This window comes from Rhizophagus irregularis, chromosome 16, assembly GCF_026210795.1.
Source record: "Rhizophagus irregularis chromosome 16, complete sequence".
Lineage (NCBI taxonomy): Eukaryota > Fungi > Glomeromycota > Glomeromycetes > Glomerales > Glomeraceae > Rhizophagus > Rhizophagus irregularis.
Window position 1 is genome coordinate 2622379 of NC_089444.1, and position 60921 is coordinate 2683299.

The 60921-nt window shown below is 28.2% G+C and overlaps 11 protein-coding genes across 11 annotated transcripts; 4 read left to right on the forward strand and 7 right to left on the reverse strand.

Annotated features, from left to right (window-relative positions):
• Positions 1–3128: 3128 nt before the first annotated feature.
• On the forward strand, positions 3129–6880 carry OCT59_008326 (uncharacterized protein; the record flags this gene model as incomplete). Its single annotated transcript, XM_025332368.2, has 8 exons — positions 3129–4105; positions 4205–4288; positions 4364–4476; positions 4561–4697; positions 4779–4958; positions 5029–5436; positions 5522–5869; positions 5949–6880. The coding sequence occupies 8 exons, from the start codon at positions 3129–3131 to the stop codon at positions 6762–6764; spliced, it is 3063 nt and encodes a 1020-aa protein (XP_025172856.1). The 3' UTR covers positions 6765–6880.
• Positions 6881–11601: 4721 nt separating this feature from the next.
• On the forward strand, positions 11602–15826 carry OCT59_008327 (uncharacterized protein; the record flags this gene model as incomplete). Its single annotated transcript, XM_025319808.2, has 21 exons — positions 11602–11733; positions 11799–11877; positions 11959–12047; positions 12126–12285; positions 12363–12446; positions 12536–12600; positions 12677–12981; positions 13051–13131; positions 13202–13293; positions 13376–13488; positions 13569–13713; positions 13782–13872; positions 13946–14111; positions 14195–14278; positions 14391–14620; positions 14704–14776; positions 14865–15042; positions 15121–15233; positions 15307–15425; positions 15501–15605; positions 15685–15826. 21 exons carry the CDS (start codon positions 11602–11604, stop codon positions 15824–15826), a joined length of 2646 nt encoding a protein of 881 aa, XP_025172855.1.
• A 150-nt stretch (positions 15827–15976) lies between these two features.
• On the reverse strand, positions 15977–17394 carry OCT59_008328 (uncharacterized protein; the record flags this gene model as incomplete). Its single annotated transcript, XM_066142373.1, has 3 exons — positions 15977–16166; positions 16318–16518; positions 17345–17394. The coding sequence occupies 3 exons, from the start codon at positions 17392–17394 to the stop codon at positions 15977–15979; spliced, it is 441 nt and encodes a 146-aa protein (XP_065999261.1).
• Positions 17395–17744: 350 nt separating this feature from the next.
• On the forward strand, positions 17745–19911 carry OCT59_008329 (uncharacterized protein; the record flags this gene model as incomplete). Its single annotated transcript, XM_025319805.2, has 7 exons — positions 17745–17780; positions 17949–18000; positions 18086–18363; positions 18427–19007; positions 19067–19485; positions 19549–19691; positions 19756–19911. 7 exons carry the CDS (start codon positions 17745–17747, stop codon positions 19909–19911), a joined length of 1665 nt encoding a protein of 554 aa, XP_025172852.2.
• Positions 19912–23550: 3639 nt separating this feature from the next.
• OCT59_008330 (uncharacterized protein) lies at positions 23551–24188 on the reverse strand (the record flags this gene model as incomplete). Its single annotated transcript, XM_066142374.1, has 2 exons — positions 23551–24013; positions 24160–24188. The coding sequence occupies 2 exons, from the start codon at positions 24186–24188 to the stop codon at positions 23551–23553; spliced, it is 492 nt and encodes a 163-aa protein (XP_065999262.1).
• Positions 24189–26687: 2499 nt separating this feature from the next.
• On the reverse strand, positions 26688–28199 carry OCT59_008331 (uncharacterized protein; the record flags this gene model as incomplete). Its single annotated transcript, XM_066142375.1, has 1 exon — positions 26688–28199. The coding sequence occupies one exon, from the start codon at positions 28197–28199 to the stop codon at positions 26877–26879; it is 1323 nt and encodes a 440-aa protein (XP_065999263.1). The 3' UTR covers positions 26688–26876.
• Positions 28200–34392: 6193 nt separating this feature from the next.
• Positions 34393–38492, reverse strand: OCT59_008332 (uncharacterized protein; the record flags this gene model as incomplete). The annotated part of the gene is made up of 10 exons (XM_066142376.1): positions 34393–34665; positions 35023–35244; positions 35347–35504; positions 35702–35741; positions 35820–36221; positions 36286–36672; positions 36744–37142; positions 37215–37601; positions 37671–38042; positions 38118–38492. The coding sequence occupies 10 exons, from the start codon at positions 38490–38492 to the stop codon at positions 34393–34395; spliced, it is 3015 nt and encodes a 1004-aa protein (XP_065999264.1).
• Positions 38493–45250: 6758 nt separating this feature from the next.
• OCT59_008333 (uncharacterized protein) lies at positions 45251–46747 on the reverse strand (the record flags this gene model as incomplete). Its single annotated transcript, XM_025327114.1, has 1 exon — positions 45251–46747. One exon carries the CDS (start codon positions 46745–46747, stop codon positions 45251–45253), a length of 1497 nt encoding a protein of 498 aa, XP_025172847.1.
• A 4203-nt stretch (positions 46748–50950) lies between these two features.
• Positions 50951–51636, reverse strand: OCT59_008334 (uncharacterized protein; the record flags this gene model as incomplete). The annotated part of the gene is made up of 2 exons (XM_066142377.1): positions 50951–51532; positions 51616–51636. The coding sequence occupies 2 exons, from the start codon at positions 51634–51636 to the stop codon at positions 50951–50953; spliced, it is 603 nt and encodes a 200-aa protein (XP_065999265.1).
• A 2329-nt stretch (positions 51637–53965) lies between these two features.
• On the reverse strand, positions 53966–54223 carry OCT59_008335 (uncharacterized protein; the record flags this gene model as incomplete). The annotated part of the gene is made up of 1 exon (XM_066142378.1): positions 53966–54223. The coding sequence occupies one exon, from the start codon at positions 54221–54223 to the stop codon at positions 53966–53968; it is 258 nt and encodes an 85-aa protein (XP_065999266.1).
• A 1682-nt stretch (positions 54224–55905) lies between these two features.
• Positions 55906–56262, forward strand: OCT59_008336 (uncharacterized protein; the record flags this gene model as incomplete). The annotated part of the gene is made up of 1 exon (XM_066142379.1): positions 55906–56262. One exon carries the CDS (start codon positions 55906–55908, stop codon positions 56260–56262), a length of 357 nt encoding a protein of 118 aa, XP_065999267.1.
• Between the last annotated feature and the right edge of the window lie 4659 nt (positions 56263–60921).

Consider the following 60921-nt stretch of genomic DNA (forward strand, 5'->3'; position numbering starts at 1 on the left):
AAAAAAAGTCTAATTTCTAATTTAATTTCCTAAGAAAAATAGTAGAATATTAGAATAAGTTATTAAAAAAATTAAGATAAATTACAAAAAAAAAAAAAAAAAATTTACAAACTTGTCAGCTAAAATCTAAGTTTTCGTAATATCATCACGTAATCGCTAGGAACCGAAATAATCAAAGGTGTAACCGTAAAAAACTTATCAACTTTACTGGAATAGAAACTTAGCAGCTAGAAATGAGTTTTGTAAGAAAGAAAGGAATGATTCTCGTGTATCGTTGATTTCCGCTGATCACGAAATTTATGTGCCATCCCCTTTGTAGGACAAAATAAATTGTTTCAATAATTTAAGGCGGAATTTAAACCTCTACACCACGGAAACTTGCTATTTACACTAGTATCGTAACACGTGATTTTTCTCGTATCATCAGAACATAATCAAAATTTCGATCTTGGTCTTTGATTTTCAAAAGGATGTACTTGATGTACTTTATGTACTTTATGGCTTTATTGGCTTATTAGTCAACTTGTTGATTGACAATTGACATTTTTTATTCAGATAATCATTACAATCATTGTGTCGATGAATATCATAATTCATTAATTCATGATCCTTTAAATTGCTACATGATTAATTTTTTAAATGGACAGCATTCTCATTTACAAGTATTATTAATTAATTTTTATTAATGTATTGTATGTAACATAAACATGCAATATGTTTCTTATTCCCGGACATGGTTGCAAATCAGTCAATCGCACTACACAACAGATAATATAATTTGTGATAGCGAAAGCAGGCATCATGCATTATTGTATAAATATTAACACGGGACGGCGTAATAGCAGATGCTTCCATTTAGATATACCCAAAATGTGAGTAAAGCGTATTACGTTTATAAATTACCGGCAACCTCCTGTAATTCTTGAAGAAGCTTCCATAATAATTAGAGTTTTTCTTAATTATAAGAATAATTGGTAACGAAATTTTATTTAAAACTGTTAATAATACTAATTATCTCAACTATTTGGGAAGTTATCTACACTTGTTATCATTTGTTCTGTTAAATAATATAAAAATAATTTTTTGCATATTTTAACTTCAAGTGAAATTTTTTTTTTTTTTTAATACTTTTAATACGGTTGGTTACTTTTCCTAAAAGATAAAAACCTTAATAAAGAAGAAGACTTATTCCGTGGATTTTTATGCCAAATTGTTTCGTTATTTATTTTATTTATTTATTTATTTATATTTTGTTCATATGATTTTAACATATGAAATTGTTGTGCGACACAAAAATTAATTAATAAGATTATAAATTAAAACGTTCTCCGAATTTCCGCTAAATTATAAATAGATGTTAACAATTCTTGATGGAAAATTGGAAAAATCTTAAATAACAACGTATAAAATGATATTTTTGTTAAAAAAACCTTTGACCGGGGGTACCAATATGGCTGGGGTCAATTTACTGATCGCATGAAATTCCACATTATAACACAGCTATTTGACATAGATGTGTCCCACATCTCGGTAATATTACTCAAGTAAAGCGATCAATTATTTTAAACAAATGAATGGAAAAAATTAAAATTAGTCGATTTGTAGATATCCAAGTCGCTAACCAAATATATAAATATATATTATATTTTAGAAAGTGTGTAATAACTATATATAAGTAAATTATACTGTATATTATATACACTGTATACTAATTATACTATTACTATACTATATACTGTGTATAAAATACTGATCAACAAGATCGGCAATTCAAAAATAAATTAACAATGATAATTTTAATTAACTCGTGTAATTAAATAAATGACAATTATTTCATCCTACATATAATGAAGTATATTTCCTTAAAATAATTAAAAATAATATAATAAAGGTTACTAAATCATGCGTAAATATAGATATATATATATATATTATATATGATATTTTTTATATTTTTAATATTTCAATTAAACTTAATAATTTTAAACCACATTTACACTGACATATATACTAACAATTAAACTACATTTATACTAACAATTAAACTACATTTTTATACTAGTGAAATCTACATATTTAAGGAGCGTGAGAATTATATAACTTTTGAGTCTTTTAAAATATATTTCAAACTCATCAATGTTTCGATAAATTTGTCCATTGTTTTTTTGATACAAAAAAAGGTGTTGATAACCATGTTCTTTTATTTGAAGAAATCGATTTTATAAAACTGTCAATGTATGATTCTACCTCGAAAGTCTTGTCCCCTGTTTCAAAAAATAAAGTATATTTATTGTATTACCAACTGGAAAATATAAAAAAAAATGAGTGGTGTTTGAAGAAATTAGGTATTATCAACAATCAAGCAAGTTAATGTACGATTTGCAGGGTAATACATTAAATTATTACCAAATGCATATATTAATTTGTTATTATGTAACTCAATCAAAAACATTTTACCAATTAATACATTATGTGTAATATTTTGTCGAAATATTAGAAATATATTAGTTGATTTCAAACTTGAAAGAGTAAAAAAACTTTTTTTTTTTTTCCACTTCAATCAAAAATTATTTTTTTCTTTATTCCAAAAAAAATTGCGCAGGCCGTTTTTTTAGCGCCAAAAAAAAAAAAATTTATAACGAAAAATTTTTTTTTTTTAAAAGATAAATTTTTTATTTTTCAAAAAAAAAAAAAGTTTTGATAATAAATATTTTATTTGAGGCATTCGCATTCAAAGTTTTTTTTTTAAAAAAAAAGATCCTTTATTTTTTTCTTTTGATCCTTTAAAGAACGCATTTATTATTATCATAATATATTTACATATTTTTTTTTTTATTGGTGCGTCGGTGGCGTTTCCAGAGATAATTGAAAAACTTTTTTGTGTGCCCCTTTTACTTTCTTTTCTGTTAAGACTGTGTCTTACGTTTTTTATGTTATCGAACAATTGAATTTTCTCATTGAATACAAACGAACTTTCCTAAAAAAAAAAAATTATACGTTCTTCGTATATTTTAATCTTTTATATATTTAGATATTTAGAAACGACTTGGTCGGTCCAATGTTCTGTATAGATTTATAATATATATATATACATATATACATATACATATAATACATATTTTTTAAAAATGTTTTCAGGTAGAAAACAATTAAAACAGTTAAATACTACTAATAAAAGAAATAACTCTATAATAAGAAGTCCAATAATTTCTCCAATACCTCCAAGTGATAATGTGGCAAAACTTAACACTAGTTTTGAGGATATAGTTCATTCTCCTCCTCCTCCTCCTTATGATGCTAAGTTACAATCAACAACAATAAGGAAATTTCCTTCTTCTTCTTCAACTCCTGAATCTGATCCTGCGACAAAAATTACGAGAACAACAACTACAACTACCGTTACTACTGTTACAAAAACTACAATATCTGCAAAGAATTCACCAGGTCAAGGTCCTCTTTATTTAGATTTTGGTGATTTTAGTCTATCTCCAATTGAACCTAATAATAATAATAACAACAATAATAATATTATTAATAATATTAATGGTGATGACGCAACTCCATCACAAAAGATAACTGGTCCTTTAGTAACTTTTGATAATAATATAAGTGTTAATGATCCTTCATCTATTACAATTGTATCTTCAAAAACTTCTACTGATCCTGTAAAAGTTCAACAAGTCGAAGAAATTCCTCCTGCTTCAATAATTTCTCCTAATCCTCCTAATCCAACAAATTCGACGACGAAGATGACAAAATCAACTACTACTACTACTACTACTAATGATTCACAACGTATTTATCCTTCATTAAGACCAAAATTAAAAGGTTATCAAAAAGTTCCACATCCTCAAAATTCTGATCCTAATTCTAGAAAACAAAATCATTATCTTAAACGTATTGAATCGGCTCCAGTTATGCCAAATTTATCTGATGTATTTGATGATCCATTAATATCTACAAAGTCTTTGTCTAATTTAAATAATTCGGATACAAAAAATACTGTTACATTGGATAAATCAAGTAGTGAAACTCCTAAACAATATCTTGAAAGAATGCAAAATACTTTATCAAAATCAAAACTTGCGACAATGTTAGCAAAAAAGTACGTTTTAATTGATTTTTATTATTATTTTTTTAAGAAATTTTAAAATTTTAATTCAAACTAAATATTATTCAAATTAAATATCATTTTTAATAATAGATCGGATTCTTTTCATAAAGCTGTTCTTAAAGAATATATGAATGCTTTTGATTTTGAAAAAGATCCAATCGATATAGCATTACGGTAAGTTATAATATATATATGTGTGTGCACGTGATGTAATATATAATATTAAATTTTTAACTTCATTTTTTTTAGGAAATTTTTAATGGAATGTCATCTTCCAAAAGAAACGCAACAAATTGATCGTGTTATGGAAGCTTTTGCTAAAAGATATCATGATTCTAATCCTGATTTATTTTCTACTTCAGGTAACATAAAATTTCTATGTTGAATTTGTTAATATTTAAAAGTATTAAAGTATTAACAATTTAAACATTTTTTTTTATGTGCAGATACTCCATACGTTCTCGCATTTTCATTACTAATGCTTCATACTGATGCGTTCAATAAGAATGTTAAACGAAAAATGTCAAAGGAGGATTTTGTAAAAAATACACGCATTGATGGCGTACCTCCTGAAATTTTAGAGGTGATTTTTTTTTAAAGGGACGAAAATGATTTTCCTTAATAATTTTTTGCTAAATATGAAATAATTCTTTTTTTTTGACAGATTCTTTTTGATAATATAACTTTTACGCAATTCATATACGCTGATGATGACGTTGACGTAAATGGTCAAACTATACTTGAGTCACAAACAGATCATAAGCAGTCAAGGATATTTAATTCTTCTAAAGAAAAGCGAAAATCATTACGAACGAAAAATGACCCTTACACGGTTATTAATACCGTAAGCAGTCTTTTTTTATATGTATATTTATCAAAAAAAAAAATCATTTTAAAATTTTTTTTTTTTTTAGAAAATTCCAACCGAATTTAAACCAGCTATCAGACATTTGGTTCCAGTAGAAAATCCTTATTCTTACATGGGAACTCTTCCGTCATTGGATATAGTAAATTTGCACCGGGCATTTGCTAGTGCACATACCATCAAGGTTACAGGTGTTCAAACTAGGCGTAACGGTGAAACTTTTAATCCCACAAATACTTCAATGCAACCTTTAGATGAAGAGGATGGAACATTTATACTTAAAATCACTAAAGGTGGTAAATTGGCTAGGAAAGTGGACATGGTTGAAGGTAAAAAGAAGGGTGGACTTGTAAGAGGTTGGAAACAATATGGTGTAATATTAAGTGGAAGTCAGTTAATGTTTTTTAAAGATGAGGCTTGGTTTAATTCTCAAATGGCGGAAATATACGGTCCTGAGGTATATTAATCATTTAACTCTTTAATTCTTTTTACCAAAATTAACAATCAAAGTTAAATAATTTTCCTTGTATATTTATTATTAGAAATCGAAAAAGCCTCCAACATTAAGACCCGATGTTATTCTGATGACTGCGGAATCAGTTGCTATATATGATAAGACATACAATAAACATCCATATGTTTTTCGACTTGTGTGCCCTAAAGGTCATCAATATCTTTTTCAAGCGGAAAATGAAGATGAAATGAACGATTGGATTACAAAAATTAACTATGCTGCAACTTTTAAGAGTATCGGTTTGAAAATGAGACATATTAATGTTCAATCAAGAAAAGAAAAAAAAAGTCCACGAAATTTCTTTTTTAATAATAAAATTGGTCTTAAAGATGATTGTAATCCAAATGATGCAAATGGAAGAGCAAACGTATTAAGGGTACGTATTTTTTCTTTAAAAATAAATTAATATTTCAAGTAAAAATAATATATAATATTTTTTTTTTATAATTATGTAGGCTAAACTTGATGAGCTTCAACATAAGATAACGGCGTTAACATCACAACTTCAAGCAGATGTTCGTTTCAGGAATAATTTATTCCTTATGATACCTTATAAGAATACAACACGAGACCGTATCATACAACTTGCCGTATTAGTAGCCCAAAGGCTTAAACAAACTTGCCTTGATCTTAGTCGGCTGGTTTGTTATCATGAAATCTTGGAAAAAGATTTATGTGGCACTGTTATGGATGATGGTAATTATTGGCAAAACAGAAAAACCATGTATAGGCTCGGTGAGAGCTCTATGGAACCTGAACCATTTGGTAAAGATATATTAGAAGCAACTTTGAAAGTTATGGAGAAAACTGATCCTATGGCTGATAATAACAATAATAATAATAACAATAATAATAAAAAAGAGAAACATTCTACCATGACCTTAGTACCTATGTCATCAAATTCATCATTATCCACAATGACCACAAGTTCAACGGTCACGGATTCCAGTCATACAACACCTCCGAGATCACCAGATAATGAAAGAACCTTCAGCATTTTATCGGGAGGTGAATTGGAATTCAAATCTTTTGAAGAAGATAGTTTGTTTAAAGAATTTAAAGATGATTCATCTAGTATTATCAGTCTCGAATTCGAGGATGCTCAAGAAAATTTTGATGAATTTGATATTGAAGCATATGAAGAAGAATATGAGAAATTACGAGCTAGTGGTATATTAAATTATGAACATACCGAAATTTATTATGATAATGATGATGATGACGATGACGATGATGTATTTGTAGATGCTGAAGACTGGTATTCAGAGTAAAAAAAAGTAGAAAAAAAGTAGTTTTATATATTGTATTTAAGATGTATTTAAGTTGTATTTTTTTTCAAAAAAAAAAAAGAAAAAGTATTTTAGGTGTAATTTTAGTTGTTTTTCTTAAAAAAAAAAAAAGTATTTAACGAAAAAGAAAAAAAAAATCATTCAAAAATGTAATTTATTTATTTATTTTTTTTTTCATTTATTTATTTATTCATATTTTTTATCATACTTTTTAATTTTTTCAACTTTATTTGGACATTTTTCTTTAATGATGTATTTTTAGTTAGATTCTTTTTTTTTTTTTTCTTATCTGTTATTGTTATCATTTATATTTTTTATTATTATTCTCTCCACTCAATTCTCAAACCCATTCATTTCTTTATATATCATTTTCATTATCCTTTCATTAATATCTTCTTTTTTTTTATTATTATTATTATTATCTCAAGTATAATTTTTACATACAGAATCTTTGTACCATTTAATTAATTTTTTTTTTCCAACATTCCCCCCTTCTTTGTTTCTTTCAAAGTCTCTTTTTTTCATCATATTTTTATTATTGTACAATTTCACATTTTCATGTCATTTATTTAAAAAAATCAAAAAAGAAAAAAAAGAAAAATTTTTTGAAAAGAACATTAATGACTTTTGACTCTTGAATATTTGTTTTTTTTCATTGTCTTTTAAATTACAGTAGAATTTTTAATTATGAATTATTTACATCATGGGCTACTGTAACTCGATATAACAAATGATTTACCTTAAAACTAGACGAAAAAGATTAATGTTTACAATTTATACTAATTAACGATATGGGGAACAACTACCTGATGATACAGAAGACGCGTTAGTAAATGAAGTAGTAGAATTAAATCTAAAGAAAAAAATATCATTCGGACTAAATTAGTGGACATATAACAAATGATTATGAGTAAATAATTAGTCAAAAAAAGGATAGAAATTGAAAATTCAGAAAAACTAATGGAAATAGACAACGAACCTAAACACCAATATAAAGTTGGATCGTATCATATATGTATATATATATTTTTTTTAAACGTATAAATAGATCACTTTTATTTTGTATTCTTGAATTATATCCGTAATCAGTCCAATAATTTTTCATATCTTTTTCGCGACGAGTACATTCTAGGCTTTCTCCTTATCATCCTATTGTAATAACGTTTTAAATTAATAAATATGTAAACCTAAAAGGAATTTATTCGCAATATATAAATGATATATACTCACGAAATTTTTCTGTATTTTTCTTTTTTTATTTTCGATTTTCCTTTTCTGGTTCTTTGCTTGGTTCTTCGTATACGTTTTTTAAAATTTCCGGACTTTTCCATAGTTCGTTCACGTGTTTTGAATCAGCCTATTGAAATAATTGAATATTAGTATCATGTTGATATAATAAAAAAAAGTATTAGTTCAATATGATCAGTGAGTGAAGAGGAAATTTATTGACTTAAGGAAGATACATAACCGAATTCTCATTCAGATTTAGTTGACCTTTACAATAAATTTCACTTTCCAACTCATAATCACATGACTAAAATGGTTTCCTGCTTGGCTGCTTAAATCCGATTGAAAAACCTCACTAAGGCGCAGTCAGTGAGGGAGGAATAAACAGGACATCAGGTAATGAGAAGTACTTCAATTTTCAGACAAAAAAGGGCTTCCTTATTTTTACTGTTTATCCAATTCAAAAACCAACCTCACTAAGGCGCAGTCAGCAAGGGAGGAATAAACAGGACATCAGGTAATGAGAAGTACTTCAATTTTCAGACAAAAAAGGGCTTCCTTATTTTTACTGTTTATCCAATTCAAAAACCTCACTAAGGCGCAGTCAGCAAGGGAGGAATAAACAGGACATAAGGACATTTGAGAAAGTAACCCATACCATTCAAGTAGAGCTTAGATCCGGATTATCCGTTGATATTCACTGAATATGTCCGTTCAAAGATTATAAATCCGGATATCCGGATATCAATTCTAAATATTAATCCGGATGGTAAAATCCGGATATTCATAGGATATTCATTGAGTTATTTTTAAATTTTATTCGTATCCTGATTATGGCCACCAGATTCTAAAAAGCTGAATTATTGTTGTTATTTCGTCATCTATATTTTGACATTTATCAAAATCTAGGTAATTCTCAATATTACTATCTACTGTACTTCTATTATATTACAGTAGACATCCTGTTTCTTTAAGCTAGTATTTTTTTTTTTTGAAATAACTCTAGACTACTTATTCAGATGGGAACGTTAATTAAACTAATCTCTCCAAAAAAATACATATGGGATTAATATTAAGTAATATTCCATTGTTAAAATTTTATTACATCATGTTTACATTATATTTACATCATATTTACATTATATCCTAAGATATCCGGATTATATTCAGTGAATATCCTATTTTCTTAAGCAAAATCCGGATATCCTATCTAAAAGTGAACGGATATATCCGTAATCCTAGGATATTCACTGAATAACCCATTAGGATCATTCACCGGATCTAAGCTCTACATTCAAGAAAAATGGTTTCCTGCTCGGCTGCTTAAATCCGATTGAAAAACCTCACTAAGGCGCAGTCAGAGAGGGAGGTAAAAAGCAGGACGTCAGGTAATGAGAAGTACTAGCTCATACGATCCAAATTTAAAAACCTCACTAAGGCGTAGTCAGAGAGGAAGGAAAAAGAACGCAACATCCAGGAACAAGAAAGTAACCATACCATTATTAGCCAGAGTTTATGGAAGCAAAGTACACTCACTTTTTTATTTTTTAATAAGTTTCTTGCTTTTTTAGACTTCTTCGAGTCAACATTGTTTATTAACATGTTAGTTAATAAAAATGTCCAGTGCCCTTTGGTGGGTTGATGAAATTTTACATTATTGATGGCCCAGCTGTCGTAGTCGATTAATGACCATTTATCTACGTCTTGTACATTAAAGTAAATTTTATACTTTTCGTCCATATTAAAGTCAGAAAATTTCAGTCTTTAAACGAATGAATGTATTTATCAAAAATATGTGGATAAAAAAAGAATTATTATTAAAACAACACTATTAGAACCCAAATAAAAGTTTAATAAATCTACGTAAAGTTGTTGATATAAAGTTTCTGATATGGACGAGAGATTTATAGGAAATTTGTTGTGGGAAAAGATATTTTTTTTACCGATATTTATGATATTTATATGAATTTTATTGTGGGAATTCTTATATTTACTCAAAAGAAACCAGTTATTTTTTTTGTAATGTGGAATGACCAAATAGTTTAAAAAATTTTCCACGCCACTTTTGAAAAATTATGTAATTGCTTGCTCCAATGTATTAGGAATAATTAATCATCGGATCAAAAAAAATTTTTTATATGGAAACAACTGATTAAATCACTTTTATTACTATATATAAGGAGAAAATTTTACGCGATATTAAAGAATAAGGACATTTATTAAATCTGCCTAATGAAAATGCGTACTGATTAAACTACTTTTGCTTATCAAATTTGTTTATCATTGGTGGAACTACAGTATTAGTGTTATGATAATCGTAAAAACTGATAATCATAGTTTTGACGAAAAAAACTACATCGCGTCAATAAAATTAATCCCGGATGTCATTATCATATATACGTCACGCATGTTAAATAACGAAATTAAACTCAACCCTGCTTTTTTCTTTTTTCTATCAATAAAGTATCAATCTAATATACATTAATCAGAATTTGTTAATAAAAAAAATGGTGCGATACAGAGCACAACAGTCAACAGTATTCTTAAGGGTCATCCGATTAAAAAAAGTAATTTAAATATAATATAATTAAAAATAAGAGCATTATTGGCTTAATGACAAGATATAAGTTTCAACATCTTGAATTATGTGACCTGTAACAGTTCTTGTATATTTTTGCAAAAAAAAAAAAATAAGTAAAACATTAGGAGAAAACAAAAATATTTATTATAATATTATTTTTTAAGTTGGTTTACTTTAGTATATACAATTTTTTTTTTTATAATATTATTCATTATTTCCAATTCTTCATTTTTATGTGAAATTTCATATTTTTGATTAAAAAAAGATAAGAAAAAGTTTTCGTCTTCCACTTTAATTAAAAATTTTTGGAAAAATTGTTCAATAAAGCTTTTCATTATAACAAATTTCACTTTTAAAAATTACTAAAAATTATTGGCAAAATTTTCAAATTTTCTTTATATATTTTTTTTTTTTTAAAAAAAAATGCCAGTATTTTGATCAATAATTAACCCTTGTTTTTTCAATTCACGATTATAATTTTTTAAAAAAATTGAATTTATGGTAAAATTGCAGCCAAATTTGACCTGCAATTGCTTAATGTTTAAAAGGATAATTGGAAGACTTTTGAATTTTAAGTTACTATGATAGTATATCCGTTATTAAAATATCGAAAAACTGATGTTCAATATAAATGAGGGATATTAATTGCTACCACCTTTTTAAATATTTTAAATATTTATTTTAATTTCTCTTCTGATTAACCAATCATTATGATTATGAAGGAAATTATATTTCAAATCATAAGCAGAACATCTGATATACTGTATGCGCTGTAAATGTTTCACATATTGATAAAAAACAATATATACTAATTTGTATATTACATTGTTTTTTAATATCATATCATAGTAAAACCAATTCTTCGACTAGTGACGCTAAATTGATCATAGATTTCTATTACTAATTTGAACAGTGTAACGTTGACCATAATCATCGACTTAAAATTTCAATGATCAACGATCAGCCAGATTTTTTTTTTTAATCGCATTCTTATTTTTGTATAACTGCATCATGTCATCTTCAAAAATATATTTAGAATTTACTAGTATAGGATGTAATAAATTACCACAAATAGCATCATGGGGATATGATGGTTTATTAGCTTTTGGAGCAAACAATTATGTTGCTTTATATTATCCAGAGGTAAAAATTAAGAGTAATTTTTAATTTATGATAATAAATCATAATTTTGAATAAAAATTTTTTAGGACCCAGAATCTAAGGGTATTATTGCAACATTATCGGGACATAAAGATAAAGTTAATTGTGTAGAATTTATAAATAGAGGTAATAATTATCTACGTCTTTATATGATGGGTAGTATATATTGATAAAATTGACATTAATCTTTTTCATTTTCTTTAAAAGGAGATGAAATAAATCAAACGAATATTGCAATAATTTCTGGATCAGCTGATAAAACTGCTAGAATATGGAAAAAGAATAAATCTAACAAAGTAATTCATTTTTACATTGTATATTACAATTATCAAATTTAATTGTTTTGTAAAAAAAAAAAATAATTTTTTGTTTAGTGGGTTAATTCCGCAATATTAGAATCACATAATGGATCAATTAATACGTTAGGAGTTGTCAGATCAAGAAATATTATCGTGGAAAAAGATTTATTCGCTACAGGATCTTCTGATGGTGTCATCAAGATTTGGGAAAGATGTGAACTAGATGATACCAAAGGTATCGTGTTTTTTGTTGGGTTTAATACGAATGAAATTTTTTATTTATTTATTTATTTATTTTTACTTTTTTTTTAGATTCAGTTGAATGTATTCAAACAATTAATCTTGGATCAAAATATCCGATAGATTTAGCAATTTCTCATTTACCAGAATCTAAAGGTAATGTTTTATTTAGACTAAACTTTAAGGGAAATTTGTGATTTTTGACAGCTAAAATATTTATAGTGGTGGAACCTCTTCTTTTGTAGTTCCAATATTAGCTTGTGGAAGTACGGATAAAAGGTTATTATTATTTGTACAAAATAATGGCCAAGTAAGAATATTAAGCAAGTTTTTTCTTAGGACTATAACATTTTTTACTTATTAATTAGATGAATTGAAAATTGTAGTTCATTGAGTCACTATCGTTACAAGGACATGAAAATTGGATTAGATCTTTATCATTTGCAACTTATACAACGCCAATATCACCACAAAACTTATCATCAAATGACATTAAAAATGAATATAAATTACAAGAAGGTGATTTATTATTAGCAAGTGGATCACAAGATAAATATATTAGAATTTGGAAAATTAGCCTTGTTAAGAATGATCAAGAAGAAATTGATAAAGAGAAAGGAAATGAGAATGGAAATGAAAAGAAATCCTTGATTAAAGATTTACTGGCTAACGTTTTGGATGATGGAACATTGTAAGTACGTTGAACTCTTAACATTTGTTTAATAGTAGTAATAGTAAAAAATTTTTTTTTTTGATTTAGCTCTGGAAATAAAGTGCAATTAAGTACGAAAGCTCATATTATTGATGTCGAAGTAGCTAAAGATGGAGAATCATGTGTCAAGTAGGTAATAAATTTGATTGCAAAAATCTTTTTTTATGTTATAATATTTAAAATTGCTTTTTTTTTGTAGTAAGCGATATAGTATTATGTTTGAAGCGTTGCTTATGGGGCATGATGATTGGATTTATAGTGTATGTTGGCAACCACCATGTTTAATTAAAGGTTTGGAATATTTTTTTTTTTTTTAAAAAAATTCTTTATCGAAGATGTTGAAAAATTTTATTATTAATTCGATCTTTTTTAGATTCTGAAGGAAATTTAAAGTATCATCAGCCAATGACCATACTTACTTCATCATCAGATAAATCCATGATGATATGGAAACCTGAACCTGATACGGGCGTTTGGGTTAATTTGGTATATAAAATATACAAATTTTGTGAATTAAATTTTACATATTTGAAAAAACATTAACCTTTTTTTTTTATTTGATGAAGACAAGAGTTGGTGAAATTGGCGGATATACACTTGGATTTCTTGGAGGATTATTTAATAAGAAGGGAAATTATATTATTAGTCATGGACATACCGGAGCTTTTCACTTGTGGAAAAATATTAGTCAAGATGACAACGATAGTGAAGGTAAGATTAAAGTTGTAATTTGCAGATTTTTTTTTTTATTTTAATATATAATAAAACTTCTTTCTTAGATTGGCAGCCGCAAGTCTCAATAAGCGGGCATTTTAATTCCGTCAAGGATATTTCTTGGGACAGAGGCTTTAATTATCTTACATCAGTGAGGTAAAGTCTCTTAATATATACTTGTAAAATACCGATTTGTTTTTTCTAATTTAAAAACCTTGATCTTTTAAAGTCTTGATCAAACAGCTAGAATATTTGCTCCATGGTGTCGAAATATTGACAATGATAAATTAGCAGTGACTTGGCATGAAATCTCAAGACCACAAATCCATGGTTACGATATAAATTGTTTTAGTTTTGTTAATAAATGGAGATATGTTAGTGGATCTGATGAAAAAGTATGTCTAAATATATGTATTTGAATTAATTTTAATTTTATATATTATGAAATCAACTAAATATATCGTAAATATTTTATTAGGTGTTAAGAGTTTTTGATGCACCAAAAACATTTGTTCAATCTTTGTCAAAATTATTGAATAATCCAGGAATTCTGGAAGAATTGGTAAGTTGAATTTATAATTTTTTTACAAGATCATTACTCGGGTAAATTTACTTGGTCACGTGATATTAGTACTCATAAGATCTTTTTCAATTTGGAATAATTAATTAATTAGGAATCAAGACCATTAGGAGCAAATTTACCAGCATTAGGATTATCAAATAAAGCAGTATTTCAAGCAGATATAAAAAATTTTGAAGAAGCTGCTCAAGAAGAAGAATTTTTAAGTAGACAATCTTATTCTCATTCGAGCGCTACACCTAATAGTTTACTACAGACTTTAGATAAACCACCTTTTGAAGAACATTTATTACAACATACTCTTTGGCCTGAAATTGACAAATTGTAAGTAAAAATTTTTATTCCTGAAGATCAGTGCTCGTAGTTGCTTAATTGAGGATTTTAATTACTGAATATTTATATTAAAGGTACGGACATGGATTTGAATTAATTAGTGTTGGAGCTAGTAATGATGGAAAATACATTGCAAGCGCATGTAAGGTTTAGTATCACGTTTTAAAGTTCTTGAAATTTGTTCCCTGCTTTTTTTTTGTATTTTAAATATTTTTTTTTTTATAAATTAATTTAGGCAACAATAGCAGAACATGCAGTAATTCGATTATATGATACATCAACTTGGAAAGAATTGCCAAATCCATTACAATCACACACATTAACAGTAACACAAATCAAATTTTCACATAATGATAAATATTTATTATCAGTATCTAGAGATAGAATTTGGTCGATATTTGAAAAATGTGAAGGTATATATTTTATTATTTAATAAATTATTTTCAATATAATTTTGAGATATATACTATATATAAGTATTTTTTATATAGGTACGATACCTTATAAATTTATTACAAAAAACAAAGCACATTCTCGTATTATTTGGGATTGTTCTTGGAGTCATGATGATAAATTATTTGCAACTGGATCTAGGGATAAGACAGTATGTTAATTTTAAAAACCTTTTACAAAATTTTCTAAAATTACAACTATATTTAACATATTTATGTTTGTAGGTAAAAATTTGGACGCAAATTAAATCTCAGGAACAAACCCAATGGGATTGTAAATCTACTATAAAGTTTCAAGAAGCTGTTACAGCAATTGACTTTGCTCCTATATTTATTAATCAAAGGTAAAAATTCCTTTTTATAAAATAGTTTTAATAGTAGTTAAATCTTAAAGAAAAAAAAATTTTTTTCTTTTTTAGATATTTATTAGCTATTGGATTAGAAAATGGGAAAATATTTATTTATCAATCTGAAGATGAGAATCAAATAGAAAAATGGAATGAATTTATTGAAGTTGATAAAAAGTAAGTAAAATAAAATAAAATAATAATAATATATTTTAAAATTTTGGTCGTTATTAAAATATTTTTTTTTTTCTTTTAGCGAATGTCACGTTTCAAGTGTTAATAAATTAATGTGGAGAAATAAGAATATTCAAAAATTTATGAATAATGAAAATGTTAAATTACAATTGGCTAGTTGTGGAAATGATTACTGTGTTAGATTATTAAATCTTGTGATATAATAAATAATACTTGACTTTTTTATTTTCCAGATTCATTTCAGTATTATTTCAAAAAAATACAAAAAAAAAACATACAATTTAAAAAAAATATATATTATATACATATCTTTATTTCTTTGCTATCTTTGGCGTATTTACATTAGCATAAAATTAATCAGTTAAATAAATTTTGACCCGTTGAATTGCTATACCCTCATTCCTGTTTGCTTCAGCATATCTCCTCTCCATCTCATCTCTTATGATCGGTGAAGTTAGGATGAACCTTTCGCTCATTATGTTGGATAAAGCTGAAGTTCCACTCGAATGAGATAATGGAAAATCTTGAATCGTAGAAATGGTTCTATGATATCAATATTCTTCTCACAATCGGGAAATAGACATGTATTCGGCATGATAAGTAGAAGCTTTTTTAAATACATATCCGGTGAAAGGTATGGCTACAGTTGAGCATAGTGATCGCTTTAGGAGGAAGCGTTAAATTTCATTATTACATTTTGAACATTGGTCTATCTCTGGAAATTCCTTTATCTCCAATGATACCGTCCTCAAGATTTTTCAAGATATTATAAGCAAGGTTCCTACGATTAACAAGAGACGATTTGTAAGATTCTGGAGTTTTGCTTTTTTCTCTCGGCATCTTGACTGATTCTGATCTCGACATACTGGATCCTTTCTCTTGGAACAGAATAAAGCTGAAGGAGGAATAATAGTAAGCTTTTCTCATCTTGGAAAAGGGGATTAAAAAAAAAAGATACTGACCTGTTTTTATAGTGCAGGTAAATATCCAAGAAAAAGCGATTCCTGGATCTTTACTAGCAATTTCGCACTAAATTTCATGTTAGTCCCTCTTGCTAATCAGGCGATTAGTCATGCACATCATCAAAATCCCCATCATGCGAAATATGATTGCAGAAAAAAAATAACCATATCAAATATTGTCTTATAAATATGATAATAGCGTGATCAGAGACATGACGCACAAAAAATAAATGCAAATCGAGTCTTAGAAAGAAGATAATGTGAATATATATATGTAATCCACAGCCCTTATTCCTTCAGCAGGAATTTTTTCGACATCGTAATGTGCATTTCAAGTGATCGATCTCACATGACTATCCTTCTATCATATCGACTCGATTTTTATGCAATCTATTTTCGACAGCTTGCTTAATCAAACATCCAATCCAATGCTGTTGCTTATAGTCAAAGAGGCTTTAGAACGCTAAATAAACTTAGAATATTATTTTAGCTATGGAAAAAACTTACTAATCGTTTCTGATCTTAGTGCTGTGATGGAGATTACGAACTTTGAAGGTTCTAGGATTAATAGATGATAAAGAAACCGAGATAGTTGATGGAGATGACAGATTCGAGGCAGATGAAGAAGATGATGACGATGATGACGATGATGATTGAGATGAATTCGAGACGAACGGATGAGTTATTTAACCTGTAATGAAGAAGATGCATGGAATAAATTTCAAGCCCGGCATCGTAATATTGTGCTTAGAAACTCACCAGGCACCTTCCAAATATTTCCGAGTAGCAAAATGGATTATTTGACGCATTATCTAGATCTGATAATTTGGAGAAAACAATGCATTAACCGACCCTGTGAAAGGCTGGAATCTTCAAGAATATTTAGTGGATCGTATAGATTATTTTTTTTTTCACGCCTAGCATTCTCAAAGCAGTATCTATCCTACTCGATTCTTCGGCACTCTTTCATATCCAACAGAATATTATTTCGTTTAAGGTAAATATGCTATGAAATAGTAAAGTAATATATTAGGTTAAAACAGTTCTGGAATATCTCGCACCTGTCCGCCGCAGGACCTAACCTGTTCGCACGAACAGGCTTAGGACAAGGTGCAAATGCAGTTGCCCGCCGCAGGACTTAACCCATCGCCGCAGGAAAATGGGCTTAGGACAAGCTGCTAAAACTCGCACGAGTGTTCGTTTTCTAAAATATACTTATCTTGTCATCCTGATCGCCCATAAGTAAATTTAATAACTCCTTTTATACTTGGATGTAATAAATATTCTAGTTTATTAAAAAAACACGTCGATTGATAGTTGATAATGATCCGCGATTGTGATAAAAATAGTTTACTATTTTTAGCATGTGGTTGTTGGGCTATCATTGTCGATCTTCGTCGCGTTTAATCGCGTAGGTAGTTTATGTTCTCACTTCTCACGGTTGTTTTAAATAAATAAAAATCATAATTATAGTAAAGCAATCGAGCGATTCAATGAAAGGTTACATAGATCCTTATTTTTATACCACTCCTTCCGAACAATGGAACCTTAGCACTTTTATTACAACATATAATGGATCGAGTTTAGTTAAAGAGAAGATTCTATATTTTTATAAGGAAGGCTTACTAAATATATGTCAATCATCTGACTTTAGCTATGAGCAGAAAGAAACGGCGGAAAACTTAATTGATTCTTATAGAGCGGATAAGAAGGAATGTGCATACTTGTTTGATGTTCCCAAAAGTAAATCGGTTAAAACGGCTATTCTTCAGAACAGGGTAAGTATCTTGCATTATTTAAACGAAATTTTTTCATTGTTATTATAGCTAAATTATGTATAGTTTGAACTGCTAATCGAATCTGCAAAATCTGCGAACGCGACTCTTAATGCAACATTCATCGAAGCTGATGCATCTGTAAGTGAATACCAATCCTCAGATCAACAAGTGAGATCAACAAACTATGAGTCGAACCCTTTCAATACAGGATTCTCACAGAAACGTAAATACGCTTTTGATACCGAAGAGGAGGAAGATTCCGGGGAAGAGTATAACGCAGACAAAACAATCGTTGGCGGAAGAAATACCACTTGGGTGGTAGATGGAATTAACATTCGCCAAAAGCTTACAATATATCAGGAAGAAAAAAATCTTACAAAATCCAAACCAGAATATTACGATGTGATCTTTTTTAATAATAAAAATCAAGACGGATTTTTAGGTACATTGCCGGAAAGCACTATTATAAAGATGAATAAGGAAATTATGGAAGAAATAAAAGGTGCAGAAGAAGAAGACATTAGATCATTATTAAGTAAAATTATTGATCGCGACATCCACATAACGAAAGAAAATCTTAAAGAACAACAAAACCATAATGACTCTTTTGAAAAAGAGTTTGCACTATATTTTATTAATCACATGTGGGTCTATATTTTTCTTGAGAATCGGTAATCAGGTAACTAACTCATTGTTTATACAGGATCGAACTCATAGATAAAAATAATGTACTTCTGGAAGATTTATCCGAGGGAACATTCATTACAATGGTTTTGGCACCAATATTGAACAAAATTTTCATTAAAAATAAGAAAGATTGGTATGTCAAGTATGGGGAGACTTGTCTTAGGGCAAGTGCGGATGATCAAAATTCTCAAAAAAGGGATGAAGAGCGCCGATCCCCTGGAAGGAAAATCGATGCTATTGTTATAATTAAAGAAGAGAAAGAAGAATTTTCGGTCACAGAAATTAGTGGACCCCCAGCTCAGAAAGATTGGTCACATTTCACGGGGGATCGAATGAAAATAGTCAAGATGCTGAAGACGCTCATGAATAGATATGCAATGCTTTGTCCAAACTCGGACATCAGAATCGTGAAATTGTATGGAATGCAATTTTACTGTAAGTCAATAAATGGTTTATGTTATCATGTTATTGTCACATATTATTAACCCTAGTTTTCAGTATATCAGCTTATTGTCTATGAGTTTCAACTTAAATACTCCGAAATTTACACTGTACGCGAGGTATTAAAATTTCCTCTACCACGAACATGGAAAGACATGAAGAAAGCTCATGAAACTGTAATTGGTTTCTTGAATTATGAGGTTTGTATATATGGATTGCAGAGAAAATTAGAGTTTAAATATAAACTAATAATTTATAAATCAGCAATTATTATTCAGGAGTTCACAAAAAATAAAAGATTTTCTATGGATTGAAGGCGAAAATGATGAAACTTCTCAGTCTATGACAACTAGAATGGTTTATTCCCCTAAAGGTCCTAAACTTGCCAAGAAAGCGCGAGATATTTTTAATAAGTTATAATGTAATAAATAAATATATTAATAAATTTTTATATATTATTATAATACATATAATTGTCCTTATTTCAATAAGTAAATAATTAAGTAATTAAGGAATATCATTAAGGTATCCTTAACTGTTGATGCAAACTTTGGATCAAGTGGATAAAAATTATTCGCAATCTTTGTAACAAAAAATTGATGTAATAATAATAAAATGGGAATTATTCAATGTTATGTTGCGTAAAGACTGTTGCAGAGAAACGAACTACACTTCCGCTTTATTAATTCAGATGTAAAAAATAAATACAAGTGCGGGGCTTTATCCGTGATACATAACGAATTTTCAATACTAATATACACGAGCCCAATATCTCTATTTTTTCGAACGATACCCCTCTATCTTAGACCTCTTCCTATCGGGTTCTTCGTCCGAACATGCCCTATCCTTTATTAACCCAACGATCGCGCCCAAACCTTATTCACACTATTACGTAACGTTTGATATTCTTCGGAGCCGATTTATAGGGATAGTGGAAGCCATCATCGTCCCGTTTTTCGTTTTCTCCTGATTGTTTCGTACGAACTCTTGAATTGCTTGATATTTTGGACAAAATCTTCGAGGATACTACGCCAGACCTTGTCTTCTGTGATGCAAATAAGTCTCGATGATATATGTTGTTAGTATACTCTCTTAAATAAATTTGCGTGAATAAAATTCACGGAAAAATGCCAAGATAAAAAATTTCATGCCTTCGATTGCGTAATCGAAACCCGGAACTTTCATCACCAATTTTTTCGTGTTCAGGTATCATAGTCAATTCCTTGCTCATGAGGTCTCCGCAATATAAAGGGATGTATGGAATATAGTTGAAACGTATTCATTACGTATAGATTCCAATTTATATACAACCAAAGATCCATAATTCTTCATCCTGAACAAAATATTCTCCACGCAATGCTTAAAATGCTTGTTGATGTCTTGAATTTCATGGGTTTGGTAGTCTTGAGCCGTATTATATTTTTTAACTTCGTCCGCCAAGTTGAGTGTCTCATTTCCAAGTGTAGTAGCAGAAGTGGAGGTAGAGGCGGGAGTACTAGTTTCAGACAGTGCTTTTATATTGATATTAGGCTCAGATAAATAAAACGTGTCACGTTCTGGAGCGAGAAAAAATTTTTGTCTCTGCGCATTTTAGACTTGAGCAAAGATTTGTATAAACTGGGTATGGTTTTTTTCTCATTCTTTCATAAGATCATCGAGCTATGCAGTACTTCAACGGCTCTCTAGAATACCACGACGCATTCGACGCAATAGCTCTTCACCGATCAACATATCGCGAGTTAGAAATGAAGTATAATATTTTCTAGGATCTTCCTTTCTCTCCATTGCACCACGGTAAAATCGCGTATCACTCTCCAAGTCACTGCGGAAGCATTCGCCGGCCCATCTTTTTTTCTCGGCCTCAGTAATTATCAAAAATTTCTCGGATCGATACCATGATCAACGGCATATTGACATCATATTTGGGGAATCGGTCGACGAGATGATGCAGTCTAACTATTTCTAGAGGAATCATTTGAAAAATTAGAGACACGGGTTAAAGGAATAGGTGCTGTTGAAGCACTTCAGCTGAAACCAAAGGATTCGTTTGTGCCTCTGATGCAGCAGTCTGATCATCATCATCGGGAATTCCATATTTGGATTTTCGGTGAAGTGATCTATAATCGTTTGAATATGAAAATAAGTAAATTTAAATAGTATCTGCACTGTATGTTTTGATATAATGAATCTTGTCCACCCCTATTTATCAAATAAATTACCAATTCTTAAATCTTTCTGTGTCTGCTTACATAAAATTTTACGCGAAGATAGTATACTTGTCCCTTTGCTTTTTTCTTCACAGCATTATTTTTGGCCATAAAATCTTTATACAGACTTTTGAATTCTCTATTGGCTTTGATTACATCTACTTTAGCTTCACATGTATCTTTATAAAGATTAATAATATTCCCATTTGGGCAATCATTGTTCGGAGAAATTTCAATCGCATGTTTTTATTCCTCTTCCTTGGATTAGATTATTTCCTGAATCAATCCCTGTTCATTTTTTCGTTCATGGGAACTAGTGGGGCAGATTCTGGGAAACTGAAGATACCTCGGGAGCTGTTTCACGTAAAAGCTTTTTCTCCCTAATCCCTATTCCTCTGCCTAATCTCACCAACCCATTTATGTACCTCATCCAAGGAAGCATCAGTCTTCTTATCCTCCAATGACTTCTCTCCACTCATATCCGCCTTCTCACACTCAGCAACCGTATCCATCCTACCATTCTCTAACTCCTCAATTCTACTCCTGAGCTCTGCATTCTCAGCTTCATGCTTGGTTCTCTCTTCTGCAACTTGCTTTAAAATCTTTTGGCATTCTCTTGCTTAAGTAAGCCAATCTCGAATTCCATCTTTGAAAACACTTTTCATACATTATTATAAGCATTCAAATAAATAAACAAGTGGTTTTGGTCAAACAAAGATCCTAAGAAAAATTTTTATTAATACGCGCAAAAATAAATACAAAAGTTCAGGATGTAGCCCGTGATACATGACGTCTATCTAACGTACAAGGCGAGCGAAACCTATTCGTTAATATATTTTTTCATCCTGATTCTTTTACTATCTGATGAGTCATCAACTTCTATTTTATCCTTTAAAAAAACCTACGATTACCCTATGACCTCTTTCAACCCTTGACGCAGTTTTGTGTCGTCATCTAAATATCCTCAGTAAGGGTGATGTGATAGTCCGGCTTTCATGCAATAAATTGGTACCAGTCCGTGGCTAAAATAGATGAGAGTTAGTAATTTCTCCTAGTATTTAGCTCGTGCAAAAAATCTCACCTGTTGTAACGATCTCATAGAGGTAGTCGAAATCACTCTCGAAAGCTAATACCCAAGACTTCTTGATTCTGCTTTCCTTCGGTGTTGCAAATAAGTTCTTCGTTTAATGAATCTATTATCTTTTTGATCGTCTAATCAATTCGCCTGTTGCTTCATCATCAACGAGATTCTTTTTCTAACAATTTTCTTGACAATAAATATGACAATAAATATGACAGAAAGTAACACTGCCTCGATATTAGAACAACACAAGACCTCATTACTTGATTTCGCTGGACCTATGATTTCCATTTACGTTTAATCTCCGCCATACAGTATTGGAAGTCTTTGTCATCGTCGCCAATTTTTTCAGTCTCTAAATTCAGAAGTTGTATCTCTTCCTAGCTAGCAAGATAAAAGTATAACCTATTTTTGACTTACCTGAACAGTGGAATCTTTTATATGTCATTACTATCGATCCCATTATTGCACAACACCTCATCACTAAAGTCTTTCTGAATTTTGTATAAGCGTCTCAATTTACAATATCGTAACTGTTAAACATTTTATTTGTATTACATTAGAATTATGTTATATGATACATCACATTATTGTTTTGTTGTTTTGTTACATAGTATATTACATTGTTTTTTTCTCATTTTAAATAATCGTGGCATCAATACGTCAATAATAATAACTACATTAATTTGGTACAAAGGTAATAGCACTTAAGAGATATTAATTCTGATAAAATATTTTCTTGATAATTTTGTCGCTTTTTTTTAGAAAGGTTTATATATACTTCTTGACACCTAATTCCTGTATATATCCCTCAAGTTCCAACGAAGGACCTAATCTTAGCCCACATTCCCTAAGATCACTCTTGGTTAATTTCAAAAAAGTGCGTCCGGTGATATTTTTCTCCATGATTTTCGTAAAAAAGCTATCGTCAAGCTTCAGTTCACTTAAATTCTTATCATTTCTCAGAAACTCTACAAGTCTCTCTGTTCCAAACTCCTTAAAATTTTCAATTGAAATAGAAGGTTCTGAAGTAGTAGGTTCATTCAGAATGGTGGGAGGTTCAATTGTTGAAGTAATAGTTTCATCAATTTTATATAAAATTGGGTCTTTGGAACCTGCTTGCCTCGATGCCAGAAAGTTAATCGGTCGACCTTCGACATAAAATTCTCCATCTCGAACTTTGCTAAAGAAAGTTCCCGCATCGTTCTCATTTTCGAGATGGATATGACCGAAGCTAAAAAAAAAATTGATCATTAGTGTGATATTAGGCTACAGAATGATTATGACCAAAAATGGTCTATTAAGAAACTCCAACCAATGAAAAAAATGCTTACTCATTATCTTCCGATTTTAAAACGTGAAATTTTCCAATGTTACAACCTGTTGTCTTGCTTATGTTCCAGATGCATTCGGTTAAGTGTTTTTTGTTAATTCAAAACAGGTTCCCTCCGATAAAGACTGAGTGTTCGGGAGGGTAGAAAAACGTTATTGCTTTCTATAGCGAAGGAAGGTGCATAACAGATTCCTCTTCCAGAATCCGTAGACCTTCATCACCTACACTTCCTTAACCGTTTTATACTTACACATATTAAATCGCAATATGTGAGAACTTAATACTCAAATCAAAAACATTTTTACGATAAAAAAATTCGTTTTTTAAATGAGAAAATGTGTGGAATAACATATAAGAAAAGGAGATATTTATATTCGGGCGCGTCCCATCACGTGATTGTGGAAAGAAACTAAAAAAAAATTCAGTTGTCTAAGCCGTCACCTGGTCACGTGATATGCACAACGCGTTGTCTCCGCGACTTAGTTTTTTTCAAGGTGTCTGATCCCTATTCCTTATTCTTCACTCCTGTAAGCACACAGAGTTGCTATATTCCCACGTAGTGACGTCATCGATACTTCCTGTAATTTTTCCTTAATATTACAACGATGTAAATTACGATATTACAACATAGCAGAGACCCGGATTTATTCCGATATAAAATCGCAAATGTTTATCACGATAACGGAAAAAATTCCGATTTTATTCCAATAAAAAATTACCAATTATAATAAGAAACATTTGATAATTCTAGCCGGATTACATATTAATGCAGGCCAACTTAGGTTGCGCTGTGACACGACAATAATTTTAGCCAAAAACGGTGGAAATGATTAACAATTTACCAAATTCTATCACGATATAGTCAATAAATATGCAATAATGATCGTGTCGGAATAAAATTGTTAAAAATCATAAAAATTCCGTTTTATTCCATAATGCAGCAAAAATTCCGATTTATTCATTTATTATAAAAATGGAATTTTCTTGGGTCTCTGCAACATAGGTGTTAGTGGCATTTGTTCATTATTTTGAACTAAAGATAATTTCCTGTATCTGGATTTTGAGATATTCCATACAATACAAATGATGCATCTTTATCATCTATTAAAATACCTTTTAGTCTAAATATCAACAATAAAAGTGGATTTTAAATATATATATTAATTAAAAAAAATATTTAAATATTTAAAGAAATTTCACACTTCATTGATTAAAGAATCAATAGATTTTTGTAAATTATGTTAAAGCAACTTCTTTATTTGAATCTCTTGCATAATTTACATAATTTACATCCTGCCAATGCTTCACATCATCACATGTAATGGACCATCCTTCCATATTGCTGAATATGCTGTTATAAGGCCATTTTTACCTATCTCTTTAATTTCATTAAACTGATTGTATGAAGCAATATATTATGAATGAATTCACACTTTTCAATGTTACATAATTCAAATTATTTATACAGGGCAATATAAATATGACAATTTTTTTAATTAGATAGATTTATGATATTTTTTTTATTTAGGCTAAAAAATATCCAATATTGTATGGAATATCTCAAAATCCATATACAGGAGATTATATTTTAGTTCTTATATGGACAAGTGGAAATGAAAAATTGGTTCTTGCGTCCCGTTCCTGGTCTTTAGTTAATTAAAATTTTAACTGGATTTTTTTTTTATTCTAATGGATTAATACTAACATAAAAAAAGTATAATTTTTCTTATTAATTGCATTTTATTTGCGGTTATTTCCGCTCTCTTAGTTACCACGACTAACCATTTCTATAATAATAATTTTTTTTTATTTTTCAGTTTTACCGTAAAAACCGAAACTACCTTTTTAGTCTTTTTTATTAATTTTTTTTATCCCCTCTTTTAATATTATTGTTTCTTTCAGTTAACCAAAATTTTTTCTTATACTTTTTTTTTAGGGGGTTTTTTTTTAATCGGAATTTATCAAAATTTTTTAACCCCAAAAATATTGTTTATTCTTTTTTGTTTTGGGTCAAAACTATGATCAGATTAGAACTATGTCCTGCAACTTTTTGATGTTTAGCGAGATTTTAATTCATGTGAAAAAAATTTTTTTTTTTTAATATTAACAAATTTTTTTTTAGTGAGATTGTTTTTAATTATATAGATGCATAACAATATTAATAATTTTGTAATTAAATCTATAATAAATTTTTTGATAAATAAAAACTAAATATAAAAAAGAAATACTTTCATATATTTATTTATTAAAATCACATAATATTATTACTAATACAGAAATTCACATAACTTTACTGTTTGGTGAAAAACCTAAACAATGTAAAAGAAGATTAAAAAACAAAGTCAAGCCCGTTCTAGAAAAAAGCAAAAAACCAAATTTAAATTAGGTATAAATCTTATAGATGGTTATCATATTAATATAGAACGTTATAAATTGGGAAGAATGAATCAAACTTGCATCTATTATGATGAGAAATTTTGGATAAATGAAAGAGATAATAATAGCAGCAAATTCTCTTCATCTTTTGCAACATTGGTTAAGTTAATTTACCACCTTTACTTAAACCAAGTTATTCTAATATAATCATATTATAAATACAATTTACTTGCATTTATACTTTATTATTACTCTCATAATCTAATTATTAATTACAGTGAACTTCTAATTGTAACTAAAAATCTAATATTATATAGTAATACTACTGCTCCCGGTGAGAAGCAACAGGCAACTGCTAGTAAACAAATAAATACTAACTAAAACTTTCCTAACAATTGTAATGATGATAGTCATCTAGTTTATCAAATTTATCAAATTTATCATTTTTTTCTGGCCTTATATATCCTGCGGCATTATACAATTCAACACCTTTAGTTTCATTTGCTTCAGTTCCTATTCCAAGTCGATAACAATGCCCAAGTCGAATTATTGAGTTAGTATCACCTTTTTCAGCTGCTTCTTTATATAATTCAAATGCTTTAACTTCATTCTTCTCAGTACCTATTCCATTTTCATAACAATTTCCAAGACGATTTATTGAATCAAGATCTCCTTTAATAGTAGCTGATTTTTCATATATTTCAAATGCTTTAATCTTATTTTCCTCTGTTCCTATTCCATTGTAATAACATTCCGCAAGATTGTACATTGAATCAATATGACCACGCTCAGCGGCCTGTTTATATAATTCAAATGCTTTGATTTCATTTTTTTCAATTCCCATTCCGCGAAGATAGCAACATCCAAGATCATAGGTTGAAATAATATGACCCTTTCGAGCTGCTTTTTTATAAAGCTCAACTGCTCTACTTTCATTTTCTTCAGTACCTATTCCATTATAGTAACATTCTCCAAGGTTATATATTGAATCAACATGGCCACGCTTAGCGGCCAGTTTATATGATTCAAACGCTTTAACTACATTTTTTTCAGTTCCTATTCCATATTGGTAACAATATCCAAGATTATACATTGAGCTAACATGATTTTTGTCAGATGCTTTTTTATATAATTTAAATGCTTTAATTTCATTTTTCTCAGTTCCTATTCCATAATGATAACAACATCCGAGATTATATATTGAATCAATATGATTATTTTTTGCTTCTCTCTTAAATGATTTAAACGATTGAATCTCAATTTTTTCGGTCTTTATTTCATTTTGATAACAAATTTCTGATTTTCTTCCATCATCGCTATCATCTATTTCATCTATTTGCATGTTTGTCACATTTTTATTTGGCAATTTGACGGTTGGGCAAAGATGTTGAAAAAACTGGATTATTACTGGATTGTTTACAAAAGGAAGGAGAACTTCAGATGATGATAACTTTTTTGTTACTAAAGATTCAAGAGAACTTTGTTCTTTTTCACTCATATGAAAACTATTGTTATCAGTTATTGATATAGTATTTTGCTGTTTCGCATTATTTGGTGCTTTTGAGCACTTCGTGTTGACATGAGCTTGCATTCGTTCAGGAACGCCTCGTTGAAAATCTTTTGAACAGTAATTGCATCGTACATGAGGATGAGAATTGTAATCTTTACTTACTATAGTAAAATGGTTCCAAACTTCTCCTTTCTTTCTCATTTTGTATAGTTACTACTATGTGTAAGGTAACAAATTATCTGTTATATTAAAAACTGAACGTAAAGTAAAAGGTATTTTTTTTTTTTGAGAATCTAAATCTGATGTCAAATGTATTTAACTGGATATATGTAAATTTTTTTTTAACAAAATTCCAAAAATGGGTTAATAATGTTAAAAGTTAATTAACCACTTTGTTATCGGAGTTACCTTTATTGGATATAAAAGTAAAAGTGATGACGATCATTTTGAGGGACCCCACATATTAGCTATATTAAATGCATTAATTTATATTACGTGTAATAGAAATTTAAAAGAATAAAATTATCACACAATACTTATTATTATCACACAATGTCGTTTGATATTTATTCAAATGACGCAATTTATTCAATAAAAGAATAATACACAAATGTGTTTGTCAATATACATATATGTAGAAGTTGAGTAAATCTTTGATTATTAGATGTACATCATTGTGAACGTTGCAATTGTTATTGCATGTGAATTACCGTATTTTCTTTAACCTAAAATAAGCACCTTTTGATAATAACTCGATCAATATTCATTCAAAAAATTATGAAATTTATACCATTGAATTCATCTTATTGAGACGAATCCAATGAACTAAATTTTATTTTTCCACGACCATCAGACCGTAAAATATCATTGATATAATTCTGAGAAATTGAAAATTCAACGAATAAATATTATTTTATTAGATGTACATGTACATCACTGTGCATGTGAATTATGTTCTGAAACGCCAAAACTGAATTATAAATAGATTTACGCCAAATCGCCAATGTGCTTCGATCCGAGTCCGGTTTTATCCGGATAAAATCCGGATAAACCCGATTATCCTCAGTTATATCCGCGGTTTTATCCGATTTTATCCGTTTAAAAGTATTTCGGGAACTAATGATCAGAACTCTATGGTTTCGAAATATTTCAGAATATTATTTCATGTCAAAGGATATTTTGAGAAGACATTGTTTTCAAATATATAACGTATGTAAGCATTTACGTAATGTTGAGTCTTTTGATGTCGATCCTAAATTACTTAATATTTTTATGTTCGATCATATCACAAAAATTATTCGAAACAAATTCTTTTGACATTTAAATGATAAATTTAATAATAAAGTCACTTCATTAGTAAAAGGTTATTATCCGCCTATCCGTCATGATAAACCGGACATAGTATCCACTATCCGCGAATATGAGTTGAGTAAATACATTGTCTTTATTTATTTTTGATATAAATTAAATATTTTCAGGTAGGTAAAGTAGGAATTATTTCCATAGTTGCTATTATGCAGCTAATATATATAAAGTTTACTTATTTATTATTTCCATAATATTACGTGGTTGATTCTATGAAATTTATATAATTAACTTACATTTTCTAAATCTTTGGCACTATTAAATTAAAATTTAGTTTAGGAATTAAAAAAAATATAATAAAGTTTAACTTAAAGAATCCTTTATAAAGTTGGTTTATTATTTATTAAAATTTTATAAAAATGAACATGGGTTTAAATGTGTGTAATAGTTATTTCACGGGGAGTCATGATTTTCACGGCTGCGAAATAACTCTTTTAGACTAACGTACAGTGATGGGAAAGAATGGAAAAGATATAAATAAACTATGAAAACACGTGAGCATGAAAAATATCATCAGAAAAATTACAGACATGAATATATAATCAAAAAAATCACTGGCGACCAATTAGCAAACATGATATAAAATGTCTTATGATTTGATCGATATCGATTTCAACCATTAAAAATGGGCAATAATAATAGAAACGGCATTTTGACAATCATGATTAGTCGAAATGACTAAATTAATTTCTTATCAATACAACCGATAATGTAAGAGAACTCAAGTGACTCCCTGCTATTTTCCTTTTTTAATAATAGAAAGGGTCTTGTATAATTAGCGATGCCGACTTAATAAATGTTAAATTTGTTTTAACATTCATTGTTTTAGTTTTAATAAAATCTGTAATGTTAAAACTTATGTTTAATGTTATGTATATATCACGCAATTGATAACAATACATATTTTCATTATTAAATAATAACAAAATATGGAAAAAATGTCTTCTTGTAATAAGATTAAACTTTCAGTGATGGTAAACTCCACAAAATTTTTCGTATAGAGTTTATTGCAGATCTTAGTGATTTGCAAGTTAAATAATTTCAACGTTAAAAGTCAAAACTCATTGGGTTAATTGAAAGCTAAATTTTATGTGACTAACTTATATTTATTGATAAGTAATACAGTATAATCAAATAAAACCTTAATCTGTAAAAAAGGAACCAGTATAAAACATAGAATATTGAAATTGTATAGATTCTATAAAAAGTAACAAACTTATGTTACGACATTCCTTAATTTCCGTATGTTAGTGATGATTTATTTGCAATCATATTTAGTAAAAAGGATTTTGATTTCACAACTGGTTGCGTTTTACAATTCGGTTTCATAAAATGATATAAGACTCGTAGCACAAAAACTTTCAAACAAAAATTATGTGTATAAAATAATAAAAAGCATTATGAATTTTTTTGACTTTTTTTTTAAGAAAATAGTTTTAAACCAAAAGAAAATTCGAATTGGTTTTGATGACTTTGAGTGACTTTTTGAAGAAAATTAAGTATATAAAAAAATTGAAAAAATGATAAACTTTCTCCTAAATAACTTATATTTTTATATTGGCAATTTATTTAAAAATTAAAAAAAAAATATATGGAATAAAAACATGAAACAAATTGAAAAGAAAAAGTTATTCGTGCAACTAGTTCTGTAAAACATGATATGTATGACAAATAATGTAAAATTTATCAATCATAAAATTTATAAAAGTGTATATTTAAGATTAAATTAAACATTGTATGCTTTAAACCAAAATTGAATTTTTCTATCAAAAAAAATTGAAGAAAAAAAATAAAAATAAAAAAACTAATGGAAAAAAAATATAGTAAATAATATATATTTCACTATTTAAGTAATATTTTCATATTTCCATTAGCTTCTCTCATTTGTTATAAAATTATACTATTTAAGTTCAAACTTGGAAAATAATCTATATCAGCTGTGAATTCATCATCCAAGAAATTGTTATATCGCTCATGACAGTATTACGATGTGACCCTTTAAAAGTTATATATTCTTTGTTTCACTAGTAGGAGCATTTGTAGGAATTCTTGTTGAAATTATAAGCTTTGAAGGATAATTAAAAACACCATCAGCCAAAAAATACTTACTTCATCATCAGATAAATCCATGATGATATAGAGACTGTGGGAATTTAATATGTGATTTTTTGAAGGATTACTTAATAAGAAAGGCAATTATTAGTCATGGACATACCAGGACTTAGACCTGCAACGGGCCGGAAAATTTTATTTTAAGTTCACCCGTTGATTTCCTCAACCCGGAATTTTCTTAATTTCGGCCAAAATTTCAAATTAATTCTGGCCGAAATTTGAGTTTAATTTTAAATATATCCCATGAAGAACAATTTTTTTACATAACGAATTACTTTGCTTGTATAGCACACACGTCTATATTATTACACGTATATTAAGTTTATCCAAATCTAATGCACAAAAATAAATAGTGTATCATTTTATCATAAAAGAGAATGTACTTTTTTTATTTCTTATGAAACAAATTCCTTTTCTCAATTTACAACTTCTTTTGATCTTTATATAGCTTATAGTAATTTTGGAACCTAAGTTAAAATCTGAAAAATCAAAAATGATAATGATAATGAAGATAATGAAGATAATAAAGATCTTTTAATAATAAAGCTATTGGGTAAGAAGCACTTCACTAGGTCAAATCTAAATTTAGGGATTTTTAACAAATTTCTCATTTAATACGTACAGTAAAAGTATTCTGTTATAAAAAAAAACACTTGAATATATATGGAGAATTTTTATTCATATAAATCTGTAAATAAAAAAGTGATTATTGACTTAGTTTTTATGAAGTTCCAAAAATAATTCATTTAAAACTTTTAAGAAAAGATCCAATACAACTATCACGCATAAATTGTCCAAAATTGGTTAAACTGCTTTAGGATGATGATACACTATACATAAGTTCTATTGAAAAAGAGTTGATAAAAAAAAGATTATCTTTAATAATGATGTTTTGTTTTTGTACTCTCTGTGAATATTAAATCTTCAATTTCTACACAAATGTGCATGTGATCATAAATTATGTTAATTATTTAATTTTTACCATTTTCTTCCAGTAATTACTTTTAAAATAAATATTATTAATGTACCAACAAATTCATATATATAATTTATATGAAGAATTATTTTATTAAGTGTTATTTTTACAATTTACACCCAATATATCCAATTATATCTATACAGCATTGGACAAATAAAATTTGTCAGCAAACAATGTTCTCCCAAAATCATCATGTGTAATAGAGAGATTTCGTTTCATTTTCAGCGCGTATTCTTTGAATCAAAGTTCATTATTCGACCCAGGCTGATGTTTACAAAAAAATGATAGTGCTCCTGCTAGGACTGCGTATGTAATACATTTCCCAAAAACACTCTGGATCATGTCCATTGTTAGGACGCCACGGGTTAACATCTTACGGAATGCAACGACGGAAATGAAAAAAAAATATCACGTCCGTTCATGTTGTCTGGTTTGTAAATATTGTTTCAAAAAAATAGTATACGGTTTATTTGCAGATCGCAGATAGTAACAGTCATGTTGACTAAAATCTCATGAGTTCGATACAAATAATTCACTATTTTTTTGTTACCGATTCTGTTTTTAAGGTCATCGTTTTTAGGGTAAAGGTTTCTCTTTGCTTCTTGTGGATTGAAAGAATGGTTTTTGTCTACCATTATAATTTACTGTGAACTCGCCCTTTGTTATAGGTTCCCATCCCCATCCCGCCTGATGTTGCCAAGTAACGCCTAGTATTAATAATGATTTTCCCATTCTTATCCTGGAATGTCTAGTGTAAGTCTCATTTCTTGGTCATTACAATTGTTTCTTGAATTTTATAAATAATAAATTTTTTGTCATTGTATTGTGATTCCTCTTTTTACCTTTTTATAGGTTGATTATTTCTCAATTAGTAAAAAATTTAATTATATTAAGGCCATTCCAAATTAATTTTAGTTTAACGTCCTCCCCCCCCTCTATTTTTTGAAAATTTAAAATAATTTAAACACATATGTTCACATATGTTTAAAGCACCCCCTCCCTTTTCTGAAATTGGGTGTACCGAATATTTCCGATTTTACCAAAAACTTCTGAAAATTTTATTATGTTTAAATATCATGTTTGTTTAAATTATTCCCTCCCCCCAAATTTTTTAGCCAGTGGCCTAATTGTTAAAATCAATGATTTTTGGCAAGGTTAATTGAATTAGTATTCACAGTTTTTTAATTATCTATTGACCTAAAGAAAAATATGTAATCTTTCACAATAAAACATCATTATTGAAGACCTTGAAATTATGTAATTATTCTCTTTTTATTCTCTTTTTATTCTCTTTTTGTTACTTAAGTATTACAGTAGTATTTACACTTAGTGTATTTGTATTTGTTATCATATTTGATTTTAAGGATATAAAGTATATATATATACTTAATCAAGGAGAGACCTTATTATTAAAAAAACAAAATACTTTTACTTTTATTCTATGATAATAAATCCCTACTTTTGCAATTCTTTGTTTGAGTATCAAATGATACAATAGCCCTATAAAAAAAAATAACCTTAAACATCATTTAAAATTTACATATATTAACTTTTATTCAATACTTATACATATGAGGAATGGAAGTCTTATTTTGAAAATAAATAAGACAAATGAATCAGAAATTTCGCTCATATTTCATAGAAGATGTAATTATCTCATTAAGTATCAATATCTTACTATTCTGAAAATATTGATTTGCGATGATGTTACACGTTTTTAAATAATGGAAGAATGTATACAGTTTATCCAATTACAAACTGGTTTATTTATGTAAAATAAAAAAAATTTACATAATATATATGCAGTGTTGGACAAAAACTATGTACTCAATTGCAAATTTCCTATAAAATAGCAGTTATAAAATATCAAATCAGGAGGATAATTTAAATTAATGATAAGAAAAAAATTTGTACTATAATATTATATAACTTGGCTGGTTAGATTACACAATCTAAACATTCAGAATTAAGATCTTTTGTAAAAGGGTTAAGTAAACGAGATGTATAAATAGCCTGTGAATGAATAGCTGCTTGGTAATTTTTAATAGATGAAATACTTGCTTTTCTATATTCTTCTGCTTTTTTGAATTGCATTTCAATTTCTTCATTCTCCACAATGTAGAAATCCACTCCAGATGACTTATAAAATGATGTGATTAAATTATTTACTTCAAAAATATTTGGTCTATTGTTTGGGTCTGAATCCCAACACTTTTTCATTAAATTAATATAACATCTTGGTGCTTCTGGTTCATATATTTCAGGTCTAACTCCTTTACAAATATCTAATGCTAGATGATGGTCATGTGCACAATTGTGAAAAGGTTGTTGTCCAGTTGCTACAAAATACATTATCATTCCAAAGCTATAGATATCTGCCGCTTGAGTATAAAGCTTTCCTTTTAATACTTCAGGAGCCACGTAAGGCATAACTCCATAAATATTCATTTCATCTTTATTACCAACTTCTCTATATAATCCTATGTCTGAAATTGATATATAATTCATATTGAAATCTATTATATCACTTAAAAATAATATATTTCCTGTGTGAAAATCATGATGAACCATATTTTTCTGATGAATTTCTTTAAGACCACAAATAATGTTATCCAATACAGATAATTTTGCTTGCCAATCAAAATATTCATAATTTTTATTTATCCAATTATTAAGATTTCCTTTTTTAGCATATTTGAGAACTATAATATATTCTTTTGTGTCAGGATTTTGAGATATTCCATAAATATTAAGAATATTACTTCTTTTGTTTATTGAAAACTTTTTGATCTATTAAAATATTTAAATAAAAAAAAATAATTTAAATATATTATTATTACTTTTGTATAAAAATAAAATTTTCTATTAAAATGATTTTTAAAAATTACATACCTTATTTAAGAATTCATTGCTAATATTTTGTGAATTATGTAAACATTTTAGGGCAATTACTATATTTGGATTCCTTTCATGTATTTCTTTAACTTTATCATATTCTAATAGACCATCTTTCCATTTTGCTGAATATACTGTAGTAAATCCACCTTTACCTATTTCCTTAATATTATTAAACTGATTGTATGGTATCCATTCAAATACCATATCATCATAGTCATTTATTTTTAATTGCATTTCTTGAATAAAATCATCAACTATTTCATTTCCACTCAAACAATTTACTAAGTTCATTAAATTATTTTGAACCAAAATATAATCATTCGTATTTGGATTTTGAGATATTCCATACAATATAGGGGATGGCCATATTTTGTTGAATATTTTTTAGCCTAATAAATAATAGAAAAATTAACACATTTATATATATTATTAAAAGGTAGTACAAATATTTATAAGAAATTTTATACCTCATTTATTAGGAAATCAATAGAATTTTCTGAATTATGTAAACATTTTAAAGCAACTACTTGTCTATATGCATCTCTATAATAATTTCGATGATAATATTCATGGTATTTTAGTTTTAGTGGACCGTCATACCATACTGCTGAGTATACTGTCGTAAGGTTATTTTTGCTTGCTTCTTTAATATAATCAAATTTATCATATGGTATCCATTCAAATACTACATCCTCATCGGTATTTATTTTTAATTGCATTTCTTGAACGAAATCATCTATTTTTTTATTTCCACTTACCCAAGTAAAATTTTCTTGAACCAAAATATAATCATTTGTATCTGGATCTTGAGATATCCCATATATTTTAAGAAACTCTTTGCAAAATTTGCTTGTTGAATATTTTTTTACCTAAGTTATAATGATATAAATAAGTATATTTTATAAAAAAAGAATGACAATTAAAATTTTATACCTCATTTATTAGAGAATCGATGAGACCTTGTGAACCATGTAAAAGTTTTAAAGCAACTTCAAATGTATGGTATCTTGAATATTTACTATAATAATTATTATTATAATTTAATGGACCATCTTTCCATACTGCTGAATATATTGTAATGGAATTATTTTTCAAAATTAACTTAATTTTATCAAATAGATTGTAGGGTATCCATTCAAATACTATATCATCATTTTTCTCATTGAGTTTTAATTGCAATTCCCGAATGAAGTCATCAATTTTTTCATTTCCACTTGCCCATGCCAGAACTAAAATATAATTGTTTGTATTTGGATCTTGAGATATTCCATATATATTACAAATTTTTCTGTCAAATATATTTATTAAATATTTTTTAGCCTAAATATAAAACAAAGTGATGAATATACTTTATTAGTAGTATTAAAAATATTTTTATAAAAATATTATACCTCACTTATTAGAAAGTCAACAGAATTTTGAGATTTATGTAAACATTTTAAAGCAACTTTTCTATATGAAAATCTTGTATATTCATAATGACCCCAACCACTGTTGAAATCTAATGGACCATTTTTCCATATTGCAGAATATATTGTTATATGGCCATTTTTGCTTGTCTCTTTAATTTCATTAAACTGATTGTATGGTATCCATTCAAATACTATATAATTATTGTTGATTTTTAATTGCATGTCCTGAATGAAGTCATCAATTTTTTCATTACCACTTGTCCATGCCAGAACTAAAATAAAATTATTTGTTTTTGGATTTTGAGATATTCCATGTATACCACAAATTCCTCTGTTAAACATATTAAGCATATTTGTTTTTGTTAAATATTTTTCAGCCTAAATATAAACAAAGTAATAAATATATTTATTATATTAGTAGTGTTAAGAATATTTATAAAAATGGTATACCTTATTTATTAGAAAGTCAACAGAGTTATAGCATTTTAAAGCAACTTTATTATTCATTGAATCTCTTATGAAATTTTTATGGCTATAATCATAATGTAATGGACCATTCTTCCATATTGCTGAATATAATGTTATAGAACTATTTTTGACTATTTCTTTAATTTCATCAAGTTGATTGTATGGTATCCATTCAAATATAATATCATTATAGGCATTCATTTTTAATTGCATTTCTTGAATGAAATCATCAATTTTTTTATTTTTACTGATATGATCTGCCATGATTATAGAATTATTTTGAACTAAAATATAATCTCCTGTATCAGGATTTTGAGATATTCCATATAATGCTTGAAATGTTTCATATTTTGTTGGATATTTTTTAGCCTATATATAAATAAAAGAAATTGTAAATACATTGATTAATGTATTTAAATATTTGAAGAAATTTCATACCTCATTTATTAAAGAATCAATGGATTCTTGTTTATGTAAACACTTTAAAACAACCTCTTTATTTGAATCTCTTGTATCTCTTATAAAACTATTTTGTTGTATTGGACTATCTATCCATATTGCTAAATATACTGTTATGAGGCCATTTTTGCCTTTCTCTTTAATTTCGTTAAACTGATTGTATGGTATCCATTCAAGCACTATATCACCAAAGTTATTAATTTTTAATTGCCTTTCTTGAATAAAATTGTCAATTTTTTCATTTTCACTAAACCATATATAATTATTTTGAACTAAAATATAATCTCCTGTATCTGGATTTTGGGATATTCCGTACAATGCCAGGCATTCATGTTTTGGATATTTTTTAGTCTAAATATAAATAAAAGAAATTGTAAATATATTAATTAAAAAAAAAGTATTTAAACATTTAAAGAAATTTCATACCTCATTTATTAAGGAATCAATGGATCCTTGTGAGTTATGTAAGCAGTTTAAAACAACTTTTTTATTTGATTCTCTTGCATAATTTCTAGTATAATTGTTAATATCCCAATACTTCTTGTGTAATGGGCCATCCCTCCATATTGCTGAATATACTGTTTTAAGATCATTTTTTTCTGTTTCTTTGATCCCACTGAACTGATTATATGGTACCCATTGAAATACTACTTCATATTTGTCATCTTTGTTATTGATTTTTAATTGCATTTCCTGGACAAAATTATCAACTTTTTCATTTCCACTGGTCCAACATATTAAATTTTTTTCTAAATATTCTTGAATGTTAGATATCTCAAAAGAAATTTTTTTGGAAAGCATTATTATATAAACGCTTAAAAAATTCATTGATATTGAAGTATTGCGGTTATATTTATATGTAATTCACAAGTGAGATTTGGACACAAGAATTCCAAAAAAGATAAGCTTATGTAAGTATTACATAAGCTTACGAAATGGTTGAAATCGATGTCAATCATGTAGCTAGTGCTTCGACCCGGATGAAAACCGTCATCCGGATTACACAAAAAAATAATCCGGATTATATCCGGATTGACCCGGATTTTGAATCCGGATCAGATAATCCGGATAGAAACCGGAAACCGGATTGGATTTACAAATGGTCGGCAATAATTCTGGTCAGAATTCATAACGCCGGCCAGAATTACAAATTGTGTAACATTAAATTTTCATGCCAGCCGATAAAAAATTTTTTGCCCGGTGGCTAAACTATTTTTCCGGTGTCACGTGATGTTAATTTCGGCCAGAATTACAAATTTGGCCAAAATTATCCAAGACTACGAAATTTACATAATTCCAATTTCATTAAATATTTTTATTTAAAACAATTTCATATTATTTCAGCATTGTCTCAGACTATTGTTTAACATTTCTTTGTAAATTAACTAATTATGAAATTTTAAACAAGATATTTTTATATACAGCTAAAGATTACTATAAATAGATGTGTTGGGTTAGTAAGGCAATTTTTTAAGGATTTGTTTCTTCTTTCAAAAATTAAAGAATCATTTGAATCAAATTATATAACACTAGTTTTAATTTTTAAAAAAAGTTGTTATAATTATATAAATTTATAATATTGAACAATTTTTCATTTAAAACAATACAACAAAATAATATAAAGTTTTTTTTCTTTTGAACTTTTGAATGTGAAATCTAAAATTATTTGTTATTTGTTAATGTATAAATTTAAATAAAATCTGATACAAACTTCAATAAATAAATTATAATTGAAAAATCTTCTTAAACTTACTGTATTAAAAAGTTTAATATAACAAATATAAATTTAATAAATTTTAATAAAAAAATTGGTATTAGGCGCAAAAATAATTAAGCCATAATATCATTTAGATATAGATCTTTATGGATCAGCAAAATTATTATTAATAAAAAAAAAATAATAAAAATTTCATCCGGATTCCGGGTCAAACCGGATATTTTTCATCCGGTTTATAATCCGGATGAAAACCGTGAAAATCCGGATATCCGAAAAAAAAAAATCCGGATCAATCCGGATTGATCCGGATACGGGTCGAGGCACTACATGTAGCACAAAAAAATTACATATGATGATTTTATGATTTTATGAAATTTATCCAATATGGGTCCTGAACATTATTTAAAACAATATATTCGAATTCTTATTATATTGGCTTATTTATCTTGTGCATACTAACTTATTAAAATCTTTATGAAAATGATAAATGAGCGTAAATATAAAAAAAAAAATAGAGCGTAATTGTCATATGATCTGCTTGATTTGTGTATATTGTAACCATATTAGTAAAAAAATTTGGTTTCACAATTGGTTGAGTTTTACAATTTTGGTTACTACAAAAAGAAAAATCCAAAATTCGTAACGCAGCAGTTTCATGTATAAAAAATCTATTATTTCATCTCATTCATAATAAAATCACTACGTTTTGATCATAAATGAAAGGAAAAAAAAAAACTATGTTCAAATTTATTTTTGATGATTTTTTTTAAAAAAGTTAGTATTAACTTTGATGATTCGATGATTTTTTGAAGAAAATATTAAGGAATAATCAAGAATATAAAAGAATTTGACATTTTGATTGGTAATTAGAATAAAAAATAGAATAAAATGCAAGCAAAAATCATGATGTATATGGTTAATCATTAAAAATGCGTAAATCTTAACATTATATATTGTAGCACAAATATTATTCCTCTATCCAATGAAAAAACTAATTATATTTATTAAATCAGTGGGATTTCTTCATTTTTTTAATTGAAAAACAACTTGTATTCTTTGCATTTCCGGTTCCTATAAATCTTTAAATAATGAGTTATCATCATAAATACAATCTCTTATTCAATTTATATTATTGCAACATTATTAGGGCATAAAGATAAGATTAATTATGTAGAATTTATAAATAAAATAATAAATATCTTTACGTCTTTATATTTTGAGTAAATATACTGATAAATTGACGATATTAAAAAAAAAAGATGAAATAAATCAAACTAATATTGCTATAGCTAATAACATAAATCCGACAAAATAATTCATATATTACACTGATTATTTTTTCCGAATTTGATTTTTTTTGTAAAAAAAAAAAGACTTTTTGTCAGTAGGTTAATTCTGCAATATTTGAATCACATAGTGGATCAGTTAAAACGTTAGGAGTTATTAGATCAAGAAATATTATCGTTGAAAAAGATTTACTTGCTACATGATCTTCTGATGGTATTATCAAGATTTGGAAAAGATATAAATAAGATGATACGAGGGGTATCGTGCTTTTAGTTTGGTTTTAATATGAATGAAGTTTTTTTTAATTTTTTTTTTGCCATTTTTAGATTCAGTTGAATGTATTCAAACGACTAATCTTGAAACAAAATATCCGCCGATCCGTAGAATGCATGTGACAATTTTGGCTCCGCTAGATGGTTTTTACATAATATGCATTCAGTGGTCGCACCACTTCTTTGTAGTTTCATATTAGCTTGCGGAAGTACAGTGCCCGGAAAAAAGTCAGTAACCACGTAAAAAATTAGCAATTAGTTAGTGAAGTTCACCACTAAGTAAACTTTTTTTCATAATAAATAAATCGCTTTTCATAGATTAAGTAAAATTGTGCGACATAATGAATTACATTTATCCTAAAATTTTCAAGCTAATTAAATTCAAAATGAATTATATAGTACAATTTTTATTTGAAAATTTTGTATTTTTATAATAAATTTTCAATTATAGATAACTATTAAATTTTTTAGTCTTAATATGTTGTGATTAATTAAGAAAATTTGTTGGCCATGTTAAAAAACATGGGTCCTTAAAATTTCAGGTTGACTGGATTTATATTCGTTAAGTTCGCTTTGTTTAAATGCAAAATTTCGTGATGAATCACGTGATTGAAGATCATTTCTGTTTATTTATAGCTTGTTTGTCGATCATTTATTAAGTAAATTTATGTCTCAATTTTCCCCCGTACATTTCAAACTTCTTATTGAAAAAATTTATAGATTTTAAGTGCAAGTTTTATAAAATAACAAAGATAATCAGTAACTAATTACATGATCGATTGTAAAATTTTGTAATTAAGTCAAGCAAACCTTAGCAAGTATGAATCCGATTAATCTTAAATTTTAAAGAACCATGTTTTTTAACATAACCAACAAGTTTTCTTATTCGATTAGAATACTTCAAGACCAAAAAATTTAATGATTAATTATAACCAAAAATTTTGTTAAAAACACTGAAATATATGGACTAAAATTGTAATAAATAACTCAATATAGATCAAATTAATACGAAATTTTCAGGATATATATAATTCATTATAATACACAGCTTTACTTATTTCATAAAGAGTAATTTTATTAGTATAAAAAAAAGTTTACTTAATAGTAAACTTTGTCAATTAATTGCTAATTTTTTAATTGCTTACTGACTTTTTTCTGGGCACTGTACGAAAAAAAGGTTATTGTTTATACAAAAAAGTGGTTCATTATATTGAACGACTGGATTTTAATTAAAATCATGTGATTGGTTATAATTTTCGAATACTGAAACCAAGTAAGACTGTTTCAAATTTTTCTATCAATTAGAAGAATTATCATTATGAGGACATAAAAATTGGATTAGATCTTTATAACTTATCATCAAATAACATTAAATAAGAACTAGTATTAGCGAGTGAATATGTTAGAATTTGGAAAATTAGAATTATCAAGAAGTTGATAAAGGGAAAGGAAATGAAAATGGAAATGAAAAAATCTTTGATTGTTGGATGATGGAACATTGTAAGTACGTTGAATCCTAATATTTGTTAGTATTTATAATGGCAATTTTTTTTTGATTTAGCTCTGGAAATAATGTATGAAAGTTCATATTATTGATGTCAAAATAGCTAAAGATGGAGAATCAAATGCCAAGTTGGTAATAAATTTTATTGAAAATTCTTTTTTTATCTTTTAATGATTGAAATTGCTTTTTTTTTGTGGTAAGTGATATAGTATTCTTTTTGAAACATTGATTATGGCCTTTATGGGACATTTTTTAGCAAGAGTCACTTCTTACTCTTACGAATTTTTATTGCTAGTACTGACCTCAGTATGTACATTTTCTTTTTTGGTAATGTATTAAAATTCTTACTGCATTAAATAACTAGAAAATATTACTATTTGATAATAGTAATCCTTACAATATTGTTCTAAAAGCCTTTGATAAAAGCTATAAAATAAACTTTTATTAGAAAATGTCATTTCAATTTGATTTATTTTTTATTGACTAATGCATACAGTATGTATACTTGTAGTTTATACTAATACTTTTATATTCCAATTATTGACAAAGCTTTATAAGATGAAATACAAATCTAAAATATTAAATATTATTGTTTCGTATCCTAGTAGGTTTTGTTCTTAAACTCAGTTCACATGAATATTTTAATATTTTGAAGTCTTGCATTATTGTATTAAAAGATTTAAATACCAAAATTCCTTTTTCTTTTTTATGTTTTATTTGTCATTATGTAATAATTAGGATTCTGTTTATAAAAAAAAAAAATAATACCAATAAACATTATTTACAATTTTCATATGTTATAGAATCAACAGAATTTTGCAAGTTATGCAAACATTTTAGTATTTGAATCTCTAGTATAATTTTCATACCGCGCATTATAAAATAATGGGCCATCCCTCCATATTGTTGAACATACTGTTGTAGAACAATTTTTGCCTGTTTCTTTGATTTTGTTGAACTGATTGTATGGTTATTCATTCAAATGCTGTAACATCAAGGAAACTAATAGCTAATTTCCTTTCCTGTATGAATTCATCAATTTTTTTCATTTCCACTGGTAATCTGTTTTTAAAATATTTTGAAATTTTAAATATTCAATAACTTTGTTTTGGGAAGACATTTTTCAAATGTCAAAAAATGTTTGAATGAAAATATATTTATAAATATATGATCATAATGATCATTGTACGAGAAATTCATAGCAACTGAATATGAATGCAACGCTATGGTTTAACAAATTATTTTTATGCACGAAGGCATAGGTTTTACATTTTACAATATGAACGTGAAAATCATTGTTTCAACAGCTGTTTTAACAAATTCTTTTTTTAGGCCGCTCCTTGCGTATCTCACATGACAAAAGTTGTTGACTATTCATTATAATATTTTCAAAGGTAACACAAATAATAAAAATGCGCAATTTTTTTGTAAGGTGGATTACCTTTTATGAATTAAGCAGATATTGTAGTATGTTCTATAAACAAATATATATAAATTTATTTATTATTCATGAATTATTTTAGTTCAGGTAATATAAAATTAATGGAATAAAAATCCGAGAAAAATAGTATTAAGTTTTAAGCTATATATCTAATATATTTGATGTTATGTGCTTCGAAATATACAGTATGTTATGTCCATTTTTTCTCAAAACATATTCAATTATTTCTCGTCAAGAAGCCGTTTATTGTTACTTGTTTTTAAAAAATATATTAAAGCGTTAATTAAAATAAAACAAAAATATGCCAATCCAAAATGACTATCCACATGACAATAAGTAAACCGTACTTTTTTTGAAAATGTGACACGTAATCTATTTACGTTATTGAAAACTGTTAATGAATCTCATTGTAAATTTGTATATAGCTGAACATACTATAACAAATCAGGAAATGAAATTGTATTGATAGTATCTGCTGCATCAGTGTAACAAATATAATACATATTAGATATCATTCTCGTATCCCGCAAACGTAATTTATGTGCTGTCTTTTATTGAGTTCTTATTTTAAAGATTAAAGTTGGAAAAATTTTTATTTGATTTTGATATAGAATAGTTTTATAATAACGATAAGTGGAATTGATAAATTCAACAAAGAAAATCCCAACAAAAATTCTCGATATTAAACAATTAGTATGAAATTTATCTGACAAAAGAAGCGAATTCATAAAAAAAAAAAAATTATTACATGAGGAGCACGTTTAGATCACAGCATAATTCTTCTAGGTTTCGTATTACTTGTGACTTGTCAGCCAAATGTTTGTGCAAATTGGGGAGTTGTTCTTATCAGTAAATGGATTTATATGGTTTCAAAATTTTGGTTTCACAATTTTTTAATAAAAACAATATACGTTTTTTATTAAAGAAAAGAAAATAAAACTACGTACAAGAATTTTGTTTTATTTTTTAGATGTTGAATTATTTTTTTTTTTGTAGTAAATCGGGTCAACTTTTGAAGTGGCTAATACGAAATTTTTTTGATTTAAAAAAAAAAAAAATCTTTTTTATTACACCTCCTCTTAAATTTCGACCCGACCTCTGTCAATATTTAATTCTCTTTATTCCATCCATATATTCATAAAAAATAATTTTTTATTATTATTTTAATTCTTTTAGTTAACTATTATAATTGTATAACACGTAACTATGAGATCAATATAATTTAAAAATAAGATGTAAAAAATCATCAAAGTTTATCATATAAAAATAAGTATATATCACGTTTATTATTGCTTGCAAATGAAAACATAACTATTATAACCTATCCAAATGTTAATTTTATATAATATTAAAATCTAATAATTCTTCTATGAATTTGAATCTAAATTCTTTATATTTTTGAATTTTAATATTATATAACTCAAATTCCTTCAATTCATCAAATTCATCTTTAAGTGAAAAAAAATCAGTATCACAAATGGAAATAGCCAAATATTTGATTCTTTTCTTTTTCATAATATATTCTTTTATATAGGATAAAATAAAATCATGAGTATCACGACTTCTACATCTGATTAACAATTTTTTAATAAAAGTATTCTGAGAATTTTTTAAGAACATTTTAAAATCATTTTTCCATTCAATACTAAACAGAGTTAAACTTAAATATTCTAATTTAAGAGGAAGTAATTGACCTAAATTTTGTAATGTAATTGAATTAACATCAATAGTATCTGAAAAAACAGAATTGGCAAAGATATTGATAGAAAGATGACTAAGATTCTGTTTTACATTCTCAGTTAAATTTAATAACGAATAAATAATCTGAGTATTATTCAATACAGCTAAATCAAGAAATTTAATATTTTTACAATATTTTATAATAAATTCAAGTAATTGTTGCTCCTCAGATAACAAATTAGAACCAAAGCTACATGCAAAATTTTCTAAATAATCACCATATTTTTGTAATAATAATTGTAATGATTCAATAATTTTTAATTCATTTCTATATAAGAATAAAGATTTTAACTTAAATGGTTTGGTTAAGTTAATTATTGATTGAATAAAACCAGTACCTAAATCACAATAAATGATATGAACAGATTCTAAACCATTTAATTGTTCAAATATGTTGTCTAAATTAGTTATAATTTTAAAATTGATTAAATATAAGACGATTGTATTTAAAGTATTTGATAAATGATTATAATCTTTTGATAACAATGATGTTTGATATATAAGAAAACTATTATTAAAAGCTAATGAAATTTTTTTAAGATTTTGACATAAATTAATCATTTGATATGTAAGATTTTTAGTATGGCTAAATAAGTCATCATCACAATTGAATTTTAAATTTCTAATATTATGAAGGAAATTTGGGTTTTGTAAAATTAATTCAAGCATGTCATCTTCATATGAAGAATTGACCTCAATATCAAAAGTATGTATATTTACTTCATTTTCAATAAATATTTTAAATAATGACATGTAAATTAATCTCTTAAATTCAAATATTAGTCTATTTTCGAGTTCAATATCTTTAGACCATTTTTCAATAGAAGAAATAATTTTCTCTGTATAAAAATATTTTAAAAAAATGGGATAATTAAAAAGTGTATTTGAAGGAAATAATTTATCATCAATTTTATATTCATTTAATTGTGCTTTTAAATCATCATTTAAATTATGTAAATAAATTCGAATCGTTAAACGACACCATAATCTATTAACTAATATACACGAATGCAAAGTTGAAAAATCATTCTTAAAATTTTTTATAACTTCATATGTAAATTCAGGTAAATCTGAAAATATTTTTGAATATGACATATTGTAAGCGAAGGGAGAAATAAAGAGGTATTATTAGTGTATCACTTTATAAATGGTAATTTCCGGTATTGTCGCACAATCCATACAATCCATGCTCAATAATAGGGCGTAAAAAAAGGTATTATGTAATTATGTTACAATTCGAATCATGATGAAGCAATATCAATTATTGATACTTTCCATATTTTTTAAATCATCCTTTTTAATTCTATCTATACTTATTTGATGTTTTATTAAGTTCATACTCAAAAATTCATTTTAATGAAAAATTCATAAAATAACACTTTTTAAAAGAATTCAATAGTATGAATTATGAAATAGAATACGAAAATGATCTACAGTTCTGAAGTTCTGATCACAGGTTCATACGCAGTAACGCAGACCATAATTATAAAATTTTTTATCGGTATATTACTCAATTTAACTAAACCAAAAAAGATATAAATTTAAAAAAATACGTAATCCAAATTTTATTGATAAGAAACACAAAAAAATTTATTGTTCCTTAAGGTCATAATACGTTTAAGTGATTTAACATTGTTAAATGTATAATACAATCCAACAGCTGGTCATATTTACAAAAATTGAAATAGAGTTCAAAGAGATTTTGACTGTCTTTTTAAATTATTTAGAGATCATAATTATTCTCGAAAATTGTTTATTAAAAAAAAGATATACCAATCTTTCCAAAAATGGATTTTTTTTTTAAAAAAAATAGTAGTTTGATTTTTTTTATTCAATAAAGAATTTTTAATGATACTTTTTCTCATTTTAAATAATAATTAATTTTTAATAATAACTTTTAAATAAATTTTTAATTAATAATGTTATTATTATTAAATGAGATTGTAATAAAAAATATACTATAATTATACATTATATCTTTTTTATATTTTGGAATTAAATTATTATTAATTTTACCATTATATCAAGAAATTTATTATAACACAAAAATCATTTTATTGATAATTTTTTGTAAAAAAAATGATGACTATTTAATTAATTAATATTATATAAAAAAAATATTGATTATTTTAACAAATATATTACTAGTCGGTAACCTGTTGCAAGCAAGATGCAGAAAGTAAATGTTTTGGTAGATAATACCAAAACGGATATATAATTCACATGAGTGCAACGGAGAATCGTAATTTGGACAATTTATACAGGATAATGTAAAGGTACGGTCATACAGGAATTTCTTATAGATATATATTATATCAACAGAACTAGTCTAGATAGTGTAAGAAAAAAAAATCAGCCATAGACAGCCCAAAGGGCATATGTTACTCCTTCTCAAGGCGGTATCATACGGTTAGATAATAAACGAGTATATCTTTACTGAGTCCGGTCCGATGATCTTTCTGAGTCCAGTCATATCAATTTTTAGCACAGTCATATGAATTTTGATGCAGACCGAATTTAAACTTTGATCAGACTTCGCTACCATCGGACTGAGTTAACTGTGCTAAGTCCTGTGATTTTGATCAATCGGACCGAACTAATTCTACATGACCGATCTACATTTTATCTTTTTATTAATTGTAGATTTAAATAAACATTTTTTATATAATAAAATGTTTAAAAACTTGTAACAAAAATTAATTGCATCTTAATTTATTGAAATAAAAGGTTCTTAGAAATTTATATATACTCTATCTATCATCTACTACAACCATTATCTCATTAAATATTTAATAGTAAAAAAAAAATTTTTTGTAATAACTCATTATAAAGCGAAACAGCAAAAAAAAAAAATCGTGTAGATCAAGCTTTATAATCAATCAATCGGACCCAAGTAATTTTAAGCGAATCACTGGACCGTGTGGTCTAATGATCCGGACCCAAATTCACATGACTGTGCTAAAAATTGACGTGACTGGACTTAGAAGGATCATCAGACCGGACACCGTAAGGCATAACCTATAATAAACTATTATGATACAATAATATCAAGGATCAATATATTTTCTGTATTCTTACTAAAAAACTCTAATATCAAATAGTTGATTGATTTGATTGATCGAATTATTAATTGCTTTCCCATTCTCCATAATTTCGAAGAAACGCTTCAAGGATTCCTAAGAGTTACAAGGCATAGCTAATAGTTGATATTGTAGTCGAATAATTATATTTTGATTGTTCTCTCACGGTGTCTCCTGCTTTCGATTATTGTTCTCAATCACTTTCAAAAAACATTGCGAGGAGATGAACGATATTACACACATACCATCATTTATATTTTTTTTACTACTACCCTCCTCGTTTTCCATTACCATTTTGTAGAACTTTCCTTTGAGAACAAAAATATATATTTCTGTTGTAGATATCATATTTGTAATATTTTATGTGCAAGTTCTACATATGACGAAACTACTATTATTTTTTTTTTTCTGTATTCAGTTTTTTGTTATTAACATCTCAAGACATTCGAACATCTACACATTGAAACTGCTAAGGTTACTTCGCACATTTTGATGTTTCGTTAGCCTTGTTATTTTAGTAAAATTTGACAAGAAAAAGAGGATAATGGCGAATGATATTCAAAATGTTGTTAAAAGGAACGACTTACGAAAAGAGAAATAAAAGTGGAAAATGTTTGAATTTAATTTTTATATCTTTTATTTTATTTAATTAATAATTGTATTAAAATAAATTGCTTATCTTATGTGTAAATATTCTTCCCCAGTATCACCGCAGAAAAATGTCACATTCACGTGATTTGTGATGTCGATCATTTCTAAAAATGTATTTAATAAACTTATAATTATAAATTATAACATAAAATCCTTTTATTATTGAACGAGATAAATTTAATAACAAAGATTCAAGTGAATTATAACTAGGTAACGGTGACCGTTAAACGTCCGAAGCGGGCGTCACGCTGCACGTTTTTCCAAGTGAAATCTTATTAGTGTTATCTTTTACAAACGATTTATATATTGTCAAACTCAATTGTTAAAGTAAATTAAATACCGAAATTAAATAATATGTAATTTTAGGCTATTTGTAATAATAAATTAAATTTCGTTAAGATTTAATCATTGAAATTAATCGCTTTTCTTCATACAATCTCTCTTGTAACCTCTTACATTTTTTAATGCGTTGAAATCTTTCAAACGAAAATGGCTTAAAAAGTACATCATTAAGAGCACGGACCCTGGAAATTGCCAACAATTTTGCGTTAAGATTTTAATAACGAAAATAAATTAGATATAAGTTATATTTTTTCATTTATTATGTTTTTTCGTTTATTAACGAATCTTAAATTTATTATATACATCTTATGAAGGTTAAACTAAAGTTTAAGCTAATAGTATAAACTTAAAATAAAGTATATATATGGTCACGTGTATATAAGTCACGTGTGGGTCAGACAAACATCCTTCATAGCGTAGAATGTAAAAGTCCTCCGCTTCGGACAAAAATAAAAAAATTATGCGAAATAATAAGCTATGAGAAATCTTAACAGTTAAGGTAAAGATTAATATATTAATATATTATTGTGTCCGGCTGGATCTGTAAGTACCATCGTGCAATAATTATTGGGAATAATTATGTTAGAAACATAAAGAACATAAAATTAAAAATATCACATCAAATATTTGATTCAAAACTATAATTATAAAAAAAATAAAAAAAAATCTTTAAATACGATTTATGTGAAAAATAGCTCTAAAAAAGTGATTTTTTTTTACAATAAAACTTTAAAGTTAACGCATATCGACACTGAATTTAACCTGGTCTACAAAAATGCAAAGTTTACGTCATTTAGAACCAAAGTTCTATATATTTACTATAAAATGATGAACAATAATAAAAAATGGACTTCGTTTCCTTAATTTTTCAGTATTTAAATATACACCCTTTCTAATATACAATTTGCATTATGATTGCCTTTTTACACAAGGTTCTAAAACTATATATTTAGTCATAATTCGTACTTAACGTTAAACAATAAAAATAATTTTTTGACGCATTATACATTTTATAATTAAAAATATGTACCAAGATTATATGTTATTTTTTATTTGTTTAGTAATGCAATGAATTTATGAATGATAATTGAATGACAAGTTTACAGAGAATTAAAAGAAAAAAACTTCTATATTCTATACTGATTCATGCATTGATAATTAAATAATATAAAATTATGCTTCTCTATATGTAAAAATTAATAATAATTGAAAATTTCTACTTTGTTTAAAACTTTCTTGGCTTAACTTTAACTAATAATTTTTCACAATATGTAAGAATTTCAGATTTGTATTCAAGAGGTGATCTCAATTCAATATCATACTTCCTGTAAATCAAAGGTATTAAACATTTTAATTCAGTGATTGCTAATTTTCTTCCCGGACAAATTCTAATTCCACCTCCCCACATCATAAAAGAATTTTTAGCATGTTGTTTTTCAAGTAAATATTTATCGCTTTCTTCAACTTTGTAAAATCTGTCAGGATCAAATTTTTCGGGATCAGTCCAATAATCATCACGCATCATTAGTGCAGATGTGTGTATTTGAAATTGAGTTCCTTTTGGCCAATTATATCCTCCAACCTTATCATTTTCAACACTTAAACGACCTAACAAAAATGCTACAGGAATATGGCGAAATACTTCTTTGATAACTGCATCGCAATATTTTAATTCTTCAATATTTTTAAGTGTCATAGGTTTAGTTAAGTCGTTTCCGAGAACTGAATCAAATTCTTGTCGTAATTTTTGTTTCACTTCAGGATTTTTTTCAAGTAAATATATGACAAAGCTAAGCATATTCGCCGTCTGTAATTTTAAAAGGATTTTTAAATTAGAAATGAAATTTATGAAAATTGAATATCTTTGAAGAAAAAAAAAAGTTTACTAACAGTATCAGTTCCTGCAATCATAGCATCGAGTAAATTTCCGCAAATCTCTTTATCGGTCATTGGTCTCAACAAATCAGCATCGACATGTTTTTCAACATTGATATCACGTGGAGTATTTGCGGTTATAAATGATGTCAACATATCGTGTCGAAGAGGTTGGTCTAACGGTGTATTCTCAATTTCAATTCTTCTTTGCTTAATAACTTTATATAAACTATTTATCAAATAATCTCTATTTTCTATTAATTTATTCATTTTTCCACGAACGAATGGAACATAACGACGAATATATTTACTTAAAGCAAAGAATGGCATAAATCCCCTGATAAAGATTTGAATTGATTGAATAAAACGTTCTGATTCTCTATCTTTTTCTTTTTCTTTTTCACTTAAAGATTGGTTATTATCTTCAAGAATAAGTGTATGATAGTAAGAAGTAACAGCATCATTTTTTACCCCAGTTGAAACTCTAAAGATCATATCATTTGTAAATCTATGCATCCATTTACTAAGGTCTAATTCATGATTTTCTCCGAGACTATTCCAATGAGATTCCATTTGTTCCCATAATTCGATCGTCCATTCAATAGCTTGATGATTAAAACTTGGAGTCATCATAGCTTGAGAAAAAAATTGACGATTAAATTTCCAGGATTTAAGTTCATTATTATTAGCAACTCCTACTCCACCTAATCCATATTCTTTAGAACCTTCTGTAGGTTGAAATCTAAAAGGATATTTGGTTTTTGTTGAAGGTACATTCATGCTTTCAATTAAATCTGTACTATTTAATATGATTGTACGTGATCCAGCCAAATTTATTTCGTACATGTCACCATATTTTTTATACATTGACAATAACCATTTATTAAAGTCAGTTCCAACTATTTGATGACCATTACCAAGTAATGGAAGTGGGAATGGACCAGGTAAAGGATTTAGACGAGTGAAAAATTTGTAATAATATCGGACTATATAAATAACTATGAAAGTTAACGAAATAGAAAAAATATCAGAACTTTGAAACGAAGAGATAATTGTGGATAACATTGTTAGAAAAATAAAGTGTAATAGTGTAATTTGTTTTAAAAATGTTTGTTTGTAGGATTTTTTTTTTTGATATTATTAGTTTAACTTGATCTTAATTTTTGGAAGAGTTGGTTTCCTCGTATATATACTAAATTTGAGAAAATTCCAAGATTCTTAGTCGGATTAATGATCGTCCTAAAAATAGCATAATCATCCCTAATTTAGATAATAAATCTGTTACTGCGGATCATTGTATTATGGTATGCATCATTTGAATGAAAATCATTTCGAAAATTAATCTATTTATTCATTATACAGTATTTTATTATTATACAATGATTTTAACCAAATTTTACACACAATCTTTTTCTTTAACTTTCTTTCAAAACGTGTTATTCTGGAATTAAAATTAACTTTAAAATGTCTTTGTTCGTAAAAACGAGTTAGAATTAAGGCTAGACATCTAAATTTAGCATGGGTATTTACAAATCATATAAACGAAAGTATCAAGCTCGAAAAGCAGCCCAAAAGAGTCTAAAAAATGACCATAATAATACTATCAAGGAAATAACAAGTCAATTAATTAGGAAAGTTATTGCATCAATCCTTTTTAATTGTATCATAGGCAATAAATAAAATAGTGATTATTATTACTTATAGTTATAGCATTATCTGTTATTGTATTTATAAAATTGTATTAGGAAAATATAACGGAATTAATAGTAAATTATTATATGATACCATATATAATTTTGATTTACATAGTTGACCGCTCACCCCAATGACGCAAGAAAGAACAATACGTTAGAGGTTGACCCTAATTAAGATGAAGCTATGAAGCAGGCAAAGATATTCGATGAGAAAAATCAACTACTGAAGTTTTCCATGTGCTTATCAAGATTTCTAAATTTCCTGAAGACCGGGAAATCATTATTGAAGCTGTACTGGTGAAAAAGAGCAGATGATGACTCCTGACCTTGGATGAGAAACAGGACAGACTCGAGGCCAATTCCAGAACTCACCCGCCAACCTGGAAAGAATAAAAAAAGTAACAAAAATGAACATAAAAATACTATCTAGTACCTAAATTATATCCTAAAATATTATAATAAAAATTTTCAAATAAATCTATATTATCGAACCAAATTCAATTTCTAAGAACCTGAATGTAAGAAATTATTTGATGTCCATCTAAAGATGTTAGCCATAATTCAAAAAAGTGCTATAACACAAAATTTTTATATGCCATAATTAATTAAGGCTATAAAAATCTTATAGCTGTAATTCAAAATTTTTCAAAAAATAATTAAGGCTAACATCTTTATGTCCATCTAATATGAGCATCATTATCATAAAAACCACCTCTACGGTTATAGGGAGTGGAATTATTTTGATTAAAATTATCATGATTGTGATTAGTTCTTTGATTTTCTTTCTTGTTTGAGGTTGTGTGGTTATTGCTCAACTTGTTATGCTTCCTGTAAAATTTCTTTTTCTTTTTGGTAATGTTAAAGTTGCATTCCCATTCTTTGACAGCATTGTTATGGCGATTCCAAATGTTTGTATCAATTTTATCCATGATTATATTCACAAATTTTATAAATATTTCAAATCATTTCTTCTTTTTTGGTAAATAATTGTAAAAAATATCTATTAGGTCTCTTGGGACCAAATGATGAATTAATAAGTAAAAAGGATGATCAATTGGTAAAAATGAATCAAAATTTGTATCAAATAATTTTAATCCTTTGATAGTGGTATTTAACCCATAATCTTGCAGCCACTTCTTTTGTTATAAAAATTTAATAAATGTCAGATGATTCTAAAATTAATTGTGATATAATAAGGGTATGGGCAGGACAAAAACCTATACAGTCAACTCCCTCTATAGTCACTCCCGTTATAGTCACATTCTACTATATAGTCACACCAGTTGAATGTTCAAAACACTTTATTATTAAAATCTATCCTATATAGTCACAATCTATCTATAGTCACTATCACACCTATCCTCAAAAATCTTATATTAAAAAGAACCGTTTATAATCACAGTTATATAAAGAATATATTAAATAACTTGGCATCTAATAATCGTACAAAGATGTACCATAGCTTATTAGAATCATCTCACTGAGACGAATCGAATGGTGGTAGTTTTATCCTTTCATGATCACTGGCTGATGAGTTATTCAACAAAATGTTAAGCATCGGCATTATTATATTTCTTGATTTACGTTTACTGCGCCATTTAACGTTTTTCTGAATTTCTCGGTACGTAGTGATTATAAAAAGGCAATTAATAGCTCGTTGGAATCCCCTCATCAAGACGAATCGAATGGTGGTAAGATCATCTCTCTGTGATCAATATTGACAGAGTTACTACTTAAAAACCATTAATATTTTTTTAACTTCGGAAATTAATCTAGTGATTGGATATTGATGTATTTTATACCATTAGAACCGTATCATCGAGACGAATCGAATGGCGGTAAGATCATTTCTCTACGATTAATATTGGCTGAGTTACGATACAATAAAGTTTTAAGTATAATTTTGGCTAAAATTATGTTAATTTTTGGCCGGAATTATGATATACTAATATAAGAAATTTTTTATATAGTCATATCTCTTTATAATCACCAAATATGAACTGTCCCAAATGTGTGACTATAAAGAGAGTTGACTGTATATTCATTATTATCTTTGGCAGAATTACATTCTATCACCCTATTAGCTCCCCTGTACATACTTTCCCTATCTTTAAAATATACGTATGCATATAACAGTAGTATGAAAACCCCAATTCTGACTCACCCCCACCATATAATCTAAAATACTACCACTTTATATAATCTAATTACCACCATCATATAACTTAATTACCATCATATAATCCACCTACCACTTTTACTATAATTTAACTACCACTTTATATAATCTAGTTACCACCATCATATAATTTTAATTACCACCATATAATCCACCTACCACTTTTCATATAATCTAGTTACCATCATATAGTTTTATTACCACCATACAATTCTATTACCACCACACAATCTGAAAAAATTAACCGAACAAGAAATAGGATTTCAAAGCCAACGGAGCCAAAAAAGGTAAGGAATATTAACCCATCCAGGAAACCAGCCATGGAGTCAATAGAGCGGAATAGCAAGGCAAGCAATTACCCTTATACCGAGAAAAAATGTAATTGAATAAAAGGTAGGTACCAAGTTACTATACAGATAAATAGTACATAACATGGTATATACTGCAGTATCAGCAATTCCTGAACTTGTAGGCCATATCCTGGAATACATTCCAAATAGAAATTTTGGGACACATCTTCTAGAAGTCAGCCCAATCTGGAGAGTTGAAGCTGAACGAGTACTCTGGAAGCGGCATAAAGAAGCCGAGGAGGCATACGACAGGGCAGTAGAAAAGAAGGAAAAAGCAAATGATGCTCTTGGTCGATCAGAGGAGGAGGGTAATAGAAATCGTGACCTCCGTGAACTTGAATGGGAGGCATATCAAAAGGCTTGTAAAGAGAGAACAAATGCCGCAGTAGAGCATATTATAGTAAAAGAAGCTATTCGCCGTTGTAACTTACAACTATAAGTTACTTAAGGATAGAGAATACATCGGGACGAGGATGTGTTCGGTGACTCGGATGATGATGACTCAGATGGTGAGGAATAGTTTAGGAAGACAGTACTAATCTGTCTCCCTCTTTTTTTACCCTCATAGGGTAGGCGAACAATTAATTTTATTTTCAGAAAAAATGTAATTGAATAAAAGAGGAGTATAAAAAGTTTACAAGATGTCAACACATCAAGCAAGAAGTGCCCAACACAGACAAGTCACCCGATCAGTTCTAGCTGAACTCAAGCAGGTACCTGTCAAGTCCATCCCATATCCCCGCTCAAATGCAAAATTGCAGGAATATGAGGATGAGATCTGCCAAATCCGTGAAGCACAAGCGGCGGTAACCAATGAAGAGATAACCCGCATGATGCAAATTGACCCAGACCCACATTATGAGGTAGTCTTTGAACGTCGTGATCAGGTACGTATAGGAAAGGAGTTAACAGACTCAAACTTTACGGCTGATATTGCTATAGGAACACCTGGAGAGCATGACTATGCTTCATTTCTTACAGCACACAGTCAAACAATCCAGAATATTCTTCGGGATGAAAGAAATCGATTGGGATCAATAAAAGTAAGAATTGGAATATTTGCCACAATAAGACGTTTAGATTCTTACCTTGAGGGATTATTCGGAGATGGTAACTTTAGTGAAGATGATGGAGTAGAGTATATCTACAGATACAACATACCATTTAAAACTCGCAATATGCCAATCCTACCATCAACAGATATTAATGGTACATTTAACTTTGCATTAGCAAGAATCATGCAGAAAGTAGAAGACTATGTAAATTACGGATCAGGTTGGGAATTCTATCGTGTAGAAAAAATATTTATAGAAATCTCGCAATTCCAACCACCCACAGGAGCAGGACATATACCACTCCCAAAAGATCTTGCTACGAAAAAGGGAGTAGTAAATCCAGCTAATGATGATGACAAATGCTTCCAGTGGGCAATCCTAGCAGCATTACATCCAGTAGAAAAGAATGCAGAAAGAATTTCCAAGTATAAGGAGTATGTAAATGAGTTAAACTTTGAAGGTATCGAATTTCCAGTACAAGCTGATGAGGTAATTCTAAGAAGATTTGAGCGACAGAACCCAACTATTGCCCACTGCATCTGTGAATGGCGTGACCACCGCCTATGTCCAATATATGTTACCGATAGGGATGATGCAGAGGGCCGTAAAATAATAGATTTAGTACTTATCAGTAACGGGGAAAAGCAGCACTATTGCTGGATTAAGAATATGAGCCGTTTAGTAAATAAACGTACAAAAGATGGACATGCAACATTTGTCTGCCGATGGTGTATCTCCCACTTCACACATCAACAAGAAATCCATGACAAACATGTAGCAATATGTCGAGGATTAAAGAAAACCCCACAAGCAGACCGAATGCCATCAGTAAAGAAAGGAAATGATATATATGAATTCAAAAACTGGAAACGCCGCATGCAAGTCCCATATTACTTTGTTGCAGACTTTGAAGCCCTAGTAATGGACATACCACCCACAGATGAAGACAAAGATAAGAAAACCAAGAAAGTACAAGAGCAAATCCCCTGCTCATACTCGTATATTAAGGTAAGATATGATGGTGTAAGTGAATCACAGAAGATATTTACAGGAGAAAATGCAGCACAAAAATTTGTAATCGAAATGCTAAATGAGGCTGAAGCAATCCGTAATGAATTCAGAAACCCAATGGAAATGATGCCGTTAACAACCCAAGAGCAAGCAAGTTATGATAATGCAATAAACTGCTGGATATGTCGTAACCCCTTAGATGGAAATAAAGTAAGAGACCACTGCCATATTACAGGAAGGTATCGAGATGCAGCACATAGAGGATGTAATCTTGACTTATCCATAAAACCTCGTGAAATGCATATCCCAGTAATCTTTCACAATTTATCAGGATATGATGGACATATAATTATGCAAGGAATTGGTGCAATGGAATGTGAGGATGATATTGATCCTATCCCTTATAACATGGAAAAGTATATGGCATTCAAGTTAGGTTCCCTCCGATTTATAGACAGCTTACAATTCATGAAATCAAGTCTCGACAAATTAGCATCCAACCTAAGCGCAGAAAAATGTAAAGCACAAGAATGTAGTAATCCACAACACTTATGGCGAATTGATGCAGGTAGATGCTTTGCACATCCCGAAAACTTTAAGATAACACGAAGTCAAATACCACCTGAATTACTCGAGATTTATCTTAAGAAAGGTGTCTACCCGTATGAATATATGGATGACTGGAAAAAGTTCGAGAAAACTAGTTTACCACCTAAAGGAGCATTCTATAGCAAACTTAATGAAACCCACATTAGTGATAAAGAATACGAATATGCACAGTATGTATGGGAAAAAGCAGGATGTAAAACAATGCAAAATTATCATGACATTTATCTCAAAACTGACGTCCTCCTACTAGCCGATATATTTCAGAATTTCCGAGAAATGGCCTTGAAAAAATATGGGTTAGATCCTCTCTGGTACTATTCAACACCAGGCTTCGCATGGGATGCACTATTCTTAATGACAGGGCAAAGATTGGATCTTATAACTGACCAGGACATGTACATGATGGTAGAACAAGGATTACGTGGTGGAATCTCTATGGTAAGTAAACGATATGCTCGTGCAAATAATCCAGGTATGGGAGAAGGTAAATGGACCACAGATAAGCCCAAGTCATCTATTCTATACTTAGACGCAAATAACCTATATGGATGGGCCATGTTGCAATACTTACCTACAGGTAACTTCCACTGGATAAAGGAGGAAAACGAGTTATCTAACATTCAAAGGCAAATAGAAAGTAATGAAATACCAGATGATTCTTCTGAGGGATATATCCTTAAAGTCAAACTGGAGTACCCTCAAGCCTTCCATTCACAACACACAGATTACCCCCTTGCACCAGAACGAATGAAGGTTAAGAAGGAATGGCTTAGTAAAAAGCAGCAGGAAATAATAGCACGTTCAGGACAACGATATACACCCACGGATAAACTCATCCCTAACTTATTTGATAAGGATGAATATGTAGTTCATTATAGAAATCTCCAGTATTATGTTAGCCAGGGCTTAGTAATCAAGAAGGTTTATGAAGCTATAAAATTCGAGCAGGCTCCATGGATGAAACCATACATAGAATTTAACACCGCCGAACGTGCTAAGGCTAAGAATGATTTTGAGAAGGACTTCTATAAACTCATGAATAATAGTGTATTTGGTAAAACTATGGAAAATCTCAGGAAACGTGTACGTGTCTCAGTAGTACAACCCCAAACCCATCCCAAGAAATATAAAAAGCTTACCTCAGATCCTGCATTCAAGGGTCGTAAAATATTCTCAGAAAATCTTGTTGCAATCCACTGACGAAAAGTGGAGGTAATGCTTAACCGTCCAACATATGTGGGTATGAGTGTGCTTGACCTCTCGAAGCTCTGTATGTATCAATTCTACTATGATACTCTTAAAGTACGATATGGTGAAAAAATCCAGTTATGTTATACAGACACAGACTCACTTCTTGTACAAATCCAAACTGAGAATATCAATGCAGACCTCATAGATATGGCAGACCAATTTGACTTCAGTGATTATCCTAAAGATCATCCTGTACGAAAAGCATTAGGTGATAAGACTGATATAAATATGAAAATCCCAGGGAAATTTAAGGATGAATGTAATGGAGCAGTTATAGCAGAATTTATTGGCCTCCGTCCCAAAATGTACTCCATTCTCAAGGTAGGGGATGAGACCACCAATCCAAAACATGGTATCCGTAAAGCTAAAGGTGTCCCCTCAAAGGTAGTTAAAAAAGAGTTCCACCATGAGCGGTATAATAAGGCACTCTTTGATCCTAAACATAATGATACAGTCACCTTTAGAGCAATCCGATCTGATAGACATGCCATAAATGTTATAGAAATGTCGAAGGTGGGGTTATCCCCTATGGATGATAAAAAATGGATTGCACAAGATAATATCACAATGTATGCACATGGAGATTATAGGATACCACAACTTGAAAATTAATATAATATATGAGTAGGAGGCAGCATAGTATCAGATGGCACAACTAATAATTCTTCTCGAGTAAATATTTTTTTAGGTCCATCAGATAACCTATATATAACCGGCTGCCCATTAACAACTGTGGAAGATTCAATTGTATAAACTTTAGTAGACCATATTGGATCAGTTGCACGTCTCCTACCTTGGTAATCTGAGTTATCAAGTAAGTATCTCACAAGAGAACCAGCTGGTAAACGTATTTCTTCTGCACCTACAGGTCTATCCTTCCGAATTTTTGAAGGTAGTGCATACACTTGATCTTTCTGGATTGCCTCAACTGGAGACATACCTAGCAGACGAGTATTAGAATTATTTAGCTCATTCACAATATCAGAAAGGTTCTTAACCCAGGCAGTATTCACATCTTCTGTAAGGAGTTCCTTTGCATCCTGTATTTTGAAAAGTCTCTTTGCTAAAGTTCGATTATACCGTTCAACAATAGCCTGACTCTTATGAGTAGTACCCACCCGAATACGCACACCTTTTTCATCCATTAATCGGATAACTTCATCCTTAAATTC